General features: G+C 44.6%; 4 protein-coding genes across 4 annotated transcripts in view; 3 read left to right on the forward strand and 1 right to left on the reverse strand.

Annotated features, from left to right (window-relative positions):
• The window catches only part of LOC306737560 (sodium/potassium/calcium exchanger 3-like), a gene marked incomplete at both ends in the record, with an annotated part of 31,915 nt that extends 17,570 nt beyond the window's left edge, over window positions 1–14,345 (forward strand). Inside the window, 15 exons of the mRNA XM_079219298.1 lie at window positions 603–679; window positions 4,350–4,424; window positions 5,195–5,279; window positions 6,864–6,967; window positions 7,820–7,894; window positions 8,659–8,684; window positions 8,762–8,815; window positions 8,918–9,051; window positions 10,408–10,568; window positions 11,015–11,285; window positions 11,389–11,555; window positions 12,691–12,805; window positions 12,891–13,003; window positions 13,185–13,250; window positions 14,193–14,345. Coding sequence (XP_079075424.1) covers window positions 603–679; window positions 4,350–4,424; window positions 5,195–5,279; window positions 6,864–6,967; window positions 7,820–7,894; window positions 8,659–8,684; window positions 8,762–8,815; window positions 8,918–9,051; window positions 10,408–10,568; window positions 11,015–11,285; window positions 11,389–11,555; window positions 12,691–12,805; window positions 12,891–13,003; window positions 13,185–13,250; window positions 14,193–14,345 — 1,676 coding nt within the window. The remainder of the gene's footprint in view (window positions 1–602; window positions 680–4,349; window positions 4,425–5,194; window positions 5,280–6,863; window positions 6,968–7,819; window positions 7,895–8,658; window positions 8,685–8,761; window positions 8,816–8,917; window positions 9,052–10,407; window positions 10,569–11,014; window positions 11,286–11,388; window positions 11,556–12,690; window positions 12,806–12,890; window positions 13,004–13,184; window positions 13,251–14,192) is intronic.
• Window positions 14,346–21,342: 6,997 nt separating this feature from the next.
• Window positions 21,343–40,986, forward strand: LOC306738393 (ras and Rab interactor 2-like; the record flags this gene model as incomplete). Its single annotated transcript, XM_079220238.1, has 12 exons — window positions 21,343–21,411; window positions 25,126–25,220; window positions 25,442–25,640; window positions 25,723–25,837; window positions 27,327–27,399; window positions 27,589–27,680; window positions 31,546–32,967; window positions 36,135–36,217; window positions 36,402–36,627; window positions 36,973–37,104; window positions 39,102–39,265; window positions 39,616–40,986. 12 exons carry the CDS (start codon window positions 21,343–21,345, stop codon window positions 39,940–39,942), a joined length of 2,997 nt encoding a protein of 998 aa, XP_079076364.1. The 3' UTR covers window positions 39,943–40,986.
• A 3,267-nt stretch (window positions 40,987–44,253) lies between these two features.
• LOC306737506 (NACHT, LRR and PYD domains-containing protein 3-like) lies at window positions 44,254–51,737 on the forward strand (the record flags this gene model as incomplete). The annotated part of the gene is made up of 8 exons (XM_079219239.1): window positions 44,254–45,863; window positions 46,851–47,195; window positions 47,300–47,467; window positions 47,558–47,728; window positions 47,895–48,110; window positions 48,629–48,802; window positions 49,974–50,147; window positions 50,532–51,737. 8 exons carry the CDS (start codon window positions 44,254–44,256, stop codon window positions 50,545–50,547), a joined length of 2,874 nt encoding a protein of 957 aa, XP_079075365.1. The 3' UTR covers window positions 50,548–51,737.
• A 2,772-nt stretch (window positions 51,738–54,509) lies between these two features.
• Window positions 54,510–63,307, reverse strand: tmem132a (transmembrane protein 132A; the record flags this gene model as incomplete). The annotated part of the gene is made up of 13 exons (XM_079219240.1): window positions 54,510–55,421; window positions 56,172–56,363; window positions 56,451–56,670; window positions 57,699–57,901; window positions 59,092–59,235; window positions 59,359–59,554; window positions 60,346–60,498; window positions 60,623–60,880; window positions 60,970–61,110; window positions 61,983–62,161; window positions 62,261–62,473; window positions 62,587–62,813; window positions 63,286–63,307. The coding sequence occupies 13 exons, from the start codon at window positions 63,305–63,307 to the stop codon at window positions 54,510–54,512; spliced, it is 3,060 nt and encodes a 1,019-aa protein (XP_079075366.1).
• Window positions 63,308–67,872: the final 4,565 nt, after the last annotated feature.

The following is a 67,872-nucleotide window of genomic DNA, read 5'->3' on the forward strand; positions in this document are numbered from 1 at the left end:
CCTTTGGTCCTGCGCCATCTTCTGGTCAAAGCTTCACTTCGGCGTCAGCCTTTCCTGAAGTGGTGATGGGTGGAATAACATTTCTTCTTCTTTCACTTCTTTCTCTCCGTTCTCTCTCACTCACACTCTCTGTCTGACAACTTTTCTCTCAGTCTCGCTGTATGGACTCCCATGCAGAGAAGTGGGGTTTGCACCTCCCTCCACCCTCTCCATCTTTGCTGTACCCTGAATAACCCTCTCCCTATTTCTACAAAGCTCTCTCTCTCTCTCTCTCTCTCTCTCTCTCTCTCTCTCTCTCTCTCTCTCTCTCTCTCTCTCTCTCACACATTGTCCTCACGTTGTTCTCCTGTGCTCCCTTTTTCCCCTGTCCCTGGTCTCCTCTTGCTGTTCCCAAAATGTCACTCTGTCACTCACATTTGGGCGAGTCTCTCTGCGGGGCTCCCCGTCAGCACACATGACCTCCAGGGGTTTCTTCCTCATAGGGCTGACCTCTCGGCTGTGCATTGAATTACGTTTGCAGAAACACAGACATATGTATACACACACACACACACACACACACCCTGTTCTAACCCTGTTGTGTGTGTGTCTGTCTCTTCCAGCTCTGCACGAGTTCCCTACAGACCTGTTCACCAACAAAGAGAGAACAGAAGGAGCCGTGGCGCTGCATGTCCTGTGTGTGAGTATTCAGCTCTGCATTTGACTTGATCGGCGCCCGTCCTTTACTCTGGTTTGAGTAATGTTTGCTCTAAACTACGGTGACCTTGTGTTTGGGGAAATTACTGAGCCTTTAAAAAAATGAGACGACCTCTCCTCTTCCTCTCCTCTCCTCTCCTCCTCCCCCATCTTCTCTTCATCCTCTCCTCTCCTCTCCTCTCGGTTCAGCTGATGCTTCAGTGAGCCCGGTCAGGGCTTCGATGGAGCCCGTCTGCCGTCACTCTTACAGGCAGAATGCTCCCGTCCAGGTCGACCCATGTTGCGTAGCGCTGGCGGTCTCCAGGGGGCCGACTGTAATGAAAGCTCATCCAGCAGTGCAGCGTCTCTGGGGAACTTATCTGTGCACAAACGGAGCACTAAGAACTACAGAACGGGCCGCGTTGCCACGATGTTTCTGACATTAGAGGCGATGTGACTACTTACAGCGCGCCCACCCTCTGAGTTCGCCTTTCCCAGCAGCATAGGGGCAAATGGAGATAACCTTTTCTGGGATGCTTGGATATTAAAATAACAACCCCCCCAAAATACAGTATATCATCACAAACTATTTCCCTGGGATGTCTAACCTTTAAAGTAATGCACTCTGTGTCATTACACAGCAGGTGCTGCTGTACTTTGTGGAGAGAACAGCGTTCTCTGAATTACAGGACAGACAGTCGGGGCTTATACCTGCAGAGTGAGTGGTATAGTTGTACTGCTTTACATTTTTGAAGTGAGAATGGGCCATGTTCCACTGTGCCATGAATATATATCCATGTATATTTATGACCTCAAAAAGGCTTGGAACATTGAAGGAAGTGGACCAGAGCGAAAGCAAAGTGAGAGCGCTGTCTCCTCGACCTCAGCAGAATACACAAAGCTAAGTGCCAAGTGCCTTTGTACCAGGCATTAGACCAGGGCTGCAACTAACCTAATGGAAACGATTATTAAACTATTAATAATTAAATTAGTGATGTTGGGATTAACGGCAGTTACATAAGTCCCAGTTTCATAACCGTGACAATTAAAGAAGCTATGATATCTCTGGTGTTCTGATTCCTGCATGGAGACACGTGTGTGTGTGTGTGTGTGTGTGTGTGTGTGTGTGTGTGTGTGTGTGTGTGTGTGTGTGTGTGTGTGTGTTTGTGTTTGAGAGAGTCGTGCTTCTCACCTGAAGTGTTGCTGTAAATATTTTAGAGGGAACCAACGCTCCAGCATTATATCCGCCAAAAAGTGCCATAAGTCAGCGGTGAGGGAGCATGTTGTACATAACATAGCAGGGAGTAATGTGAATGGCTGAATAATTACACAGTTTAACCATCTTAGTGTGAAAAAAGGTTTTCTGACAAACATCTTCAGCCTAGATTCAGTAAAAATATGCGGTCTAAAGATCAACCTTGATGCTTTCTAGTCTGATAATGATGCATGTGAACAATAAGTCCAGAGGAGAGCTCGTAACGTTAGTAACGCCGACAGCAGCAGCTGTAGTTACAACGGAGAAGAGGCGAATGTAAATAACAAGGAAAAGCGATTAAGTGCAAACAAGGAGCTCTTGCTGTTGATCTGCTGCTGAATGAGGAGGAGGGGAAGGTTCATCGTAATTAACTATCGCCAACATCAGTGTCGGTTCCTACCACATCTACCGGCTTAAAAATAGGTAATAAGTAGTACAAGTTGCTATAAACAGCTTATTATACTTAATTAAAATGACTAATATTCCGATTTTTTTTATCAATAAAAATACAATCTTTTATTTTTTTACATAATTTGAATAGTGTGTTTTTATGTAAATCCCTTTAATAGATGACTTAGTTAGTGATGATACATATTTGGGTTCTTTGGCTACAGAGTTGTTTCCAAGAGAGTCCCAACACTGGTCAATTCAGCTTGAAGACAGAAAAGTGAATAATGACACTTTGTGTCCGAGCCCAATGTTAATGTCCCAGCTGATGTTTCTTTGACGGCTGTCCTGACGGTGCTTCTGCGTGCTAAATAAAACAAGATTAAACCCAGTTATTAAGATTACCTGTGACCTTTGACCTTTTGCTTGCCCTGATTTAACCCCTCTTCATCTCGGTGAGTGATGCCCTCGTACAAAAGGCGCTGCGTGCGCGGCTCGTTCCTGTGCAGCTCAGCTCCCTCTCAAAGAAAAATGTGACTCAGGAGAGGAAAGGAATATTGACTCTGTGTCATTCCTTTGAAAGGCTTCATCATTACGAAGCCTAAAGATAAATTCATGGCTTTCCTTTGTTCACACGTTCCCCGTCAGTCTGTCGTCACTACCTGGCATTTTCTCTCTTGATCATCGCTATCTGTCTTTCATCTCCAGTCTGTCTCTGCTTCTCCGTGCTCTGTGATGTCAAAGCTATGCTGCATATTCCAGCCGGGAAAGAACCCGTCAAAAGTCTTCATACAGGAGACTGTTTGCTGTATTCATGAATCGTGACACACTATTCGGGAGGGAATTTCATTTTTTTTAGTAGCACGGATTTGAAAGGTATTTAAACATTGTCGTATGTATAATAATAAACAACATGTATCAGGACAAGCTGCCTGAGCTTTCTTTGTTCATTTATACTTCAAACAAGTTCAGTACTTACTTTTTGGAAGTTTCCGGAAATGCTTTAAAGTACAAATGCTGTAAAAAGAGAGCCATAAAGCAACACAAGAAAACCTCTTAAAGGGACAGTAGAGGTTCTGTGATGTTTAGAGGTTCTGCTCCAGAGTGTTTCACTGCACCTGATGGAGAAACAGAGCATTTAATTTTACCTCACAGAACACAGGAGTTGCTGGTCTACTGCTGCCTCCATCGGTTAGTTAGTTAGTGTTATTGTGTGGCTTTCGGGAACCTGAACCTCTAAAACACCAAAGTAGACGGAGGGATACGAGGGAAAGGGACTGTCAGCCAGCAAGGTGAAGCGGTAACAATATTCTAAATACAGCGTACATATTCCCTCTCTTAGGGTGTCTAAAATACGTCCGCAGCAGTGCATTGCTTTGCTCCCGTGCTGACACTCCTGTCTGCAAACTATATCTCCTGTAGTGAAACCCTTTGGGGAAGAACCTCACACAAGCACACGTCAACACATCGCTACTGTCCCTTTAAACACCAACAAACCTTTTGCTGATCGGCTCTAACATTCAGAGATTGTATAACGATGCAAACTACGTGTAAAAGTCAAAGTAAATCTTTACCTGAACGCATCCAAGCTATAGCTTCATAATATCATTTTCTTTTGTTATTCCAGGTCAGAAGTCGTGTTGCTTTCCTACAGTTTGTTTCAGTCGGGCCACATGCATCCTTTTGTAAGGCCAGGATGTTTAAATGAGAACACTAACTTTCCTATTTAAAAATGTATAAAGTGTGGTCCTGCAGATATGTTATTCATCATTCTTTTATGTCTGTGTTTTATGTATTCGTTAATGCACTGCACTACATTTGCATGGGATCAGATCGTTGAATCTTGATCCTTAAATAACTTGAATCCCTGTTTTCCTCCTTCACGGTAATTGACATCAAACTTTAATGGAGCAGTTAGAGCTACAGAGACCTTCATTCAAAGGAGAATACAACGCAAGAGAAGACATGCATCACTTGTTCCCTCCCAATCAGAAATATGAATGTCCTTATATCATCATTTCTGTCTCTGCAGACGGTTTACATGTTCTGTGCCCTGGCCCTCGTCTGTGATGACTACTTCGTCCCCTCGCTGGAGAAGCTGTGTGAGGTATGAATGTGAGGTGTTAAGGGTCCGACACACTTAAGTTTCACATCTTAAATATTTATTCATAACATTGAATATTAAAGACTGAATAAGCTACAAAAAGAAGCTCGTAGGTATTATTTAATGTAGTAGGGATGTGTTGGAGTGTGGCGCTATGAGGTTCTTCATAGTGTTTTACTGCAGAACAAAGCAACGTTCTGCGCTGGATGTTTTTTACACACTAAGAGAATCAATATCAGTGTAAATGCACAATATATATTTAGGACATTTCACCGCTCACAACTTCACAACTATCCCTTAAATAGATCAACAGTCGAGAACTCAGCTAATCTACTTCATCAGGGCTGTGTTGGTGTCAGTCATAATTATAACATTCCGCTTTATATCAAATATAAAAAAATACAGCCACATCTCCAGTTAATACATGTAGAAATAAATCAGCCACAAATCATACATAACCGCTTTCTCCCAGGCGTTCTTCAAGGAACTGAGTACCTAACTGTTAATATGTATGTTGTGTATCTAAATGTATTCCTGTTTCTATCGCAATAAACAAGCTGTTGCTGGTTCCCAGTAAAAAGGAGAGAAACAATTGAAATATCTTTCATTTATTGGACAAATTCAGTTTCCTCTTTCCAGACTGACCATCAGGTTTTGATATTCAGTGATGAAATCCCAGGTTCACAGTGCAACCTTCAGTAGATCAGTATGATGAGGGTTAGAGTTTAGGGGTTAGGGATTCCTAATCGCAGCGTTTTATTTGTCTCTTGCAGCGTCTCCAACTCAGCGAGGACGTAGCAGGCGCTACCTTCATGGCCGCTGGCAGCTCGGCTCCTGAGCTCTTCACATCCATCATAGGTATTCACCTCAAGCAGCCCTCCATCTCGTTGCCTCCTCCGTTCCAACTGAAGCACATGCCACAACAAGTGGAGCTGCACTAGGGAGGAAACATGCCCGTCTTTCACATCGTTTCAGTATTCAGAATCCCATCATAAAAAATGTATGTCCTTCATCATCCATGGTTTATTCAGGGCATTTATACAGGCCAGAAGAACATACAACAATACCAGCAATACAAACAATACAATTTTGAAATGTGAAATGAAAACAATAACTAACAAGTGAACCAAAGTAGGAACACTGTCCAACACCATCGAGCATTCACTTAAAACAATCAACATTTCAATATCTCTTCTAATATGAAAGAACTAAAAGCTATTTTACCAACCGCTGTATTGATCTGAGGAGTGTGTGTGATGACAAATGGATTTTAATTTGAATAGAGAAGTGAGGAGAAGTGCTAACTTGCCAAGCAAGTCTTTCCCTTTTTCACTGAGAGAAAATCTCTCCCAGTGAGCTGTGTCGTGCAAATACGAAGCATCACCCGAACCAAGGACTTCTCTGTGAGCTCGAGCTCAAGTGTTATGAATGAGAGCTGCTCATCGAGGCAAACGCTCCGATATGAGTCATCTGTGACACGTTCTGTTCTGGGAACGACATTGTAAATAGCATGTATTTGTTCTTAGGCTCATTTTGACCCAATATTAGTTTTTCAGTCAGATGCACATTGAAGATGTGACACGGCTTGCTCCACAGATGCTGCATTTGCATAAAGAATGGTATCGTCTGCATAAAAATGTGCTTTGCAGTTGTCTACTGATGCACAAATCACTGATATACAAAGAACAATGGACCTGAAATGAATCCTTGGGGCACACAGTGGGGACATGTTCAACCCAACCGGTCTGTCTGTATTTTGGCTTCACAGTTTATTATAGGAGCTGAGGTTCAATTTCTCCATAATCCGGTATTGACGATAACCCGGATATTTAAAAATGAAATGCCAATATCATTTTGGTAATACATGTATTATGTGTTATTTGTTTATGAGAGAGTAAGAAATGGAGAGGGGGAAAAAAGAAAGAAAGAGACATGGAGGTAGGGAGAGATGGAGAGAGGGAGAGGGAGAGGGATAGAGTTGAGAGGGATAGAGATAGAGAGAGGGATGGAGAGGGAGAAGAATATAGGTAGGGAGTGAGGGATGGAGAGGGAGATCAAGAGAGAGGGAGAGATAGATAGAGAGGAATGAGAGGGAGAGAGAGGGGGGTTGGAGAGGGAGAGAGAGAGGAATAGAGAGGGAGTGGAATAGAGTGAGGGATGGAGGTGTAGAGGGAGGGAGAGACATGACCAACGTGGCATTCCTACGCGTGACATCTGTTTGTCAGCGCTGCTCTGCAATTGGAAATGTCAAGTAGTGTACAACACGTGATGTTTGCTCTATGGAGGCCTCATGCTGTGTGTGTGTGTGTGTGTGTGTGTGTGTGTGTGTGTGTGTGTGTGTGTGTGTGTGTGTGTGTGTGTGTGTGTGTGTGTGTGTGTGTGTGTGTGTGTGTGTGTGTGTGTGTGTGTGTGTGTGTGTTTGCTGGCTCATTCTCTCCTCAGGGGTGTTCATAACCAAAGGTGACGTGGGTGTTGGAACCATCGTGGGCTCAGCCGTCTTCAACATCCTCTGCATCATCGGTGTGTGTGGCTTCTTCGCCGGCCAGGTATGACGTCACAGCGGCGTTACGCTGCTGCAGCTGATCCCCACGCTGACCTGGTGGCATTTCACACAGGCTAATGTCATCTTTTAAATATTCACACACACACACAGAGTTGATTCATGCATGCGATGAGTCCATGACTGCACTAAATTACCGCTTCAGAGGAAATCCACTCCCTGTTTAAACCACATAATGTAGATTTTATTCATATATTTCATGCTGTTTTCAGCCTCAGATTTGTCTTTTATTTCATGTGACTTTCTAAAAGAACAAAGTCCAGGATTAAAATGTTCCACTTCACAGTTCCTGAACACTCATCGGACACTTTTCATTCGATGATCTCCTCTCGTATTCCCCTGTCTGCTCGATGTGCTTGACCAGCCATGTGAACAATATGTAATATCATGAGCGGGGATCGGCGGGACAGGGTGCGGTATAAAAAAGCCCCTGCAACTCGCCGCTGTTTGTTAGCGTTAGCCGGCTGGCCGTGGCGCGTTCCCCTCTCCAAAGCAGGATCGTCCAGCGCGGCGGAGGCCAAGCAAGCACTTCCCGTCTCTGTTTATGCTCTTAACGTGGCTCCGCCTCGCAGCGGCAGACCATTCCACGGCCGGGAGCGGCCCGTTGAAGATGTGACCTCTGACCCTCCACTTTTTTACGCGTAACAGAGTGTGAGCGCCGGGGGGCTTCCAGCATCGGGTCTCTCACAGGAGGGTAACTTGTGATTCCTGTGTCTAACGATGTCAGAGGCGTTTCTGTATCAAAGAGCTGCATGCACTCCAGCGAGGATAAGTGTTGCTATTGAAGTGTTTGAAGCTGCATACGTATTCTTCTCATCTCTCTTTTTCCCCCTTACAGGCAGTGAAGCTCTCTCATTGGGCTCTACTCCGAGATTCTATTTTTTACACCTTTTCTATCACGGCCCTGATTGCGGTAAGAGCTCGGCTTCTGCAGAAAGACTTACTGTGAAGCTCACACTACCCAGCATGCCTTTCATCAACTGTTAACGCTAATTTGCGGAGTGTGTCTGGTTGTATAAACGTAGTGCGTCTGGAGGATCATGAGAGGGTGAAGCTGTGTCCGTTCTGCCCCTCAGCAGCTTTTCACACAAGACCAGAGAGGAATCATGTCAAAGAAAGACCACATCGCTGGCTGGACTGGTCCTAGTCCACTAATGCCCCCATGATGTAATCCAATAATGTCACACACATAATAGTGAATTGGTTCATTCTGCAAAATGAATACTTTTACTTTTGATACTTCACATGTAGTCTGCTGACAATATTCGGGTACTTTTACTCGAGCAGCATGTGGAGCAGTCAGTCATTTGACATTTGTGGTATTGGTACTTTTGATTATGTGATTATGTGAAGATGTGATTGCTTCCTCCAGCTCCACAAAGACATCAGAGCAGATGGCTTTTAATTTGCAGGCAAACATTTAGCTTTCTCTTTGTCAAGTCTAATTGGCTCATGTGTTGCTTCATGTCACGCACACACAAAAGAAACAGATAAGTCGGCACCACGGTGATCTGTGGCAGTGAGATCCATGACTCCAGGAGGCCACAAAGCAAACCTCAAGAGTCCTTTTAAAATAAAACCCCAATGACCGTCTGAGCTCTGGATTGGTCCTCTGGTGGAGTAGATGCTTCCCTGCCTCCACCTAATGTCCCTTTGTGTCCTCTTTGTCCTCTTTAGTTCATCTACGACGAGAAGGTGTGCTGGTGAGTAATCCTAAACCATAACCATTTAAAATGTACTGCATGACGAAACATTTTGCTGACCTTGCGTCTGTGTGCAGGTGGGAGTCTCTCGTCCTGATTCTCATGTACGCCGTCTACATCCTCATCATGAAGTGAGTGTCATCATCAGGAACGGCCGATGCCTTCAGTTGACCGATTAGCTGCCTTCGGTTGTAAAAGTTGTGGCCCTCGTCTTCGTCGTCTGTCATTGCCAGGTTCAACAACAGGGCCCACCGCTACTTTAGCCGCCGCATGAGGAGCTCTGTGAACCTGTCCAACGGGCTGACGGGGAGCACGGATCTGGAGGACAATGTCACGTGTGACGCCACGGCAGTCCTGCTCAAGAAAGGTAGCCGCCATCTGCTCGGCTTTACACGGGGCTCTGTGGGCCTGAGCGGAGCCTCTGCTGTTTGCGTCGGTATGAAGGCATCTATTTGTGTTCAGCTCCGGGACCCAGGCGGTCAGGATGACTTGGTGGACGATGTTCTGTCTGTCTGCTCGCCCTGGGAGGATTACCGGCGTAGAGCCGAGCCGGTGTCACTCCCAAATTGACTCTGAGTCTCACTCTGACGCCGCGTAGATGAGTCCAAATTCACCGTCCGGCCCTCAGTAACACCAGAGCCGCGAAGATTCACCTGCTTATTAGCGCGGTGAATGCTCACCTGGCATCTGGTTGTGCCAACCGGGCAGATGGACCTGTAAATCCTCGTCGTGGGCAGGAGAGTTGCTTTCAATAGTTCCCTACCAGAGATGCCTTTGGCTATGCCACGGTTTTATTGGCACTCTGCGATTTCTGTTTGGCCTCCAGAAGGATCAGCCTCCACCGTCAAAGGAGGGACTGTTTTTGTCAGCCAGCACTCCCACTGATCGCTCCAGCGTGTTTTCTGTGTCTCGGGTCTCAGAGCAGCACAAGATGCTGGCTCTGGCCCACGTTCATCCTTCTTTCCTCCGACTCGCTTCAGCGGAGCTCGCTCCGTCAGCTTGTCCTGCCTCTGAGTTTTTCACGAGCCCACAGAAACCAGCAGGGACCCGGGACTATTGGATCTTCAGATCCTCCTCCCTTTGGGGGAGATAACCTCCTATCGTTTCTGTCTCCATGCAGGCCTCTCTGACGTGACTTTTTGTAGGATCTGATCACGGTTGGCAGATGGTGTGCAGCTTTTAGGGGTGAAATCATCACTTGCTATGGCTTAGTGATGCACTCATCCGACTTTTTCAGTCCTGGCACCGATAGCGATACCTGGGCTCTGGGTGTCGGCGGATACCGAGTAAGGATTGCATAGCAGTGATTCATTATTAAGCTGTAGGCCTCACCGTGAGGAAGAGACCGATATCGTTCTGTTATGTGCCAAGCAACACCGCTGACTTAAACAGTGCTGAAAACAAAAAAAACCTGCATGATCTGTCACTCCAGGCGCTAATTAGCTCGGAAGCGAGATCCAGCAGCCCCAGCTGTCAATCAAAGCGGCACACAGGCCCACCCACTCAGAGGGTTAGAGAGGACGCGTGCAAAAACAACATTTTCTTTCTTCTAATAATATGATAGTATATTTATATTTACGTATCTTTGGCTGATTTATGCTTTGAGTTGGATTAAGAAGTAAACAATCAACTCTGCAGTCAGCTGTGTGTGTGTGTGTGTGTGTGTGTGTGTGTGTGTGTGTGTGTGTGTGTGTGTGTGTGTGTGTGTGTGGTTTCTCTCCAGCTAACTTCCACTGTAAGCCGTCTGTGCTGATGGTGGACGAGCTGCTGTGTGCGTACCCCCACCAGCTGTCCTTCTCCGAGGCCGGCATGAGGATCATGATCACCAGTCATTTCTCCCCCAGGACGCGCCTCACCATGGCCTCTCGCATGCTGATCAACGAGGTACATGTCCACACACACACACTCTGAGAGGAGTTGAAGAGCAGCAACGCTCAGCTCAACAAAAGCCGTCTGGTCACCTGACGTTACTTTGAAAGGGTCCTCAGAGTTTTTGCATGCATTCAAACTAGATAATCCAGTCTGGGCTCAACGGGAGAGGGATGGAGCGGATTCTAATTTCCTCTCAGACACCTGTCTGCTGCCGACGACAGTCTGGATGTAAAGCCAAACCAAACTGACTGAAAGAGGAGAAAAGAATACTTCTGCTTCAGATAAATATAAGAGGCTTAAATAAATGAAAGCAAACTTGAGTGGTTAACTGGGACTCCACCATTCATCTAGAAGCATCCAAGTGAGAGCAGCAGACACGTCTCCAACACGGAGCTGCAGTCTAGATTCAGAGCGCTGTCCCTTTAGCGTCTGTGCTGATGTTCTATAATCACCCCCAGAGACAACGGGTGATCAACACCACCGAGACCCGAGTCAACCGCGTCACCAACGGCGACCCCGACTCCGCCGCCAGAGTTCAGGGGAGGCGGGGCTTAGAAAACGGGATGGGCGGAGCTGAGCCGGGTCTGAACGGGAGGTGTGGACTTCAGCGGCTGGAGTCCGGCAACGAGACCGAGAAGGAGAATGAGGATAATGACAACAACGAGAACGACGAGGACGGAGAGGGAGAGGATGGCGATCATGGGCCCCTGGTGCCTTTCAAAGTTCCAGGTACAGCACGGCGGACATTTTGAAATGAAACGAGCCCTGACAATAAGTGTGTGTGTTCGTGGGCTCTGAGGCCATCACCCTGTCTTTGTCCCCGTCCCTCCAGCCGGCGCCTGCAACAAGCTGAAGTGGCTCATCATGTGGCCGCTGTCCCTGCTTCTGTTCCTCACCGTGCCCAACTGTGCCAAGCGGCGCTGGGAGAGATGGTTCATGGTCGCCTTCTTCAACGCCACCCTCTGGATCGCTGGCCTCTCCTACATCATGGTCTGGATGGTCAGTCCAGTCACGTCCAGAGGCGTCATTACAGAAGCATAAGTCTGAAACCTCATCCCTCTGTAGATTACATGTAGGACGATTGGTATGTTTCCTAAACTGCATTTAGGAAACGATCCCATCCAATGCGAGGAACAACATGAACACAGAACTATACCCATTTTAAAAGGCTACTTTAACTGTTAATGACAATATAATAGGTGATTAATAAACAATAATCAATTCTGCACAGACTCGATCGGAGAGAGACACGTGAGAACCCTTGACATCTTGGTTTGTCCGCCTCTAGCAGCCTGCGGTGCATTCAGGTACATCCTGTGCATCCCAAACTTAGATCCGGACAGGAGCTCTGATCCGGGAAGGGACACAGACATGACTTTAGGAATGGCCTCTGTAGTAGGAAGATTGGATAAGCAGTTCCATGTTGCTATCATGAGGCCTCTGGTCTTTAACTGTTGCCAGAGGAGATACTCGTATTGTTAGTTTGAGGACCGCACAAAAAAGATTTGATCTTGAAGGCTCGATCTTTTGATCTCTTGAGAGGAGTGACTCAGTGGTCGCATCAGAAAGGTGTTCGGCCAGATGCAGAGGACTGAAATCTGTATCCAGGCTTCAACTAGCCGCTCACACGGGATGAATAATTTAAAAAGCAGAATTGAAAAGCACATTACTGGTTAGTATACAACCTCAGAGTGCCTTCTTCAGTAATGTAGAGACAGCTGTTCCCTCACTAGCTCTTGTTACTGGAATGAGCACTAATTATGTTGGTAATCATTTTCATAATGCCACTCATAATTTGAGATTCTATTGAAATATTAATAGAGAGGCAACATTCAAAATGGAGTGGCAACGTATGTATAAAGTCAATACTGTTGTCTCAATGTAAGATAGTGCAGGTTTTTCTCATATAAATATGAATAAGCACGGGGACTTGTTGTCCATAGAGTCCCTCAGTGGACATGTAGCTCCGCCCAGTGGTCCTGGTTTAAAGAACCACAGAAACCATCCCCGTAGCAGAGCGGTGCCGTGAGGAACCCTTGTACCGTGCTGGCGCTGCTCAGTGGAGACGGTCCGGCTGTGTGAGGCGGTTGTTTCCCCGCTGAGCCTCGTATGAGCAGTGAATGTTGGCTTTCAGGTGACTGTGATCGGCTTCACCCTGGGCATTCCAGACGTCATCATGGGCATCACCTTCCTGGCAGCAGGCACCAGCGTCCCAGACTGCATGGCTAGTGTCATAGTCGCCCGGCAAGGTACACACACACACACACATTGAAATTAATCCCTGTGTGGACTTGTGCTTCTGAGACTGTGACGCCGTTGCTCTCCTTGCCTCAGGTCTGGGAGACATGGCCATCTCCAACTCCATCGGCAGTAATGTGTTTGACATCCTGGTGGGCCTGGGCCTGCCCTGGACTCTGCAAACGCTCTGCATCGACTACGGCTCCGAAGTGAGTGATAGTCTGTGATAGTCAGGGCGATGAGACACAATATTCATGGAGGGGAGGGGGGCACAGTGTAGCAGCTCACACAAGGACATATTATATGCTAATTAGCCATTTGATTGCACTTCACACGAGAAAAGGCATTTGGAAAAAGGTGTAACAGAATGTGTGTTTGGCCCTTCCTCAGATCCATCTCAACAGCAGAGGACTCATATTCTCCGTTGGACTTCTGCTAGCCTCCGTATTCGTCACAGTAAGTAACACTTTTTTTTATTTAGTTTTTTTTTACAAATTTGTAACAGCAGCCTTCTGTTGTTGTTGTTGTCACAAGATGCTGCTCCGGTGGTCCTGCTCATTTGTGAAAGTATGCACACGAAGAACTTTGATTGAAAGTACAGGAGTCATTTTCAAATGTATATTAACAGTATCATTAATAGGTTGATATTTAACCCAAAGCAAGCTACATATCATCATGAAACCAAGCTCCCCTATATTTTGAGAATGGAACGATCCATGTTTCATAACCACATTTATCCGTGACTGTTAGATTTGTGATTCAGGCTCCTGAGATCAGAGGCCAGCCCAACTGATAACAACAAAAATAATAAAGTTTAGAATATTCAAATCAGTAGCCATAATCCACAAACCTTAGGCGTATAGCTACATATAGGAGGATAGTCCCTGCTATATGTCCCTGATACAGTCTGGTTATGTGGCTCAAAGAAAACTTCTCCCCACATGAAGTCACTCATCTGTCAACAGTGATAAATGATATGGTGGATGAATGGATGAACATTGAATGTAGAATATGGAAACCAGGATATTAGATCCTGGGAGTAGGGAGGGAATAGATCAGATTTTACTAACACGAGTGTCTTTATGGATTCCTCTTATGGCTCCTACTCTTCATGGATTCCTTTTTGATTCTTGCCTTGATGTCGCATGGCAGTCCTTCTTGTTCTGATCCTTTCCCGTGGGCGTGTTTTACTACACGAACATGCAGAATACAGAAGATGTGCTACATTGTGAAATATACAGTTATGGGGGTTATGAAATGACCGACGCATCATATATCGCCCAGCCCGCAACTCTGGTGGATCGGACCATTTGGAACCTGGCTAATCGTTAGCCTGCCAGTATGTAGATTCTCTGTGCACTGCAGTTACCGTCTGTTCTCTGTTCCTCCTGTCTGCAGGTTCTCGGCGTCCACCTGAACAAATGGACTCTGGACTGGCGACTGGGCCTGGCCTGCATCATCCTGTACGCCATCTTCCTCTGCTTCTCCGTCCTCATCGAGTTCAACGTCTTCATCTTCGTCAACCTCCCCATGTGTCGAGACATCCACTGACCTCCCTCCTTCTGGCCCTCTCCTGCATCGACTTCTGCCTCTGGTTGATGGAGAAATAGAAATAGAAAAATAGAGCTCCGTATGATTTATCTTTGGTGCAATAACACCAAAATTGTAGTTAGTTCGTTGGGACCGGACCGGAGAGATGGCCTCCGATTGCCTCATGAGCCCAAAGGTCGTCTGGACTCCAACAGTTCTGCTCCTGCTGCTGAAGACGCTGCTACTGGCTGGAGGAGCAAGAGAAATCCTGCGCTAACGAACCTTTTTAGCTGGATTCTTTGTTACTCTTTGTAAAAGTTTGGATATAAACACACCACTTAGGTATTTTGAATTAAAACCTGGCATTCTATGTGTACATATATATGTATATAAATATATATAATATTAGCTGATACATGGGATTCTCTTCTGCACCACTGCTTCAGGTGACTTTATTATACGTCCTACTGTAGTGATCTGTGTCCCGTGCTCAGCACCAGCTACACAGCATGCTGTACTAACAAGTCAACTGTAGCTTTGCACTGACGGACAGTCTCGATGTTTTAACACACTGTTCACATAGACGGGCACATCCCAACACATGTGGGCTTCCTTCTTCTCTATATATCGTAATAATAATAATGAATAAAAGACACATAGATAAGGGATCTGCGATGAGGGAACTGACATCCAGCACTGTCACTTTAGAAGTATTATTCCATCATTGCAAAGCGTCTGCAGGTACTCTCAACATAGAACTACTGAATTTACAGTTCCCTCTCCACGGTAGATGTCACCTTTCATATTAAAGAATCCCGTTTGAGTGTAATAATTGTTACTGCTTTAAGCCAAAAGTATTTTTAGAAATGGAGTTAAAAATGTTAGATTTGGAGAGTCAGCTCGAGTGCACTGTGTGTGTGTGTGTGTGTGTGTGTGTGTGTGTGTGTGTGTGTGTGTGTGTGTGTGTGTGTGTGTGTGTGTGTGTGTGTGCGCGCGCGCATGCATGTCACAGTCTCGAGGGGGAGCCAAGGCATGACTGTTACTGGGAAGACATAATCATGATTTATTTATGAATTAATTTATTCAAAGATCATGTCTAACCACCAGTTTCAGCCCTTTGGATGGGCTCGGTGTAATTACTGGAGCGTACCTAATATGTAATCCAAGTACTGGGAACTGACTTGATGTTGTTTATATTTAAGAATAGTACTTTATAAATTATAAGTTGTGTACAGTTTGGAAAGATATTGCAACATTTGTATATTATTGCAAACACATGGATTCAATGAGACGCACTAGAAACGCCACGTTTATCACATGGGCGGAAGATAATCCAGTGGTGTGAGGAAGAGTCACCAAACACGGTTTCTTCAACACAGTGGTCGTTGTGATGACGATGTGGTGGGTGATGAAGAGCGATTTCTTAAACACAGTGCTTTAACTCTTGTGCCATCCCGTCTATTTGAGGCTTGAACACCTCCTGCTTGTCTTTGAGCCCAAAACAAAACAACACCTTTGTCAACAGCACTCTGTTTCAGCATGTGTTCTAACAAAATGTGGGAGAGATATGTATTTTAATTTTTTACCTTGAAGGATTCTCATTGAGAATTGTCATATTAAATAGAGTTGCTGCTTAATAAAAAGAAAAGAAAGCCTCCTCTGTAGGTGTTGCCGCTCCTCCTGCAGCCACTAGAGGGTGCTGCTGAGGTGTGTGTGTTATTTACACACTCTAGGAGGTGAGGAACATCTCCAGATAGTCTATATATAGAGATACTACCGCTCGGTTTGCATGCATCTTTCATCATTCAGATTATTTTGTGTGTAATTTTAATGCATTTCCGAGGATCTGTACCCTATTTACAGCAGTTAGTGTCGTTTCTGCTCATGTCTCTTTGAATTGTTTGTAAATCCTCATTTCTTTTGTTGACGAGGACCTCTGGGCACAGAGATGAAGATGGTGGCCTGGTTCCCAGTGGTCTTCTTGCAATAAACTGATTTACAAACACAAATCACTCCCCCCATGTCTTTGTGGGCTGTTCACAAACATATTCATATGTATATTCAGTATTGTAATGATAACATTATGTACATGTTCAATATCATACTGTAACGGTTCCACATATCAAACTCTCCTCGCAGTAATACCTGGAGTGAGCCACACTTATGATTCTTCATAGCAGTTGATTTATGAACAATATGGAAGCCCATTTCCACCAGTATTTTTTTATTATTCATAATGAGTTTCTATCTCATAATTATGACATTTTATCTCATAAGGACTTTTTTGATCTAATAATTATGACTTTTTGTCTCATAATCATGACTTGTTACCTAATCAAGACTTTTCTTAATCTAATAATCATGACTTTTTTTAATCTCATAATTATTACTTTTTATGTCATAATTTTTACTTTTAATCTCATAATCAGGATTTTTTTTAATCTCATAAAAATTATTACTTTTTATCTCATAATTATTACTTTTTATCTCATAATTATGTTTCCATAGAACAACGATGAGAAACATGCCAAACGCGTTGGACTCTTATCTCATGAACATCTTGACAAAATGTGAAGTCAAGGTGAAACCTCGTCACTCGTGCTCAGCCAATCAGGAGGCGGCGTCATGTTACCGCGGCCCCGCCCCCCCTGCTCCACATCTGGGTCTCTCTGGGTCCGGCCACACAGGACCCGGTGTCTCGGTCTCTCTGTCCGGCGTTAAACCATGTAACGGGCGCAGGGGACACAGGGAGGCTCCTCGGCGTCACGACGAACCCAACGGCGGCTGCGCGCGCTGGAGAGGTGAGTAAAGTTGTCTTTGTGCAGCGGGACTCTGCTGGACTCTAAACCAGCGCGGAAGTGGATCTATGCACACTTTAAAAAAAGGGAATTTTAGGTTGTTTTTACCAGAGAGGAAAAAGTCCCTGATCATTGAGTCTTTGGAGTCAAACCGATGCTCGCGTGCGCGGTGGCCGTGCGCAGTGATGGAGCAGAGAGGCTCTCAGAGGCCCAACCTGGTGCTCCGTCTTCGTCCTCTCTATTGTTTGGATGCAGGAGACATGAGATCTGGAGTCTCAGCAGGAAGCTGGGACGTGCTGCATGTTGAGTGATGCAGATGGAATGCTGTCTCCCTTCTTCTTCTGGTTTATTATCTGTGGCTCTTATCTGTTTGTTTCGTGCTGTGCTCCCTCTTCTCCTGCATGTGATCACAGGCTCAGGAAGGTCACTGTGCTGCTTGGCCTCAACTATAAAGCTTCACACAGGGACACGACACCTCCAATATTCACCTTTTAATACAACAAGACCCTCCCAGACATTATTATAATACCTTGCTTTAATAATAACTAAAATAGTCAAATCATCTTAAATCATAATTTGTTGATGGAATATTAATTTACATCAATTCTCACAGTGGCATTAAACTCTTTATGTGCTGACCATAAGCTTTTGCCACTGAATAACAATATCAATTAGATATTTACAGATGTTTTTCAAACGATTGACATTGCATGTGCACATTTTTAGATGATGCTCATTTTAGTTATATAGAGAACAAGGGGTGAACAACATAGAATAAACAACAAAAAGAAGCAGAATGAAACGAAGAAGAAAAAGAAAAACAATGTATAACTAGGGAGTGATCTATTCTCTATTGTACATTCATTGATTTATACAAATAAAATCAGGTCTATAGGGTTTTACCATCGCCTACTTTCATTGGTGTAAAATCAACCTGCGTATTAATTGGATTAATTTTGGTGGAAAAAGAGTGAAATACTAAGAGCTCTTCTGGGGATGCTGAGGGACTTTGGATTCCAAATAATAAATAGTTATGAAATAAAGAATACAATCTGAATCTGTGCTGAGAATGAATCCCCTGCTCCCTCAACTCTCCTCCAACCAGAAGACAACGTGCTCACGTCTCCCTCGTCTCTGGGAATGGAAGTGCGTGCCGTCACTTGTTTATTTCCCAGGAATTACTCCACTCTCAAGTCATCGGAGGTACGAACGTCTGTCTTGTCGTCGTGTTGCAACACCTCCACCTGAACTGTGAGAGCCGTCTGAACCTGACAGAACACAACATGTCCTGCTCTCTTCCTGAGCGGCGAGCCGATGTCTATCGCTGTAATAAAGGGAACAATTCACTCATTTAAGCTGCTTCAAGGAATCTGCTGGAGAGATTATCTCCGCTGAGGCTTTTTGGCACACAAGCTGCCTGCTGCGTTGTGGACGTGAATCAGCTGCGAGGTATTTTAATGAGTCCTAACTTGTGGGTACTTGATGGGGTTTGTGTCTGCTGGGCCCTTAACAGGACGGTTGCTGTTGCCCTCCGCTGTCTTCAGGAGCTTTTGTTTCTAACGGGCGAGAGAGAGAGAGAGAGAGAGAGAGAGAGAGAGAGAGAGAGAGAGAGATTATTCTGCTTTTACGTGTCTGTGATTTCTGTGCTTTTAAACTCTCTTCAAAGCACTTCTCTGAACCGAGAGCCTGGCAGGGTCATGAAAGCAGCAGCTTTGTGAACACTGAACGCTTCCACAGGCGCTAACGGCTAACTGGACTGGATATCAAGCGTTGATTCCCATTCATAGGGGAGCTATCTGCCATCCTTCCATAGGAACTACAACTCCCATCATGCTTTGGGGGATGCAAACAATACGTATAATATTGCCATGGAGACAGTGAGTTTGCTTTTGGGCTACACCTTGAGCATCGTGTAACAGACAACAATCACCGCGTCCCGTTTGAGACTGAAGAAAGTCTGATTGTTCATGATTATTAGGAAAGATCTGAAGCTATAAGAGGCATCGTTTTCTATGATTTCTCAGTGGATTTATTGCTACTCAGATATTCAGTGACCAGCTATACCAACTTGTAGAAGTGTTGCAACCTGGGAAATAGGTTACACATCTTCTTTATTGGGCAGCATCCAGCATATTGTTTATAGTGGAAGCTCATCTCTGACTTGAGGACCCCCTTAAAGCTTCCCGTTCATTTGAGTTGATTTTGTGCTTTAGTGGTGCACTTTCACAGGGAAATATACAATAACTCAAAATCCCACTATCTAGTTGCCACACAGGGAGAGGCCTCTGGGGCCTCTGGGGCCTCTGAGGCCTCTGGGGGTCCGGGGTTGCAGTACGGTCTTGGTTGGAGCCAGGCTTGGGCCGAAGTCATTAAAATCCACTTTCCTGTGTTTGTTTACCCTTTGCCCGTCTTTCATATCTCCTCCATGACTCAACCCCAACAGGCGCTGCTGTAATGGAGGTATTGGACTATTTCCTGTTCGTTGGGAGGCTCCCACCTATCTGCTCATCTCTCCTCCCCCTCTTCCTTAAGACATCTCAGAAACCGGAGTTATGCAGAGACATTGCCCTCCTTCTTCCTTGGCTCGCCAGTGTTCCTGGTACTCGTTTAAAGGGAGGAGCCCAGAGAAAACCGCTCGTCGACCTTTTGGAAAGTTGCGGCTGGGCGGGGCCAGTGTCTGGTTTTCATACCGCTTAAATATGAAGTTTCATTGGTGTGATTCTGAGCGTTTGCATGTTGCCATTGCAAGCCTCCTGAATCTATAATTAGAGGTTAGGCTGCTGGTCAGGCTGGTGTTTGACTGACAGGACGTCCATAAACAGTTCATGGAAAAAAGCATGCTGGAGCTGTTTTTAAGGAATAGCCGTTCTAATTAAAGTAAGTAAGTAAAGTAAACAGCCAAGTCAGTGTGTTTAAATCAAAAACACTCTTTCCATCCCTTCCTGTCCTGTGAACACACACACACACACACACACACACACACACACACACACACACACACACACACACACACACACACACAAACCGCCCGTCATCTGGTTTGCCTCGGGGCAATAACGTGGCCCAGGTGTGGGAGTTCTTTTCTGCCGCTCTGACAACAGCATAATAAATTATAAACTCATATCTCTTACTAGATATTTATGGACCTACTTTATCGCCTCGATACAATCCATGCAAAGATTGAAGTGAAATATTTGGAACAACAAATGTATGATACAAAAAAGACTCAAGGGAAATGAGTCCAAGGCAGGCAGAGCAGACGGGTAACGGGGTAACAGGGTATGATGTTGCATAGAGGACCTTTAAAGATTAATTTGACTGATGGCATCGTTATTATTATTTCACATTTTCTGTGGATAATATATAACATTGTTTTCATGAATTCCTTTGGACACGATAATCGTGAAGTAAAAAATCTGATCCTGAGACTCATCACACACTTGGCTTTCTAAATTATTATCATTTTGAGTCCAACAGACCATAAAGCAGGGTAGGCTTTAGGGCGGGGCTAGCTTGTGATTGACAGGTCGCTACCACGTCGTTGTGCGGTCCGAGAGTTGTCCGTGTTTTCGTCGTACAACTTTAACCCTTTCACCGTGTGTTTTCACTTCATCAAAGTTAATTGTAACATTTTGGTCCTAAAAATATCTTATTCAGCATTCGGTTGTTCTTAGCTCCACCCTCCAGTGTCACTTCTGGTAGATGGTGACAGACACACACAAAAAAGAGGGGAGGTTGTAGCCTGGCTGGAGAGAAAGGATGAGACAGTGAGAAAGAAAGAAGGTGGGAGGACAAATAGATACAGATAGAGAAATAGATATACTATGGTGGGAAAGAAGGGCAGCTGTGCTAGAACCGAGGACAAGATGGAGAATTCATTATGTATGTAGGACATGGGAACAAAGTCTAAGGAAAAATGTGAGACAGGGAGGAAACAGGAGAGACAGATAATGAGAGGACAGAGGCTAAGGATTAATACAGTTGTCTGAGATCAAGGGGCGATGGAAAGGGGGAACAAAGAGAGAGGAGGGAGGATAATGAAAGGAAAGAAGAGAAGTGAGGGGGGGGGATAACATCTCCATTTAACGGGCTGTGGCCAAAGCAGGAATGTCCATGGTTGCACCACAGCTGAAGCGTCTGAACTGAAGCGTTCTTTTGACCCACAGAGCTCCTGCAGACTCACACGTGAGAGTTCCCCGTCCTGTGGACAGGAAGACGACATGGCCTCCAGCTCTCCGCCCAGGAGCCCCCTGAGTGGCCTCACAGACAGGAGCGGGAGCTTCTTTAAGGTGAGGACTGATGGATGCTTCATGTAGCTGACTTTGAAATATAAAACTCAACACTTCCTGTGTACCAAATGTGCTTTTTTGGAAAAGGCTGACTCAACACTGGTTTGTTTAGAACAGGAAAAAACTGCATTGTGCTGCAAAACCAAAACCTAAAAACGATGCAACATCTGGTTACAATGTAGTTAAACTGTCTGACGTGTGTTTTACCTCCATAAAGAAATGTATAATTTCCATGAACAGCATATACAACTTGGCTGGTGAGATAGACACACCTAACTTTGGCTGAAGTTAAATGAAGGGCACTTATTTTTTTGGTGTTTCCTGGTGGCCCCTGTGGACAAAAGTGGTCATGCTTTCCTGGAATGAAGACTATATTTCCCATGAGCACCTCTGATAATAAGATCGTTCACTGTTCGCACAGTCCATACTGCGGCAAGTTCATCTATGGCTCTGCATCGTGAGCCAGGACATACACGACTGAGGCGAAAGAATTCAGGAGATGTATTTTAGCGTCAAAGTCTGCGTGTGGAAGAGCTCAAACACACACAGGACTCTCAGGAAACAGCTGTTTGTGTCCCGCGTTACTCATTTTACCTCCTTTTTGTTGCGTAACTTACATACATGATTACTCTAGGCTCATGTAAAGTAATGTACAGTATTTGTCAGCGTCTGCTGCAGAAGGTCTTACAAAAGTGTTTACAAAAAGGAACGCTGGATGTTGAGCTGCACACTGAAAAGAATGACGAAATATACAATTTAGTTTAGTTTACTTCTCGTTTTCAAGTTCTACGACTCATTTACACATTAAGTAAAAAACATGCTATGCTAATGTAACGGTGTTGGCTGAAACCTCAGCTTATTACAACTTCTTTCATAAATCATTACACACTTCTCATTGAATTCATACACTCAATAGATTATAAAATATGACAAATTAAGATGATTAAAGCCAGGGTGGGCAATGTATTTTAGATAAAATAAATTTGTTATATTTGTTGAAATTCTAATAACATCCTGACAGCGATCAATGAAACAAATGCTCTGACAAAAAAAAAATCTGCTCTGGCTGCCATAAGGGATGCTAATTCAGACAGAGTTGACCGGTGTATATTTTTACCAGTGTTGCTGCAGCAGCTGTTCTGCCGTCATCAGAGCTTCTTAGTTCACTCAGGCTGTTTGTCTCTACTTTCAAAAGTTGGACCAGGCTCAAGACTGAACTACGAAACAAACACTGAACGTTGTCTCGCTTTTAACTTCCTCTGCTGTTTTTTCCATCCTCGCTAACCCTGAAAGCGTCTGTGTCGAAACCAAACATAGTTTCCCGTTGACTCCATCCATGGCTTTAACAGCAGTCCATGCAGAGAATCACTTACCTCGACACACACACACACACACACACACACACACACACACACACATTCACAAGTAGAGTTTCTATGTCGTCTGCTCTGCTCTGGCTCCATTCCTCATTTTCATTCTCTCCACTGCCACATTCATAAGTCTCGCCGCTGCTCCACACCCCCTGTATACAGCATTCCTGTGCTGGAAGTGAGGTGGGACACCTGTCCATTCTCTGTCCAGTTGTTTCACCTGAGCTTTAAATAGATACAGTGGTGAAATATAGGGAATATGTAATAATCCATAGTGTATTAATCAGACTTAAATAAAAATGAATATGAAACAAATATATTCTATAAAGTTAATTCATGAAGTAAAGTTATTGCAATAACTTAACACGATTTGTTCATCCGACCAGGCAAATCCCAAAACCTTTTTTCTCTAAATATTACAATCAGATTCACACTTTGTAACCTCAACACTGATCTCTGTCAACAGCTTGTAGTCCTGGTAGTTTAACATCCTCCATCCACTTCTGCTGCTTTTCATTACGCTCAGGTGTTTCCTCCCAGTGAGGACGGAGGAGCAATCCTTGGTTCCATAACGTCCGTTACTGATGGCGTGCCTCAGCTGTTAAAGCCTTTGGTGTGCAGAACCTCTTATTCGGGAACAATTTATGTATCTTCTGCCACACGAGGTGGAGGGCAGCATGCTTCTAGGGTGCATCTGTGTTTCCTCGCTCCAAGCTCCTCCTCGTCTCCTCGAGGTGTATTTAAGGGATTTGAAGATCCTCTGTGATGGCGGAGGAGAGGGAGGACGCGAGGAATAAGCATGAGTCAGCACCTTTGGCTGCTTGTAGCTTGTAGCTTTAGGGTTCTCACTGCTTTTGACAGGACACCTTTGAGAGAGCGCTGGTCAGTTGTCTAGACCCCGCTCCCTGTCTTCACCAGGGCTCTGAATGAGCGTCTTCAGTTAGTGTTTGAAGTGGACAGCGCTCAGGGCTCCAGCAACATGCTGTCTGCTCATGCCGAAGGGTGTGAGGCTCTAACAGGCCTGGCTCCACTTAGTCGTACGAGGGGGGAGTCAGAGGGGCCTGTGGTCTCTGTGGTCTGGAGCCCAGCTGGGCAAGGAGGCCTCCTACTGGTTGAAATGTAAAGTGTTCCTGCGGGGTGCTTGGTGTTTGCACGACTTGGGGAAAGCTGATACTGTGACACTGACATGCCTTCTCTGCATTACCTCACATTTCCGGTCTTCATTATATTGTTCTCTGTGAGGATGCACTGCTTGACCCAGATCATCAGGGTACAGCAGCCAAATGTCAACATCTGCTCGGATGTGTTTTAAAGAGGTTCTGCAGTGCAGAATGAGGGAATGTGGACTTGAGGTTGAAAAAAGAAAACAACAACACAAGAAGCAATTAGTTGCTCGAGGTCTGAACGCAGCTGAGCAGTTTTTCCACTAAATTCTATCAGAACATATTCTCATAACTTTTTTGTTACTCTACACCAGAGGTTTTCAAACTGTTAGGGAGATGAAAGGCAAAGATGTTGCATGAGGTGAAGGGGGCGGGAGCACGAAGGCTTTTGGTATTCTGTCCCACTGATTGGTCCATTTTATCAACACGGGCAGCACAACACCGCGTATGAGACAATAACAAAACATTTACCCGATGGCAGCAATGTGTGTCACCCGAGCGCAAACACGATCCACCTATTCAGTGTGACTTCACTTAGGTTACCGTTATCTCTAATGCATCCACTGCACATTATCATACACTCCTCATAAGTTGTCAACAAGTGTAGACTGAAATAACAGGGCTGAAGTTGCAGCCCGCAGTGTAACTCACCAAATGGCTACATTGCACTTCCTGTTGCATTCTCCGAGGCCACTGGGCAGCAGACCACAAGCGTCCTGGGTATGCTTTGTGTCAGCGGTCGTTAAACACATTCCACCTCTGTCACCAGTAGTTATAAGTAGATAAAACTAAACGCAGTACAAAGACACAATCCTACATGCCGTTATTATTTCATCTGTTGACTGATTCGTGCTAAACATAGATTACGTGATCCACACATTATCTCCTGAAACAGCCCTGCGGGACACAGGAGGAGCGTTCTGCATGTGTTTGCACACAGTACCTCTCACTCTGGGTGTTGATGCTGTTCTTTGACAACGCTTTGTCTCAGTGTTTTCCTGCCTGGAGGAAATGAGGTCCGCAGACAGGAAGTGGTTACCCTGCCCTTTATTCTAGATGTGACCAGCGCAGTCCCTCCATCTCCCACTTCCTAATTTATGTTTGAGCCATGCTGTCGGTGTCCTTCACTGCTGTCCCCTCTCCTCTTCTCCTTCTTGTCCTCTCTTTCTGTCTCCTACCAGCTGATTGATACATTTGCGTTGGAGATCGGGGAGCTGAAGAGAGAGATGGTCCAGACCTCTCCGACAGCCAACAGAGAGCCCATGGATCTACGAGGGTAAGGCGGCACGTCGTCTTATCTTCAGCCTGACTCGTCGTGTTTTTATCGCGTCTGAGCAGCACCGGGTTTCCCCGTCAGCTGGCTCTGCGTTCTGTCCAATGGGATTCACCTCACCAGTGTTTGTGAATGCCTCCACGCATTAGTGCTAGTTGTCACCAGCAGATGGCAAAAGAGTTTCACTCTCTGCGCCTCTCCCTCTCTGTGTGTTCCTCTGCCAGGCTGGAGGGTGAGGTGAGCGGCGTTTACCTGCAGTCCCCCCACTGTGGGGGCGAGGGAGGCGAGAGGGATTCCGGATACGACTCGTTGCGAAGGAGGATGAGCGTGTTGGACCGGCTGAGTCGAACCTATCCGGTGTGGCTGCTGCTGGCTGTCAGTGAAGAGGAGGCCAGTCGCATTCTGCTCCGGCAGCCTCCCGGGGTGAGGGGTCACCGTCGGGCTACAAAACGCTAATGCGTCTTATTCGATTATTGTCTAACGTTGGACATTTCATGACTTTCAGGTTTTCCTAGTCAGGAAGTCAGCCGCGCTGCAGAGAAAGGTTCTGTCTGTGCGTCTGAAGGAGGGTCCGTCAGGAACTTCCATCAGCCACTTCCCCGTCAGAGAGAGCCAGTACAGTAAGGAACACCCCATAATAGCACATCTCAAAATGTTTGTCAGTCTTTGCTGTTCGCTACGCAATCTAGATCTGTCCAGAGTTTCGCTGGCCATGCGTTGTTTGTTTGGAAAAAGAAGTTGTTATGGCCCGATGGATCAAAGAGCTCCAGTTGTGGTCTTTCAGTTTCCCTGATCAGTTCCTCTGATTGTCGAGTTCCACCACAACCACCTCAAGGTCAGAGAGCGCTAGAGCCAGTAGATTCCTGCTAGCAGTGAGCTGTTCTTCCAATGTGACTGTTTGGTCATGGTCACGTTTGTTTGCACTGCCTCAGCAGTGACATTGAACAGGTAACAGTTGCGTGGATGTGTGACTTTCGTAAAACACTTGACTTGAAGATAGTCAAGATGTTGACATATGATGCCAGACGAGAAAAGCAACCGCATTCTCGTCGTGGTCAACTGTTGTGATCGTAATCCACAAACACATTGACCGTCATTTCAGTTGTAACTGAACTGTAATTAGTCATTAGATATTTGTCTGCGCTTCAGTTTATGGAGCTGTGACGGTGTCATAGTGTGTTGAAACACCAGCTGTGGATTTTCCCCGCTGAAATGACAGCACACATGGGAGGGAGGGCCTTTGGCCTGGTTAGTCCTTTAGATGTGGGTCAGCTGCTTTCCAGTTGGCCTCTCGCGCTGCCTGCTGCTTTAAGTTAGCCATGCACCGACGGTTTGAACTTGACTTTAAACCAATACAAATCACCTGTCCTTTTAGGGCACACTGCTCACTAACATGCACAGCAGTGCTTAAATGTCACGTTGGGAAGGGTACATGCTGTCTTTATAGTTGCTCTATGTAGAAACTAATTGCTGCTAATTCATATCAAAGAACTTGGAAGTCTCAGATTCGCCAGCTCCAAAGCAAAGATATTTCCACGTATTGGTTCTGTACAGTAAGGAGCAGATGTAGGAGTACCTTGATGAAACAGTGAGCGTGGGGGCTGAAGGGGGATTTGAACCCTGCTACTAATGTCTGTACCAAATTCCACTGCTACTCTTGAACCATGATCTGGACCAAATGTTGTGCCAATCAGTATAGATGTGGAGATGCAGTATCTTGGAGGATTACTGAAGACTTTGGCACTGCATAAACTGTCAGGGTTCACCAAATTCGTCAGACCACATCCCTTAGAAACCCTGAATATCTCAACAAAATGTCACAGCTACCCTCTGGTGCTAAGAGAAAAGACAGGGATCACCAAAGTAATTAAAGTTTATCTTCTGAGGACCTTGAATGTCTGTACAAAACCTCTCAACAACATCCAGTATTTGAGATATTTAGTCTGGGGCAGAGTAAAGGAACTGCGCTGGACAACCAAAGGCCTCTCTTGTTGAGCATCCTCTCTAGTGACAGAAGAAAGCCTCTGAATGCAAATGATCTGTAAGCGACTACAGCTGCTCCAGTCTATGGATTGTAATTAAATCTGTAAACATTTTATTTGCTTGCAGCCTTTTCTCTGGAGGAGTCTGGGATCAGCTTTGCAGATCTGTTTCGCCTGGTGGCCTTCTACTGTATTAGCAGGTAAACATCCACTCGTCACATCCCCAGCTTCTCTGTGTTTTCTTCTGTGTCACATACAAATAAATATTGTAAAGTTTTGATTAAAAACCAATCGGTACAGTATCCCAACACATGCTGAAGAGTATCAACATATTATCATTCTTTCTGATATTGTATTTCTGTCATATTTATTGTTCATCTTTCTCTTAGGGATGTCCTGCCTTTCACACTCAAACTCCCAGAGGCCATTGCATCGGCGAAGACTCAGAAAGAACTGGAGGAGGTGGCTCAGCTGGGAGCAGGTAGCCTCATTGATTATTTTATTGTGTGACGTAAACATCCCGCGGGTGGTTTTAACTATAAACCAGCTTCAGTTAAACAGGTTTTTAAAAGAGTTTTATAGTTTTTGATTGATTTCTCGCCGTTCAGCCATTCGTTGACATTCATTTCACACTGGTGAAGATCTGCAGGGACTTGAAATGTGCCTGAGAAAGATAATCCATTAAGGTGAACATTCGGTTGAGTTTTCTTTTGTCAAACTTCAAGGACCGGTTTAACATTTTAGGAATTTAAATGAGAAAATTGTTAGATGAGGCGTGTGTGCCTTAATATAGAGCCAGAGATGGGAGGTGATTAGCCTAGCTTAGCATAAAGACTTGAAGCAAGGGGAGACAGCCAGCTTGGTTCTCTCTAATGCGTAATGTGCATTACTAGCACTTGTAAAGCTCCTATTAACAATATATTTTAGTTTGTTAATACATGAAAATGAATGCATAAATGACAATGTGGGGTGTTAAGTTGAGTTTGTGGCCATGACTATTTGTTGACAAACAACAGCTGTCAGGTTTTGTACCAGTGTGTCTGTACAGAGCGATACTGAAACCTCCACACAAACCTTATCTGTACACTACAGGAGACTATGAATTAATACAATTAAATGAATTTGTATTGCCCAAAATCACAAGTTTGCCTCAGAGGGCTTTACAACCTGTACAACATACGACATCTTCTGTCACAGGACCCTCACATCGGAGCAGGAAAACTCCCCCCCAGGAAATGAAAAGGAAGAAACAGAGCAGGGATCCATCTTTCAGGATGTACAGAAGTCTGATAGACAGATGAGATACTTCTTGTCAATTATTAATCTTCATACAGAGCTTCCCTCTGTTTCCCCCTGCTTCCAGTCTTTATGCTAAGCTAGGCTACTAGCTGCAGAACAGCAGTGTTGCACTTTAATACAGTACATTGCCTTTAACCTCAGAGTGCTCCACCTGCTATAAGAAGCAGGCAAACAGAGATAAAGCAGCCAGGATGTGTCTTTTCCTTTGCTGAGCATTCCGGGCTGGTTTCACAGCAGATTGAGTCACTTCATCTCTGAAAGTTATTCCAGGCCCGGCTCTGTGAATCTGCGGTGAATCAGCTTTCTACAGTAAAAGCCTTCGACATAGCTCAGAGCTCAGTGTGGGGGAGGAGGGAGTGGCGAGTGGAAAGCTACACTAAGTGTGAGTGCTGACGTAATGTGTGTCATAGATGCGAACAGACATGAAAAGCTGCACACACATTCAGAAGTCCCATACAAGTTTGTCCCAAAACTCATGGCTTGATGAAAACAATATGGAGGAGTTGACTGTTGAGAAGGAACTCCTGTAGCTGGAATGAATTAGGTTGTTGTTGTTGTGACAGGATGTAGGAAGTAGTCCCATGTGAGGTAGTTGTGGTAAATCCACACATATCATAGATCAGGCTTTAGCCTGCACTTGTATGGCTTTCTGCTGCTCTTCCATTTTGATGTGCATGAGTTAGAGCCAGTCTGTGAGCCTCCCTTAGCTAACTCGTACAGTCATTAAGGGAAACTCCCTCCTCCACTAGAACGCTTCTATTTAAAGGCCGAAAGCAGACCATCATATTATATGTTCTGGTCACGCACATGTGAAACACGAAGGGAGACGTTTGAATATTGCATTGACTTTGGAACTGATTTTCAGCAGCGACGTTTGAGGCACTTATTAACTGCTGTTGTTGCTCATAAAAAAATCTATTTCTCATGAGAGCAGGACCTTACTTAGTTTGTAGTCAAACTCTTTCAGGATGGCAATGTTGAGTCGGTCCACCATTTTGTTCCGCACTGACTCTGAACCTCTTAATGTTTGTGTCTCCTCAGGCCGTATCATAACCTTTCTAGCGCAGTAATCAGGTCAAGAATTGAATTAGTCACATTAAATGGTTAATGACTAAATGCAAAACTAATGGAATTCCCATCAGCCTCAGCTGTACATCAGCTTATTAGCTAATGTTAGCATGCTTACATTTGGTTACATTACGTTTCATTTAGCTGATGCTTTTATCCAAAGCGACTTACAATAACTGCAGTCAACCATGAGTACAAACTCAGAACAACAGTTCTGGTTAAAGTTACACCTGCAGAAATATGGCTTGGTCAGTGTGAGCATGTTAGCATTCTAATGTTGCGTTTACTGCAAAGTGCAGCCTCACATAGCTGTTAGCATGTTCTACAATCTGTATGATGCCTATAGAGGGCTTTTCACACCGCTATGAAACCACTCTGAGCCACGAGAGCGCCGAGCAGAGCTGAGTTGGAAAAATCTAAAGAAAGGCTAAGCATCTTGGCGCTCCTGTTCTTTCTGCGTGTATTTATATCAGGTAATATGCAAACATTTGGTCCGTGCAAATGAGCCTCATTGCAAAAACAATCCAATTCACAAAGATCAGCGCTAACGGGCTCAAGCAGTAACAGGGACATTTTGGAACTGAAGTTAATTAAAGTCACTTGTTGCTCTCTGCCAGTGTTCTGGTCACTACGTTCTGCGTTTAAACTCAACATCTCTACTTTGCCACCTGGTTGTTTGCAATCAGACGCAAAAAAAAAGGGCCAAATTGGCACTGTAATATTATTAGTGAATCAGACATCAAGACGGGTTGAACAGCGATCTATGAATTCATCCAAGAGAACTTTGAGGAGATGTACACACATGTATATATGTGTGTATATGTGTATATATATATGTGTGTAATGTATGTATATATGTATATGTATATACTGTATAGATGTATAGATGTATGTATCACACATATGGGTTAGTTCTGCCGGCCTATAGGTGACCAGCGTTTATTTGTTGAGTTGTCACAATCAAAGCATATTTTTTGAGACTCAGCCATTGTTTCAACACCAGCTTTGATCTGAGAATTAATAGTTTGCTCTTTTTGAGTTAACATAGTAACATACATGAAAGGTGCTGCAGACACAGTGTCAGGTGGTCATTGCTCACATGGACTAGTATGAAGACCACGGGCAGATTTCCGTCTCCAGACGCTGAGGTACTATCTCAGATATGAATACCAGCTTCTTTATGGCCACAGGAATGCAAGAGTGTCGTTTCCATTTTTAGCCTGTGGAAACTGTCATCACTGGGCTCATGCTGCAATCCCTGCATAGATACTTTGGAGTGGCATGTTTTGTTGCTTGTTCTTTTCAGTTTGGTTTAATCATTGTGTTGTACACTTTTCAAATTGTTAAAGCTCAGAGCGTTAGCCTGAAGACTGTCTGGCCAAATAGAAGAAAACAATGGATGGATTCAGTGGAACAACACACACCAAAATGATAGCACATGTCTTCCATTGGTTCTGTTGATATAAAATGAAAGGACATCATTGCAATGAGGTTTGCTGGTAGCAGTAGCTTCATTTAACAACGTAACATTGTACGACTACTACTACAACAACTACTCAGTAGCACGTAGAAGTAAGAGAGAGGAAAACCGAGCAGGAAGAAGGAGTGGAGGAACTGGAGTTGTGTGTGTTGTGTGCAGTGCCCTCCCACTCTGTGATTAGCATGGGCGACTCCCTCTGTGTGTCTCTGGGTGTGTGCCGGCACGCTGTGAATCTGAGCCAAGAAACACGGGCTGAGCTCACTGCGCTTCTGCCACCAGCAAGACCAAAGACCGGCAAAGAGAAAAACTTAGGGAAACTTTGAGGAAAAGTCTGAGCTGTTGGTGAGAAATAGTTGAGAATGCTGTCTTTTGTTCCTTTCCACCTTTTCTTGAACTGATCTTTTTCCATTTGAACACTCTGGAGTCCGGACCTTGAATTGTCCGAGGGGAGGTATGCGTCTAGCTTCCAGATAGTAAATGGTCTGTGTCTCTATTGCAGGCTTCTGGGACTCTGCCCTGTGCAGTCAGCGGCGCCCTTCCCCCCGGCCCTGTCGCCCTCTGAGCCGTACCCTCAGCCCCCAGCGGACTAACAGGAACAGGGAGGTCGAGGCGTCGCGGCTGAGGCACACCGGGGCTCACTGCGACAGCGCACCTCCGACCCTGAGGGCCGGCGCTCCTCCACCTTCTTTTCATCTCGAGAGGAGACATTCCAGCGGTCCCCTGTGTTTTGTCAACCCGCTGTTTCTCCAGACACATTGCCACCACCACCACCGGCGTGAGGACGACCCACCTTCACATGCTGTCAAGTCCGATAGCAAACTAGAGAATGCGGAGAGATCGTCCGTGAAGACGCTCAGCAGCAGCCAAGGTAGCGAGCAGCACGTGGACGAGATCAAACTGAACGGCAAACTGCGGCCACCTCCCCCACGCCCTCCTCCCCCGCGCTCGATGCCGCGCCGGCGCCCTGCTCCACCACCACCTGGACCTCCAGCTGCAACCACCAGACCCAAGAGCATGCCAGAGGCCGTTGCTGTGTCGACAAAACAGCAACCGTCCATCATCAAGCGCCGGGCTCCTGCTCGACCATCAATGGGTGCCAAGCAAAGCAGCCCTTCCAAAGCTGTCGGCTCCCCGGTCCCTGTGTCCTCAAACCCACCACCTCCAAGGCCAAAGAAGCCGGATCTGGAAGCTCACCGCTGCCACATTGCCCTGGATGATGAGACCATTGCCAAGGCTCTGTCCCGGGCCAAGCTTCCACCCTGCCAGCCTCCGCCTGCTGTCCCTGCTGATGTGCTACTGGAGAAGAACGCTGGGAGTCCGTCCGCTTCTAAGGAGAGGGGACGCCAGCGGCTCAGTGACATGAGCATGTCCACTTCCTCCTCTGACTCACTGGACTATTCTCAGGTTCCTGGATTCTCCCTTGGCCTTGCCCCTAGTCCATCCCGACACCTCACTCGTCAAGACCCAGTGGAGGACAGCAGTGAAGACGACGAGGACAGGGAAGAAGACGAGGAGGAGGACTACGGTGTCGGGCTGGAGACTGACCTCGAAATGCGCCACCGTCCGTCCTTCAAAGCACGGAGGCAAAAGGTCGGCGTTAGTCTGAGCGGCGGCTCCTTCATCCTCCCCAGGGCCCTGAAGGGACGCTTCCTTAAGGTGAGCGGCATGCTCAGCTCCCTCATGACCCCCGAGAGACGGGCGGTGAAAAGGATCGCTGAGCTGTCCAGGGACAAAAGCTCATATTTCGGCTCCTTGGTCCAGGACTACATCAGCTTTGTTCAGGAGAACCGAGGCTGTCACACCTCAGGGATGGATTTCCTGCAGACTCTCAGGCAGTTTATGACGCAGATGAAGGCTTACCTGCACCAGAGCTCCGAACTGGACCCCCCTATCGAGTCACTCATACCGGAGGACCAGATCGGTAAGTGGGCCAAGAAGGCTGCGAATCTTTAAAACCACATTTGAGATTTGTTGTTTGAGTGGCTGGATCGTGGGTCTTGACTTGGTGAAACTTGTGCCTCTGCATGCGTGGGCACATTGTTTTGGATATCCCATCTCTGACAGCGGGCACCTCTCTTCACCTTTTCCTTCCAGTGTCATTTGAGAAGGAAAACGCCTTGAGCGGATTTGTGGGTGATTCATTGACGATGCTCAGTGAGTGCCCAGGCTTGTCATTGCCTTGAGATACACAAGTTGAAGTTTTCCATATCAGTCTTCCTCACTACTGGTGTTGAGTTTCAGAAATGCCAGTGTGCTGTGCCCCAACGAGTAAAACTTGGCTCCCGTTGGTTGCCGTAAGCTCACAGCGCAGTTGAGGGCTCATATTTTAAAAAGCAGACATTTTAATTTGGCCTGCTTGGTATTCAACCTAATTTTGGTCCTCACTGAAATGTGTGAGCAGCACTGAGTACTGGAAGCTGGTACATACAGTATGTCGACTGTATTAGTTACATGAAAAAAGAAAAAGAAACCCAGTACTCGGCATTAGGACTGAATCCCTCTTTCTGATTTCATCGTGTCAAAGCTGTTGATTCTCTCCATTGAGGTCACGGTGATTGTAAAAATAAAGTTTGCCGTCGTGAGCCGCTCTATCAAAGGGACGTTTCATTCCAATCAGATTATTGTGCACTTGAGTATTCGCATGAATATGTAAGCATGTCTTTGCACTCATCTCACGTCCCTTGTTCATTGTAAACAATAACAGCAAAGCCTTGTTCAGAGACAGAGCAGTGATCCATTCTGGTTGTGCAAACAGACCACAGTGTCTGACTCACACAAACGTTCCCATTGGAGAGGGCCAATGTGAAGAAATGTAAACGTTTGTCTAATAAAGAGACTGTGGAAATTAGAATCAAGTTTCTTAATAACAGTTTCAGGCCTGATTGTTAGATGGTTAAAGGTGTGTCAAAATTACAGTTATTCATTATTCTGTGGAAAAATCAAAACAAAACCGTGAGCCGCGAGTAGGCGGTCTGCCTGACGTCAACTACAATCCCACAGAATAGGTTAAAAAGAAAGGAGAAGTGAAGTTGAGCTGACGTCTGGGCTCTTGAGTGTTTACGGAAAGATTACGGCTGAAAGTCTGACATCGGGGGAAAGAAATGTTGTGTTTGTAGGGAAAGGGGGCGCTGGAAGTCCAGACTTTTTGAGTGTTTGTTGCAACTGTAATACTTCAGGTCAAGCTAGAAGGATCACCCTTTGGGTGTTTGTAAAGGGAGGCTGTACACCTGTCCGAACACGCCCTAGCTCATGGCCAATGGAGAGGCTGGTAAGGAAAAGGAAAGTTGCCATTTGTGGGACGAACATCAAAAAACCGCACAATTCTGTGTTCGTTACTTCGGGTGCTTTTTTGTCGTTGTGCGCCTGCGCGTGCACACTCACAGGGTCTCCTAAAGTTTATTGAAGTCGAGGAAGACTTTGAACAGGCTGGAGTCGAGAACGAGCCCAATAACAAACATTGCTCAACATACAGGAAATGAGCCTTTCTGGGGGGGAAATCAGGAAGTCCACAGTCAGAAAATGTGTGTGTGCCCACATGCTGTGTGTCCTTTAGCAGCCTCTGTGCTGCTCCTTGTGTACACATGAGGATCAGGGGAATCTCTCCGGCCTCTGTAAACACCTGGGGCGCTCCCCTTGTTCTTCACTTCAGATGCATTGGTCTGGGCAGGGTGCAGTAAAGAACTACAGAGTCCGTACCTCGGGTGACCCACAACACACACTGTGTGGAGGCTTTTATGCTGGAGTGTAATTGCAGCGCGTTCTGTGTAGCTCTTTGCACGAACTCCGCCTGGAACAGCTGCGTCAGTGCTGCCAGTGAACAACGAGACACAGTTGTGTAAATACAACAAGCTGTACATAGCTGAGGTAGGCAGGACAGCATTTGAAGCCGGTGTGTGTAGGTGGGAGGGACAGATGGAGTCATTGTGGAGGTCGAGCTGAATGAATGCGATACTTTTAAATATCACAGACTCCAGCGGAGACCCAACAAACCTGACACTCTTTAACTCTTCAAAGAACTTGAAGAACAAATCTGTAATCTATGTGGTAAAACCTGACTTGTGAATGTCACACGTTGAGGTTAGTTACTTAGTCACTTTTCTTGCCCTAAAGGCCCAGTGTGTAGCTACTCGGGGTATTTACTGGCAGAAATGTATTATAATGTTCATAACTATGTTTTCATTTGTGTTTGAATTAGCCTAAAACTAAGAGTCCTCATGCATTCGTTAGCTTAGAATGAGCCATCTCTATATTTGCATCTGGAGCAGATCCACCATGTTACACCTCCTCCATGTTTCTACAGCGGCCCAGAAGGGCCAAACCAGACGCTGGCTCTAGAGAGAGACTGTTACGTTTTATAAGTTGAAGGGGCAACTTGAACTTAGTGGCGTGGATGCACTGTGAAGGCCCCTGAATGCCCCTGAAGACACCGTATGCGGGGTATTCAGTGGCAGTCACCACTAAATCCTGCACACGGGTCCTTTTAAGATTGTTTCAAACCAGGAAGTGAAAACGGTCACATTTGATTTACTGCATTCTACCTGAAATGTGAATATGTGTGAAGAAAATGACTGGGCCAGAGGCTGGGGGACACGGACAGGACAGAGAAGTCAGCAAATAGGAATAGATTGTTGATTTCTGTTGTCAATAAGAAAGATATTAAAGAAAGACAGTCTTCTCCTTCAACAAGCCCGCGGCCTCCTCAGCGTGATGCTCTGTAACAGTGGAACATTAGGAAGTGTTTGGTGAGAGTGACACACTGACCCCGGCTCCCATAGTGTGCATCGTCGGCTGAGGAGATAGTTTACTCCGAGCTGAATGTGCCACTGTGATGGTCTGGGTTGGGCTGTCAGCTGGCTTTGCACAACGTATTGAATGTCCTTTTATATGTGTATATTTTTATATGCGATACAGTATTCAGGTGACCAAACTGTGCTGTGTTTCTAACTTTTATAGAAGCTGTGCAATGTGTCCTCTCGTTGGTCTCTTGATCTGTTGGTTTGCTGTAACGTGGCCTGTGTGTGTGCGTGTGTGTGTGTGTGTGTGTGTCTGTGTGTCTGTGTGTGTGTTCTGTGTGTGTGTTTTCTGCAGACCAGGTGCTGGAGAAGGCCATGCACAAGTGTGTCCTAAAGCCTCTGAGGAGTGTGATTGAGACGGCTTTACACGACTTCCAGGTGAGACATGAGTGGAATCTTCTTCTCCTGAAGCGTTACTCTACCATCCCATAATATAATAAAGTCACTAGTTCCCACGCAAAGGATCACATCCCCAAAAAGAGCAGATACGAGACATTAAAAAAAGAACTGGTCTTTACTGGTCGACTGGGTAAAGTAACCATCGGTCTGTGGTTCTCTGCAGGTGAGCAGCGGCGCTTTGCAGCAGCTGAAGGAGAACCTGGCCCTGGCTAAGGCCAAGAGGCCGCAGGAGTTAGGGGTCGACGGAGCCGTGCCCCCCGACCCCGAGGCTATCGAGAAGATCCGCCACAAGTTCCTGAACATGAGGAAGATGTACTCCCCCGAGAAAAAGGTGTCATTGCTGCTGCGTGTGTGTAAACTCATCTACACCATCATGCAGGATAACTCAGGTATGGAGAAGTGTTCGCCTGCATACGACATAAGAGAATAAAACAAATATTGGAAGTAAAGTAGCGGTTATTTTGAACTCAATCTAATTTATTTGTGTAGCCCAACATCACAAAGGCCTTTACACTCTGTACAGCATACGTCATGCTCTGTGCTTTGACCCTAACATCGGAACAGGGGACAAAAAAACAAGAAAGCTCAGTGAGAGCACCAGAGGAAGTCTCCTCTTCTGTTTGGAATAGCAAATGTTTTGCGAACCAGATTCTGTTTACAGCGATGCCTTTTGTCAGACCTGTGTGCCCACACCTCCCTCCCTCCCTCACCGCTCTGCGTCTGCTTCCTACCAGGGAGGATGTTCGGTGCAGACGACTTCCTGCCCATGCTGACTTATGTGGTGGCTCAGTGTGACATGCCTCAGCTGGACACAGAGATCCAGTACATGATGGAGCTGCTGGACCCGGCCCTGCTGCAAGGAGAGGGTAGGTCCTGTTGTTAGTCTGCTCCATATATCATACATGACAATTGAGAGAAAACACAACACACTGAGAGGAGGGAACAAGGTCAAATGATGTGATAATGTCTTTAGGTGCTACTTGTAGTGGGTACTAAAAGCAGCAGGCCCGTTAAAGCAACCATGAACCGGTTACCCACCTGCAGCTTCCCAACGAACGTCAAAGGGGATCTGCTCTCGAACCTAACAGGGACAGAACAGCAGCAATTTACTTGCAGTGTACACAGGGCCACCGGAAAAATAAAATAAAAAGCACCCACCAGCATAAGACAACTCTGACAGAAACACACTCATGAACAATACTCAGTAAAGCTGCTCACATTAACCAACAGGGAAAACAGCCTCCTCACCACACTCAATGTCTCCCAAACAACTAGACATCTCACTCTCCAAACATGGTGCACATCAAGCCAATTACAGCCAGCAGAGGTAACTTCACGACACCAATCTAAATCGGATGAGCCCCCATATGCTACAACCCGGTTTAAAGGCTGCAACATGAATGGGAGACCAGACGAGTGTAACAAATAGATACATTAATCAACCATGGAGAGCCAGTAATCGGTAATGTCAGCATGTGTGAAAATGTCTGAAACAAATCAGCAGCTGTGTCAGAAGGAAGAGACCGTCACTGTTCAGGTGGAGAGGCTTTAAAGCTGGAACCACAGCCGGATCAGGTGTGGCCCCTTAGCCGACGGTCAACATCCTGAAAGAGCAGCAGACAGGACACAGGCCGCTAGTGGAAGGGAGGGGTCGTCACACTTCAGGAGCTCCGGACGGTCACTTTGGTGTGAGGTAGACGTGTGTCGTATGACCGTGTAACAGGAGACATGCTTTACGGTGTGTCAACAGGAGGATCCTCTCCAGTGTAATGGTTGGAAATGGTTCATGACAGTAGAAATATCAGAAGTCTTCACCATCTCTGTCACAATGCCCCGCTTGTTGTGGTCATCAACACAAAGTAATGTGAGGTCGATGACAGTATATGCCTCCTGTTCTTCTTAAAGCTCTCATTAAAGCGCTCATCAATATGTTTATAGAAATAGTGGATCAAAGTACGACATGGATTAAATATTAAATATTGGTTTAAATGACCACATCGTCTGGCGTTTTGAGGTCTAATGAACTGAAGATGTTTGTAATCCCTTTCTATTCATTTTGTGCCACGAATCAAAGTGGCCACTGTTTTATAATTTAGTAATTTAAGACGTCTGGTCCTGTCAAAAGTCTGTCACAGGAACCAACAGTGTGCACTGGCTCTGTGCTCGCTTTGTGGCTCGAGTTTAACTGTAACTCTCCAATCCATCACTGCAGTATAGTGAAGACCTGACTATTCCTACTGCAGGATCAGCACCAGCACCAGCAACATCCGCTGACTCCTCAGGCCTTCCTATGATCACGTGACGCTAAAAATACAAGTTGTTAAAGACATTTTTTCTTGTGGTAGAGGAAGTCTTTTTGACACGTTTTTGGAAGTTGTGTGATTCTTGCCTATTATTATAGCATTCTAAAATAAGTCTTACACCGCCGCCCTCTCGGCTCAGTGGAGTTCACCAGGAAGCTTCTGTGAGACGGCTTGAGAAACTTAAGACATCGGAAGGAAAAGTCCATTAGACATTGGCAGGAAATTCCAGTCTGTGTTAGATTTGAATGGGCTGGAGCCGGTTCAGAGGAAAGAGGCTGACCCCTGCCAGAATTAAATATTTTCCTATCAGCGCCAACCTGTCTGGCACGTACAGTACAGCTCATTGTAGAATTCATCAAATGTATGTGGTGTGTGTCCTCTAGCTTCACTTCATTATGTAATGTGATTGATTCATTTCTATTCCAAAAGAGGAAGTGTTCCCCTCTGGCCCATGTCATGTCCACTGGTTTCATTTCTCCAGAACTAGCTCCGTTTGGTTTCCTTTTCTCGGTCCGTCCTCAAAACAACTGTCCCTCCTTTCTCCTCCTCCCTCTCCCCAGGGGGCTACTACCTGACCAGCGCCTACGGAGCCATGGCCCTCATCAAGAACTTCCAGGAGGAGCAGGCAGCGCGGGTGCTGAGCTCTGAGGCCAGGAACACTCTGCACCAGTGGCACAGACGGCGCACCACCCCACGGTCGGCGCCGTCTGTGGACGACTTTCAGGTATCGCGCCTGACCTGAACCCAATTTGAACACCCTGGCAGTGAGTCTAAGTTGTACTTATTCTCCCAAAAAAGCATGAAATGTGCTGCGTTTCGGCCCTCGTCAGTGAGAAGGAATACATCTTCAGTTTCTACTAATATCACAGCATGAGGACCTTGAGCCACGGTTCAGTTTCGGGTAGAGAGCCCCCTCTCCTGGAACATGAAACAAACTGCATGTGGTTTTTTCTTTTTTTCTTCTCTGGCTATCACTGCATGTCCTTTTTCTGCCTGCGCTCTTGACCTTCATTCATTGTGGCGATTTCCATCCCTGCCATACGTTCACACAGGACCTTTTGTTCCTCTCTGCAGAACTTTCTCCGCGTGGCCCTGGAGGAAGAGGACACAGGCTGCACGGCCAAAACCCTGATCGTCCACCCGTACACAACCACAGAGGAGGTGTGCTCGCTCTGCGCTTACAAGTTCAAGATCCCGGACCCTGACACCTTCGCACTGTTTCTGGTCACCAAGGAAACCAGCCAGCAGCTGGCCCCGGACACACACCCTCAGCGGATCAAAGCCGAGCTCCACGGCCGGCCCCGGGCTCCGACCTTCCACTTTATCTACAAGAGGGTACCGAACCTCAACCTCTGTTCCCCTGCCATCATGCACAATGGAAACTGCCTTCAGATTGAATAGAGCCGGAGATTGTCACAACGTGCTGCACTTGATCCTAAGCAATACTTGAGTTTTGTGGTATTATGGTGGCACAGGTAGATTTTGTAGATAGTTTTGAGGACGTCCCGATGGAAAGAGAAACCGAGCTGTACATTGGCATATTGATGCAGGTATAAAATGTCAAATATGATGAAAGGCAAATAAGGTAGAAGTAAGACTGTGGCTCAGTTTGGGTCAAAAAGAATGTTCATGAGGTTAGGTGGTGTCAGGTGGTGTATAGAGGCTGGTTTGCAGGTTTTTGAGCATGTGAAGTATTATAATGGAGGCGAAAGGTTTCTCTGACATGTATGCTGTCCTTAAAGCAGAGGTCATACGGTTTAATATTGCATTTTATGTAACCAACGTTTGCCTTAACTGCTGTTGACCCGGGTGCCTTCAAAAGGAATCAAACATACTCCAGTATGTTGCTACTGAAAGCTGTCAGCCATCATCCAGGGGTTAGTCAGCTTTCCTCAAAATGAACCAGTTGGTTTAATTTAAGTCAAATTAACTTTTGGAAAAGTTGTTTATTGCTCTTGTGTATATTTTCTACAATTGCTGGTCAATTGTAACTTGTATGTCCGTGTAGAAATATTTTTATATTCAAAATTTCCATCGCCAAAGATTCAATATTTCTGTACAGGACTCGACAGTGGACTTGGATTTATGCCAGTTATATATTTCAAATGACACTGTTTCTATCATTTGTAATGGAGAACTCAAAGCTGACTGGAAATATAAACAATCCTCTACAAAACATAATATTATTTTATTTTTTAATATTTTGCGACATTATTTTTGTGTTCATTTTGCCAGCACAGGAACGACAGGATTTTAGTAGATCTTAGGATGTAATCCACATGCAACACAGACAGTTCAGTCACACACATTTCCATCCACAAACAGACAGGGAACTGATTTCAAAGGATTAGCAGAGCCGACAGGGCTCTAAACCAGAGGTTGTAACGTAAGGGAATATTTGTGGAGCGTCTTTGTGGTTTGATGTATAAATTCAAATGAACTATTTGTCACTGTGTTTTTGTCCTGCTATTTACTGAATCTTCGTCTGTGCAGAAATGCAGAACAACAAAACCTGACTTGCTCCTGATTGGTCAATAATCTACAGAAGCCCTGAGAGGCCAGCGAGAGAAAATATATTGGTGATCCATTTTCCGAGCTAATTAGTTTTTTTCTCACTTGTCCAAAACAAGAAACCTTTTATTTTAGGTCGAAGGTAAAAAAGTAAACTTGATAAGGAAAATAAAACTAAACTTTTTGGTCACTTTTCTTGCTTAAGAACATGTGAAAGAAAAGCTTGTGCCAGGATAATCGTTCTGGGTTCCTTAAAGCTACCACGAGGAACTTTCATTTTTTAAAGATGTATTTTTCTTTCTCCACGTGTTCTTAAATCATAAATAAAGGAGAAAACAATTTGGATCATGTGAGAAGTGATGCGTAGACAGTTTTCTGTTGTCGCTTGTCTCTCAGGCTTCTATAAACAAGACTCTCTCTGGTTTAGAGACGTGGATCGGGTCTTGTTCCAGTGGTTGCGAAGTGAAACAGCTGGCTGTGCTTCTCCCACTTTCCCGTGTCAGCTCTCAGACATGCTCTCTGCCTCTCTCCATTAATAATCCCAGTTACACACACACACACACACACAAAAGAAACAAAAGGTTGAATAAAAACTTGTCGTGGTTGATTTTTTATGAAGCAGCTTCGTTGAATATGCTATAGTCCTCATGTCTTAATGCTGACTTAAAAACTTCAGTCTTCCTGTGGTTCCTGCCGCAGGTCATAGTGACCTGTCTAGGTGTCTCACCCTGCTGCTAACCCACAGGCTGCTACCCGATATCAGGGAAACACATTACTGACATTCTTTCATAGCATTTTGGGATGAGTTGTGCATGAGAGCAGGCCCCAAACCTCTAGTTCCTGTTTTGCAAATGATCCAGTGATAGTCATCCATCAAACCTCCCTTTATCCTAAACTTCCTGGTCCCCTCTGAGACGACTCCCTTTTCCGTGCCTGGCTCTGCATCCTGTTTCTCACACACACTCTGTGCACACACTCGGTGCTGTTGTCTCTACATGAAGTATACAGTGTTTCATAAGTGCAGATACTCAATGTTGGTGATTGGGTAACACATTTGAACAGTGAAGACATAGATCATAATATTGATATGAATACATATAAGGTGCTGCTCTCAGAATGAGCGAAGGACCACCTTCTTAAATACATATGTTTATCAATACACAAAGGTCCACATGATGTCTTCATGGCTTTATCATGAGCCATTGCCTGTCATCCGATAACTCGGCTGTTCAGGGCCAAAGTCACAAGGCTACACGGCATATGTTCCTAAACAAAGACATACTGATACTTCAGTCTCATGACTCTATCAGAAGACCAGCCACGTTTGTGTGTAAGTATTTACCATGAGAGAGAGAGTTCAATCAAGAGTCACTGGCCTTATTAATAATACAGCTAATGAATAAACCTTCTAAATGATTCTGACGGTAACATTAGTACTAATCAAGAGTAAATAAGTTTTTCTTCCAACACGTGTATAACATAGAGTCCTTCTAAATGTGATCGAACCAGCTGTTAAACTGTCATTGCAGAACGGACATGCAACGTAATACATTCAAGATGCAAGATGTTTTTACTGTCATATATGCACAGATAACAGACAGTCAACAGTTATTCTATACAATGAAAAGCTTATTTTTGCTGGGTCCTCCTAACACAAAGAATTACAATAAACTTAAGGTAAAAAATAAATAAAAATAAGGCACAAAATATAAAAGGTATAACAGTATTGCTTAGTGTATAAAGTGCACTATGCATTGCTACATTGTCCAAGTATGGTTGTGCCATGAAGTCACAGCAGCAGCCGTTCACAGTTCAGTGATGCATTTGAAATGTTCTCAGACTTCAGGCTAATTTTGGAGGGAAAAGTGTGTTTTTTTGTTTTATTTTTATGGCTGAGATCTGGAATTTAGGAAGAATGTCCAACCACTCAGATAACTTTCGAGCTGTAATATGAACGAAACTATGCATGGACATCTACAGGCTGAATGCCAGCCAACTTTGGTTTAAGTTAAATCTTAATTGACAGAAAGTAGTCTCTACCCAGGAGAGAAACGTCACCTACGTCTTAATTGTTTTATATGAATGTGCATGGACACCGGTGGCCGGCAGGGGGCGGCACAGAGACGAGTCGTCAACGGCGCTGCTGAAGCGCGCGAGGTCAAAACAGGCCCCGCCCCCTGCATCTTCCTGAGAAGAAGCATAGTGGCAGTTAGTTAACGTTAGTTACATCCGCAGCTCCACGGAGTCCTTGTCCCGGTGTGTTTTTACTACAAGACGCCCCACTCAAGCTCACGTCAACGACACCGGCTCGTGTCCTGGAAGCTGCCCGCTCGTCTCGGTAAGCACTGGGTCACAAAAAAGCAGCGTTTTAGTCGCTTCGTGGGCGGCTCAGCTGGAGCTTTACACGGACTGAACAGAACTCGTCGCGTCTCTCGCGAGAAGCCCCGAGTAACCGTTCAGGTCCTGTCGCTACTTTCGTTTTCCTCGCGTCTTGCGGTACGTGACGCAGTACGTTTATGACCACAACGTCGCACAACTCGTGTGTTTAACTCCATGTAAAATGTCGTGTTTATCACGGAAGTAACGTCGCGCCACCGCCCTCTCCTCCAGACACTTTCACCAACACTAGGGGGAACTGTGACTGGAGAAAGTCACGCTGGAGAGACGGTTATTGTAGTTTGTTTGGTTGAATATGCTGTATATAAACCGTTATACTCTTTCTGCTTTACTTTGGACGACAAAGTTAGTTTTTTTCCAACCTTTTCTCATTTGCCACACATCGGAAACGACACATCGGTGTCGCGTGCTGCTCACTGTGGTGATGATACTGAACTAAAGGAAGAAAAGGATCGATATGTCTTCAGTAAATGACTGTTGCTATCTGACACAAGGTGAGACGCCACTGGTCTCAATACAAAGGAACCCAATGTTTATTTGCCTCAATACAAACAAACTGTTGAGGATCGAGAGATGATCTTATTATTACACCTGCTGACCTCAATAAGGAACACACACAGAACACAGGAGACACACACACACACACACACACACTTCTTGTTAGTTCTATATTCCAGCCCTTTGCATGCTCAATGTCCTGACCTCTTTTTAAGGTATTGTGATCATAGCTTTTGTTTTTTTCCCCTTACCGTATTCTCATCTTTTCAGGAACCACTATCTGTGTGATGAGCCACTGCCTCCGTGATGGATCTCCAAACCGCCCTGAAAATCACCCTGAAGAGCAGATATCAGAAACTAAATGACGCATACGCAGACAAGTCGTTGCTTCCTCCAAGACTTTGCTATCGGCAGCTCAGCGATTACCCGCTGTCTAATTTGCACCAGCACGAGTTCAGATATGTTGACAATTCTGACCTTAATGCTTGGGATTATTTTGAAACCAACCCGCTCGGGGAGATTTTATCGTGCGACTGCAAACACAATGGCAGCCAAAAAACGATCATCACCTTAGGAGTGTGCGGAGTTGGCAAAACCACAACAGTGCAGAGTTTTGCTCTAGTGTGGGCCGGGGGGAAAGCGTACCGCAACATCCAGCTCCTGTTTCCTCTCACGTTCTGGGAGCTGAATTTGCTAAGAAGTGAATTGAGCCTCATCGAACTCCTCCAGACGGTTTACCCTGAATTGAAGGACTTTGACTTGTCCTGCCTGAATGAAAGCAGAGTGTGGTTTGTCCTCGACGGACTGGATGAGTACCGTCACCCGCTAAACTTCAGCTGTCCGACTGTGAGTGATGCGTCTGAGGTATCCACAGTGGATAATATAGTGACCAGTCTGATCAGGGGGGATTTACTTCCCAGTGCTCATATATGGATAACGACCCGGTTTGCAGCGGCGACACAAATCCCCGGTTGCCATTTGATAAAACAGACTATGGTTCAAGGGTTCAGTGAGGAACAGAAGGAGCAGCGCTTCAGGAACTTCATCGGTAATGAGGATCTGGCCGACAAAGCCTTAAACCACGTGAAAATATCAAGGAGTCTGGACTTCCTCTGTCAGATCCCTCCGATCTGCAACATCATGGTAAACGTGCTGAAGGATCATCTAAAACCAGAGGCTGGGTTTAAAATCAATCCCCTGAATTTAACCCAGATTTACACAAATCTGCTCAAAGCATCGAACCCGGACATTGTCGCCAAGCTGAAAAAGCTGGCAGTGCGTCGAATGGGAAAGGCTCATGTAATGTACGAGTCTGATTTTCCAGAGTGTGGCCTCAGTGTTGAGGAAGCGTCCACTTTCTCCAAGCAGTGTCCTCTGGTGTTGAGAGAAGAGACGGGGCTCCATAACACCACGGTGTTTCGCTTCGGTCACTCGAGCATTGAGGAGTTCTTGGCTGCGTCTGCTAAATTGGACGACCTTGAAAAGTGTTCGCTCTGCTCTAAACGTTGTCAGTGTCTGGTGGACCAGGGGCTGCAGAATGCCGAGGGGAAGATGGATGTCTTCCTGCGCTTCATCTTTGGACTCCTAAAGGAACGTGGCACGCTAGAGCCCACTGATCCGCTGTTTGAGCACACCAAGAAGAAGATCCTGGGGAACATTGCGTCCTACAACGCTGTGCCTCTGTTCCACTCTCTGAGGGAGTACGACCACCGGGCTTTACTAGACGAGGTCAAGTTCTTCCTGAACTTCGGCTTCTCTCCGTTCCAGGAGTTCTCGCCAAAGCATTGGAGCTTTATGATGCAAAGGACCAGCAGTTTTGAAGGGATGAGGGATAGTTTTGAGATTATGTTGTCCACGAGATGTGACGACAGCCTCCTCGTGCAGCTGCCGGGTCTTTTGAAGTCCAAGAAAGCCAAGTAAGTTAGCATTTACACCATCTTGGGTCAACAGGGATTGTCCTGCACAAACCCACAATTTGTATGAAGTATGAAAAAATGCAATGACTCTGTACACATTTCACATATGGATACCTACCATTCTTAAACGCCCCCAAAACTGTAAACCTCTTATCTTACAGCCATGATTTGTTCTTATGTTTTTATTACCCATTGATTTCTGGGATCCAACAGTGTTTTCACAATTTCGCTCTTCTCTTCGGTAAGACAACATTTTACGAAATCACTCCTACATAACATTATATATTTTAGAGTAATTACCGTCATCTTCTAAACGGCTTACGTACTGCTCTTAGAGGCTTTTAGATTTTCCTGTGACCTCAGTACCGACGCTCTGCAGAATCACACGTTTACTTTGTTTAACTGACCTCAACCGTGCGTCTTCATTTCACTTCATCTGAACTTCTCCAGCTCACAGCCTTTTGTTTTCACACAGCACAACAGCTGCCCTGAAATGGTGTGTAGGGGGCTTTACCTATGCTAATGACAATATTAATAAGATGCCACACGCCTTCAATTTATGATCACATGGAGTCATCATTCAGCACATCTGGTCCGTCTGGAGTTTTTTTTTTCTCTGTCAAATTAAGAGAAAATATGAAAGAAATTGAAGAGAATGTTGCATGAGGCCATTTTGTGTGTGTGTGTGTGTGTGTGTGTGTGTGTGTGTGTGTGTGTGTGTGTGTGTGTGTGTGTGTGTGTGTGTGTGTGTGTGTGTGTGTGTGTGTGTGTGTACATTTCAATTCGTTTTATATGGGCATGAGGACTATGCTAAAAAAGAAAAAATTGCCAGTACTCTTAAGGAGTGCACTGTACGTCCAGGAACAAGTCAGTTAAAAGTATGAATTTCTTCTTCTGTGCTATATTTGGTGTTGCGTATTGTTTATGATGGGATAAGGCTGTTTTTCTCAATGTCAACACATCCCATAATGTCGCATCTCCTTGCAGGCTGCGGTTCTCCAACCTGACAGATAAGTGTTGTCCAGCCTTGGCAGGAATCCTGAGCACAGAGCAGTCCTACCTGAGGGAGCTGGACCTCGGGTACAACAGCATCAGTGACGATGGAGTCAAGCAACTTGTGGAGGGGCTGAGGGATCAAAACTGCAGGCTGAAAACCTTAAGGTTGCCCGGCTGTGGACTGACCTCGCATGCCTGTGAATACCTGGCAACGGCTGTGAGACAGTCCCTGAAACTCAAAGAGTTGGATCTCAGCATGAACGAAATGGGAGATGACGGAATGAAACATCTTGCCGATGGTTTGGGATCTCCTGAATGCAAGATAGAAACACTGAGGTAAGTAACTCCAACTAAATGTGTTGATGTGTTGGCTTTAAAAGGAAAATACTGTTCTGCACATGTAGCGTTTCTGTTATGCAGTTCTATCATATTTCTCACAGACTATCACAGTGCAACATTGAGCAAAAGGGCTGCTATCATCTGGCCTCAGCTCTGCAGAAGAACTCCAGCAGCCTGAAAGTGTTGGATCTGAGCATCAACATGGTCGGGGACAAAGGCGCCAATGAGCTCTTTAAGAAATGTGATATATCGCAGCTCACAAAGCTGGAGTGAGTATGACCTCATAGAAATGCAGTTGCCTCATCTTGTCAACATGCATGAATGCGTATCAATAATCAGGTAACGTTCGTTTTTGGCAGGATCTACCACTGTGGCCTCACTGTGTTAAGCTGCAGAAATATCGGCGAAGCTCTGAAGTTAGAGAACAGCAACCTGGTCGAGCTCAATTTGAGCAACAACAACTTGAAAGATGAGGGGTTTGAGCTCATCTGCCAGGGCATGTACGCGTGGTGTCGTCTGGAAAAACTCAAGTGAGAATGCCTCTTTTGATGACTTGTTGACTGAAATAAAAATGCTTGGATAGAAAAATAAAATGTGTCGCTGCTAAATTCAGAAAGTTCAAACGAGAGACTTCATTTGACGCTCATGTCCCGATAACTTGAAAATGTTTTTTTTCTCTCTCTTGTTTCCCTTCAGTGTGTCGAGATGTGGAATCACTGGTCACGGCTGCATTTCTTTGGCGACTGTCCTGTGCTCGGTCTCGCAGCTCTACAGTGGGTTGATGAAAAAAACCGACTGGCAGGCAGTGGAGCTGGAAGACCTCGACCTCAGCATGAACTGCCTCAGAGACAAGGGAGTCAAAGAAATCTCATCTGGACTGAAGAATCCCTTCAGTAATCTGAAAACTCTCAAGTAAATATTTTGTTTATTTATTTGACATGTTTTGCTTTATTTGGGACCACAGTGGCTCTTTATTGTGTCCTTATTCCACAGACTAGCTGTGTAGAAAACAAAAGATTGTTGACCGGCACAGTAAATGTGTTTCTGGTGGGAACAGCCACACTACTGCTCTGAGTTCAGTGTGAACCCAGCCGTCAAACATTCCTCAATATCTGTTATCCTCCATTGAACACTTCCTCTGGAATGCAACTGAGATATCACTGTGTTAGATGGTATCTCTCTTCAGTCTCAATACTTTGTTAGAGCCTCTGAAAGGGTTGGAGAAGGGGGGGAAAAAAACATTTTCTTCAAGACGGTTTGCGTTATATTGGGCAACTTTTAATTCTCACTGTCCGGAGCCTGTCGCTCTACGCTGCCATCACCAAGGCAGTTAGACGGAGGTCCCCAATGAGACCATTTAAAAAAAAAAACGTTAGTCTTCATTACACAAATGTCACGTATGCTATAATGTGATTTCCGTTGGGTTTCAGCCTGAGCCACTGCAGCCTGACTGATGTCTGTTGTCCAGAGCTGGCATCAGGACTCTCCTCAAAGCACAGCGTCATCAGTGAGCTGGACCTGTCGGGCAACAACCTTCAAGATAAGGGAGTGAAGAAGCTCTGTGTGGGACTACGAAACCCTCAAAGTAAACTTGAGAAATTGTCGTAAGTTTTTGTTCATTCAGTACTTTTCAAAGAATTCCCAAATATTTAGGTTTGTATACCTCTAAAAGATGTGTTGTCACATTGCAGCATATTTTGTTTGTGTTCTCACCAGATGTAATATTTCTCCATGCGGAGATCTTTCTCCGTTACCGTATTTATAATACTATATAATTGTGTTATTTGCGGGGGTTTTCTGCAACCTGTGTGGACGTAGTCCTACGTGATATGCTGCGTGGCAACTGTAGGGCTTTAACCCTTCCGGGTCGTGTGGCTAAAAAATGTTTACGTTTTGTAAATATTCATAGCTCTGCGAAAAAACGGCACAGAAATATGATTCAGCTGTTGTTGGATGCGCCAGACTCCTGATTTCCCGCCCCCCTGCTCTGTGAGCTCCTACGTGACTCTCACAGGAGCTCTCAGCCTGTGGAGTTTGTGTCAAGCTCCACCTTTCACCATGATTTGTCAATTCATGTGTTCATCGACATTTTGTGTGAAACTAACCAATGAACACTCAGGAAATCCCTAAGGACCTACCCACCTACACTGCAAAAATACACTGGCTTTCAGTAAGAGACAACATACCTACTATTAACCCACCTTACACTGAAAAAAAAACAATATATGCCATTGCTTTTGTGAACCTAAGACCTTTGGTAAACCAATTTCAAGCACCAAAACAGTTCGTCAACATGAGTGAAGGTATGTTTTCACAAGAAAATGAAGAATTTCAAAAATCGAGCTTACATTTTTCAGCTTTACGGCCATATTATCTGTTTACATATAGAGAGCTGAGATTGTTCTGCATTTTTTGATGAATTTAATGGTGAATTTAAGAAATTATGTAAAATCAAGAAAAAGGCCTAAGACCCTGAAGGATTAATGCTCACATTTAAAAAAAAAAAAGGAGCTGTGTGTGGCAGGGCTGTGGAGATGTACAGTAAGCTGGAGGCATCTATATGGAGAGGTCAGCTCTGAAGCATTGAGGTTTGATACCCGGCCAGATGGAACAGCCTGTGTTTGAAAGGCTCTATAACTTTATAGTCCATATTTTGATCCTCATTGTCATGCTAACTGAACAATGGTTTATGACACAACGACCACATGATGCATTGACCATGATGGGTTATTTCCATATAGTGTCGGGGGTTAAAGTGGTTCTGTTTCTGTCCAGGCTGAGGACCTGTGGCCTGAGCTTCAAGAGCGTTCCCTTCCTCACCGCTGCGCTGAAGTCAAACCCCCAACATCTGGCGGAGCTGCATCTGATGGGCAACAATCTGGAAGACACAGGAATCAGAGCGCTTCTGGAACTAACAAAGAACCAGAAATACTGCCTTCATACAATAGAGTGAGTCCTGTTATCGTTGATGATCTGCGTTATCAATAATAATGTCTCACTTATATTTCTGTGTGCTCGTGAAACATCTGCTCTCAAAGTTCTCAACTGCTCTTGGGTTCAATGAGTCTCGCTCTAAAATTGAAGGAACATGTTCTTGAATAGAGCTCAGAAAAACCTTTCTTAACTGACCTCGCAAAACAATTTTTTTTTGCTGTAACTCAAGAATGAATATGCCAATTTCACACAAATGTATCAAAGGGACATCTTGGACAGATGTTCACTACAACATGGCTGTAGTCCTGGTTCCATCTAGTGACTGCAGGAAGTGTTACTCTCTTTCAGACGAGACCCAGAGGCATTCACGTGCTCCGTTTTTGTTCTCTTGTCTTTCAGTGTCTCGGAAGACTGAGGAGACAGAAAACAAGACACACGGACACGCGATGACAAGTATTTCAGTGCATATTGTAGCAACATCAAGTGCTTTATATTCTCTGTTTAAAAGAGATTTTCCAAGAAGACATAATATACCCAAAATGTATTTCAAGACAAAACAAATGTTTGCAATTCCCCACAATGGAGATTTAAAGGATGGGTGTGCATTTTTTGTGCCTTTGTTCTAAACTAGCCTACATGTGCTTTCTCGGGCTGCAGTGCATAGAACTTGATGCTTCAGATAATCTGAGAAAAGTGATACAAAAATGTATGATGATTTCTTTTTTTCAAAACTAGTTTAGTGGCTTTTTAAATACAAAGTTGTCATCGGAGGAAAACTCCACTCAGACACCTTTCAGTTTTATATATGGTGGCATGTTTGCACAGCTCAGGCCATCACATTGCTTAAGAAATGTACAAAAACAATACAAGTGTTGCAGAAAAGCAAAATATGTCAGAGGATTAACATGCATAAGAAAGTATGCAGAAGATGAACCGTTTGTATTGCTTTTCTAGTTTTAGTGGAGGTTTTCAACTCCGTTAAACCCAAAATGTTAAATGTGTCAAAACTATTTCCAATGCGATTAGTACCCTTACCATAAAGCGTTTGTCCAGATTTTCATTTCCATACACATGGAAATGCTCATGGTATGCTTGGTCTCCTTTAGTAGTACTGCATGTATTTATACCTCAACAGTGTAATTCACAATCGTGTTGCATCATTTTTGTGGCAAAATGAAGAGGAAGACGACATTCGGATTCGGGCAACCAGCGTGAAGACGTTTATTTTCCTGTTAAAGAATACAATCTTACAACAACCCCAGAGAATCAGAATCCCTCAGTCTGAATTGTACACCTCCCTTCACGCCACTTTTCCCACCAATCAGATTTGATCAAGTCGACCCGGACACAACTGGATGGATGTTTACTTAAACAGATAGCGGGTTGACTTCAGGACAAAGGAAATGTAACTTCTTTGATGACGAGGACTGGGGGATCAGGTCTCGCACATACCACGACTCGGCGTTTTTCTTTGTTTCATCGTGGCTTGGAGGCGTAACCCTCATGTTGTATGAAGTAAAGTCGTGACTTTTGTTTGATTGAATCCTGTGTAGCTCTGAGTAGCTGCTGCATACTCTTCCTTTCTTGCAAGAAATAAACCGACAAAGACAACTTTGATTCAGAGACTTCATTCCTCCTTAACAGATTGACAGAGAACATCTTCCATCAGTCATGACAGAGCCTGATCTGTACACCACACTGAAAATGTTCTCTTTGTAGGTCTCCCTTTATTTGGTCAATACTGTTGGGCACATATACCCAGTCAGTAACTCAGACTCACCTCAGTGCATAATGGTTCATATCTTTCCCTCAGTAGGCTTAAGCATAAACAACAACGACGTGTGTGTGTGTGTGTGTGTGTGTGTGTGTGTGTGTGTGTGTGTGTGTGTGTGTGTGTGTGTGTGTGTGTGTGTGTGTGTGTGTGTGTGTGTATATCTTGAGACAACTGGGTTTTGTGGAAGGAAAATGTTTATGCATGTTGTGAAAATATGTTACTGTATAATCATAATCGAATGTAAACTATCGTTGTCACGTTATCCGACTCCTAGAGGTGGTCGTGCCTTCTTGTTGACATCAGTGTTGTAACCACTACATGTGCAGGGCAGGAGCAGACAAGGTCACTTCTTTGTATGATCGTCAGCAGTGTCTGAACTAGGAAAACAGGCTGCTGAGTCATGTGGCGAGAGGGGAATGGCCCTGTCCACTGATGATGAGGATAAAGGGAAGTCAGGACATTGAGCACATAAAGGGCTGGAATATACGACCAACAAGAGGTCCGCTGGGAGGTAGAATCCTGGAGCGCAATAAAGTCGTAGTATTGCATGGCAAAAATATTCACGAAAAAGTGATAATAAAGCACGTATTCTTTTAAATTAAAATTAATATTACAATATACTTGAAAAAATCATGAAAAGCACAGTACAGTAGTATGTTTGAGAGGCTATAAAAGTTATTTAGTATGTTCAAAAAAATCGTAATATGTCAAAGCAAAAATAGTCTGTTAAAGGTTATTAAGTAAAAGTATAGCATGTCAAAAAGCTATATTATTGTATGAAAACACTTATTTAAAAGTTATAATATAGTAGGTTAAATAACTCATTAAGGACATTGGTATAGGAAGGTTCTAAAAAAGTTGTGTTTAAAAGACAAGTCATAAAAGCACTGTATGTACTGTATGTTTTACAAAATGCTCAAAAGTTCATATCTGCACTGTAAAGTGACAGCGCCCTCTAGCAGCAGTAGTCATTATGACTCGTCTGTTGGAAGCAAACAAAAAGGTGCTGATATTCATATACAAAACAGTTTAAAAAGGAGATGTCAGTCTGTAGATTTCTTTTTGCCATTAATGATCATAATTCCCCAAATGTCACCAAGTAGTCATCGAAACCCAAAACATGAAGTTTCCTGTTAGTTTGTTGTGTGTTGTCGCATCATAAAACAGGTTTATTTCCTGTGATTTGTAACAGCTTTGAGGAAAGACCAATTATAACAGTCAGGGGCATCCGATAGGGAAAAACTGTTGTATTATATATATTTTTTTATTTTCATTAGGAACAGAATAATAGGGACGACAGTTATCGCAGAGCAGAGGTGTTGGAAAGGTACAAGTACATAGAACAGCTTGACAAGAACGAGATGAAACCGGGACAAAGCCCCAGCAGTGTCGGCTCTTCCTGGGGCCGCGGAACTTATTTGGGGTGAGTCCTGACATGTTAGCGAGCTAAACGTCATCATCAGTATTACTACTGGTTCCTGTGGAGCAGCGACGGGCCCTTCGGATAGCCAGCACAATGCTCAACGATCCAGCACACATCTGGTTTAGGGCCTTCAGGCTCCTCCCCTCTGCCCCGAGGTGCAGAACAACACGGAGTCAGGCGCTGGACCTCTTTCTGGACTAACGATGACTTGATACATTTTAGTATTCTAATGCATTTAATACATTTTAATTTGGGGGATGAAACTGGTTTTAGTGCTTCAAGAGGAGACCTCCATAGTTGCTGAATAGATTTTATATATATATATATATATATATATATATATATATATATATATATATATATATATATATATATATATATATATATATATATATATATATATACACACACTTCATTCATCCCCTGGGAAGCAAGTTACATAGTGAACATAAATATTAAGTATGGGAAATATATACAATACAATACATTAGCAGAGCAGAACATATTACTTTAAGAAAATGAAATAATAAAGAAAATGCAAGTATACAGTGAATTAGAAGTATATACAGTGATCGATATTGATATTGATTCAATCGAGGGAGGAGCTGGCCAGATGTGATTTATTATAAAGTCTTATAGCAGTTGGCAGGAGTGTTCTCCTGTATCGGTCCTTGTGACAGCGGAGCTGGATGAGTCTGTTGGAGAAAACGCCCCATGATGGATGGTGTGTTTGGTGGTTTTATGAAGCTTGTAATTCTGTCCAGAGATATCCACATAAAATCCACAACTTCTCACGGCCCTGAGCCGCATGTGTGAGATGCTGCTGTGAAATATTGTTACAAACTCAGAGGTGTGAAAGTGAGGACTGACCAGCCATTCATTTATCATCAGAGCTGCTTTTTGGTGTCACGATGTCTGGTGAGCCTGGCCCCTCAGGAAAAAGAGAACAAATGAAAGTGTTGATCTTTGGGACAAACTCCGAACCTCCATAGCGGCTCCAAGACACACAGGAACGACAGAAAAGGACAAACTGATTTTGAGTAATTTTGTCGGAGGCGGTATCCATTTGTCTCTTAGTGTAATATAACAGGAAGATATCATGCCAATACAATAATTCCCTTCATGTTACTTTTGAGCACAGATTTGAGCCTGCATCCAGCTCGGCCTGTGCATATATCAATCAGCACATGATCTCGACCTCTCGAACATCCTCTTTATTGTTCGTCTCCTGCTGCTGCTTTCTCTCCTCGTCACCTTCTCTCCTCTCCCTCTCCTCTTCCTCGTCTGCCCTCGCACCTCCCTCTGGTTCTCCTTCCGTCTCCTTCTCCATCGTCGCCCTCCTTCTGTCTCGCAGGGCGCATGGCAGACAGTTCACCAGGAAGAGGACGGCAGAGAGACAGAGCAGAGCGAGGACGGCGCCCACGCCCACCTCCAGCTCTCTCGCTCCACGGCCTTCCACTTCCTCCTCCCGCTTTGCGTCCTTCTCCTGGCTGGGGGAGAAGTACACAGCGCCCTCCTCCTGGCTGGGCATCAGCACAGCTCTTTCCAGATTGTTCCGACTGACCATCTCACCGTACCCCAGCTGGTTCCAGGGTCGTTCAGGCCTCTTCCCACTGATTTTGTCATAGTAGTCACTGCTTACGTTCTCACTTTCGTCCTCGTCAAAGTTGGACGCGTAGACGTCGCCCTCTGATTCAGCCAGCGTGCCTGAGATGTCGAGATCAAACTTCTCATCATCCTTATCCCCTACTGGCTGCAGGAAGCCCAGGTCTAGGTTGACTCTTATCCAACCAGATCCCCTCGCCAGCCTCCTGGCCCCGCCTCCTCCGGTGTCCGTCCATTCCCTGTTTCCTTCACTGATAGAGTTGGAGGTGATTGGCTGGTCAGTGCAGCTTGAAACCAGAAGTTCTGCGGGCAGGAGAGGCCCGCCTCCGTCCCCCTGGGCAAAGATGCGTGGGCTGGAACCGGGCATCACAACAACCACAGTCTCAGCCAATGAGGAGAGACGTAGGAAAAAGGGAAGGTCGCTAAAGGAAGAGAGGAGGGAGGCGGTGTCGTCACTGAACTGGAGCCAGACACTGATGGACGCCTCCTGGAGAGACACAACAGGATATGATTGGAAATCAAATTAGGTTGACAACTTTCACATTGTTACTTTAAATATATAACAGTTAGCTCTGTGTTTATAACTAACTAACCTCATGCACATTCTTAAATAGTGGCCTTAATTCAGAGGACCAGGCCTTTATTAATAATTTTCCATGTTTTTATAAGCATTTTTAGTCATATTTTTGTAGAAGCCTCCATGGTTTCTGATCTGTTACAGTTTAACATGTAGTTGTTAATACACTTCTCTTTATAAAAACTAACTAAATAAAATAACCACATGTCATATTCATCACTAAACATGCAAGACTGTCCTTGGTTCTAATTTACCTTTCTTTGTTCAGTGCTAAGCTACTGTCAATGAAACAACACTTCCTGCACAGATGTTTCATAGTAATAGTCTTCCACATATTCCATGTGTTATTGACATTAGCTCAAAGCCATCACGAAGCATGAAACGTAGTCTTTGTCTGATCTACAAAGAACGTGGAAATGTCTGGATTTGTGTTCGGTAAATGGATTGTACAGTGCATTTGTATTTTTCCGACCACTCAATACACTGCATGTCTTTCACCCATTCACACACTGACAACACGGACTGCCAAATGCCCATCAGGACGAAGTAAACATTCACGCCATAATGTATACACTGTAGGCACACAGCCTTTGGGATCTTCTGATTGACAGTCGATCCACTCTACCTCTGAGCCACAGCCCATCATCATCCATCCAGTACCTGGTGATGGTTGTATAGGATGTTGTAGGCAGTTACTGTGGTTGTTACAATGGAAGGGTTGCTTGGGTTAGCCGTGACGGACATGCCAAGGCCGCTGACCACTTGCACAGACAGGTCCCAAGGAGTAACGGGGTCAGAGGTCACAGTGACGTCACATCTGCCCAGCACGCCATCCCACTGCTCAGAGACGACCTGAGAGAAAGAGACAGTGGATGATGATGATGACGATGCCCAGGAAGTGAAGATGTTCAACGGAATTGGTGTACAACTATCACGTACATGGAGTGATGTCTTTCCTGGTTGTAAACCAATCAGGTTGTTGTGGTCGCCGAGGGAAGCCACTCGAGGGTCCTCTACTCTCAGCCAGTCACGGACCAGCTCTGTGACATCCACGAACCAATCAGATGAGCCCAGAAGGTGTGTGGTTCTGCTATGAGCATCCTGAGCTGTGAACTGAGTCAGAACCTGAACGGAGGAGCGTTGATACACTGGTACACACCTGAAGAGACAGGACACGCATGAAGAACTTAAATGCTTTAACTTATCTGAGTGTGTCTGAGAGATAATACACATATGCAGATCAGAAAATACATCATAAGTCAAACATCATAAACCTGGATCTCAGAATAAGGTGTCCTGTGCAGTTTCTGGCCTCTGGGAACGCTATGGAGCAGTTTTCCTATCGGTGGGTCTTGGTTTCTTCCTTTTTTCTCCCCGTTAAAGGTTATTTTTGGGGAAGTGTTCCCTGTGCCGATGTGAGGGCAGAGGATGTCGTATGTGTACAGATTGTAAAGCTCTGAGGCTAATTTGTGATTTGGGGCTTTACAAAGAAAATGTAATTGAATATGTTTTTGTTTAGGGCTAGCAGAGACAACAGGAGTGGGGGGTCCAAATGAGGTTTTATTTGTGCTTTTCATTGTTTGATTAGATAACGCCACCAACAGGAAGTACATAGTTAGCCACTGAAACATTTCACAATGTGGCCTCTAACAAAACTATGTTATCAAGTTCAATAGAAATGAGCCAATACATCATGAGTTGAATCTGAAGCAAGCTTCTTCTCATGTCATCATGCAGCTTTCGTCAGCCATTGGCCCACTCACCTTCTCCAGAGATAGGGCTGTGCTAGTCCCTTATGAGAATAAAATGACCATTGAGTGATAACTAAAAAATGAAAGTGTCACTAAAAACCATTTACATGCTCATTGCACTATGTTACTTTGCTGTTGGGGTCTGGTTCACCAGTGATGCTTTGTGTAACATTGCTGAGTGGGAACCATGCAGTCTATTTTGGGGACTGGGGGAGAGAGTGGAAGTAGAAGGTGAGAGGGTATGACGATAGGTTATCTTTATGACCCTGTCAGTCCCCGAAATAAAACAGTTTTTATGTATGCAAAAACATATAATCTATTTGTGATGGCCTTTCTTTTAAACTCTCTTTGGAGAAAAACTGGTGATTGCTCTGTTGCATAAACCATAGAGAGGCTCAATAAACCACAGTGAAGACACACTGGTTCTGTATCCTACCCGCTCTTTGTGAAGTGGTTCCAGCCATCGATGGCGTTGAGAACAGGGTCTGCCAAGGACACTCGCAGGGGCACTGAAGGAGCCCACACCTCCACACACACAGAGCCGCGAAGTGATCCCAGTAGAAACTCCACCACTGCGCAGGTGTTACCCAACCCTGACTCACTGCCGTCCACAAAGAGGGTGGAGCAATCGCTGGACACCTGTGGTTATGAAGGACACAGAGAAGACTCCCATTAAACTGGCAATTAAAGGACATTAGCACAGTATACATTACACATACATTTGTTTGTGTTCTAATTGAATTTTAAAATGTAACGATATCACTTATTTAAAGTCCAGTAATCAATATCATTATTATCATCAGTTAGTTAAATGAGTCATGCGAAACAGAGAATGATCACCAACCCTGTAGTTCCCATCGCCTCTGCAGCGTTTTTTAAAAGCCTCTCTCAGCTTATGGTTTTGGTTTAACAGATAAAAACGTTACTGTTTTGGTTCAGTCTCATGGCTCTCCTCAGCTTTTATTCCAGCTGCAGCGGCAGGCTGCTTCTTTAAGTATTCATGTAGCAGCTAAAGAGCCAGATATTTCCCCCAGGAGTTAGTAGACCAAACACAGAGCTAATGTCCATCAGACACACAACATGACTCCAAATGAATAATAATAATAATGAGCTGTTTGCCGAAACGTTAGCAATAACAACTTTTAAGAAAAGGTTTGATACAAAAAAAGACTACTAAAAAGAAAATGTTCAAAGAAGCCCCACCAGATGTCAGGAGAACAAATACCAGTTTTGGTATTACCTTAACAGCACCAGCGGCATTCAACATGGCAGTGAATCCACCAAACAAAAAAACTCCAAGAGCTCTAACTGCAATTCATAGTACATTTTATAATCTCCAAATTCCAAATTAAATCGGTCTTAAATGATTTGAAAGTGTCAGTCAGCCCATTGCGCTTTACGGTTCTGAAGTTAGTTTTTAGTTACTTAGTGATCATATATAGCTAAACCCGCTGAGACAGACTTCCAACAGAATCTTCTATGCAGAATTCTGCAAACAAATAGGAAGACACAAAAATAAATCATGGCAGAAAACAGAGTGTGTGGTCTCTGTTGCAGGTGAGGCTGAGACAAAGATCCACGTCCTCCTAAAATGTAAACCACTCAAGGAAATAAGGAAGAATGAGAAATGTACTCATAATGCCACAACCTGAGAGAAGAGTTAGAGTTTCACCAGAGTTGATAGTGGCCATGTTTTGTCTTATTCTGTCCTGGACAGAGATGATGTTAATCTTCTGAACCTAGGTAACACAATCAACGGGCAAACCTGTACGATGTATAATATCAGACTTCTCTTTCGACAGATTTGTTGGTGTTTGACTGTGTTGCACCTTGACAGTGTTCTCGTTGGTCGAGTGGCACGTGACTGCAGAGGTGACATCTGACACCTTCCCATTGTGGCTTATGCCCAGCACAATGACAGGAAGTGACACTGGCTGGTTGGTCAGTATGGCTGTGTTGATGATCGTGTTACTCTGAGGATTAGAAGGATTAGAAAAAATGTATGTTTAAACAGATCAGATTGTATGAATCTTTAAACATTTTGAAATGATGATCCCTGGATTAGGATTAAAGAAATGACTAAACGGATAAAATACCTCTGTGATGGGGGCGATGCTAAAGATGTGTCGATCGGCAAATGAGAAGATGCTGACTGCTGCTCCATGTGGCGATACGGGTCTTATATGACCAGAGTACTCCACCCACCAGTTAGCAGACATCGTCATGGCAACACCGAAGCTCTGCCTCAGGCCGTGGACTGAGAGACACACCACCTGCTGTAGTAAAGTAGGACTGCAGGGCAACAGAGATCAGAGACTGAGCTGCTAGTCTGTATAGGTCTTTCATGTTCAAACCCTTTCCTGACACGGGGAAAGTACAAACCAACCAACTGTGAACCCAGCAAATTGATTGGGAGTACAAAGAGGCAGCTCTTGAGTGGCACATTGGAAGGTTACTTCAAAGCCATGGCCGAGGAGCTTTTATTAGCGGCTTGGAGACTTTTTAAACAACCCTGATTCCCTGTCTGCTAGCTCCCAGTCTGCTTCCCCTTTAGCTAGCCCCCAGTCTGCTAGCTCCCACCCTGCTTCCTCTTTAGCTAGCCCCCAGTCTGCTAGCTCCCAGTCTGCTTCCTCTTTAGCTAGCCCCCAGTCTGCTAGCTCCCACCCTGCTTCCTCTTTAGCTAGCCTCCAGTCTGCTAGCTCCCACCCTGCTTCCTCTTTAGCTAGCCTCCAGTCTGCTAGCTCCCACCATGCTTCCTCTTTAGCTAGCCTCCAGTCTACTAGCTCCCACCATGCTTCCTCTTTAGTTAGCCTCCAGTCTGCTAGCAGTCAGCCTCGACTCCAATCAATCAACCTCGGGATCCAGAGACATTTGAGCAAGGGGTGTACTAAGAAGCAGGTTCGACAGAGCCAGGCGTTTGTTTGCGTTAGCTGGCTTAACAAAACCTAAATTCCCAATCAGGGATAATGGGTATCCTGATGGTGGTTATTAACTTTCTTTGTTAAGTTAGCTTAATCAGACTGTGTGCACGTTCCTATATAAAGGGGCATTTAGTGGCTACTGTGATTGAACTCTCGACCTACTTGTGTGTGTGCTTGTGGGTGCTGTGTTTGCGGCACAGGATAGACACCACGTCGTGTTTGGAGCCTTGGCTTCTCTCCAGGGTCACTGCCCACAAGTCAGAGGTCAGAGTTTTCTGGGCCACCATCGACACCAAGCCCTTCTTCACCTTCAGCCTGAAGACACACAGATTTTGAATGTAAAACTATAAGAGTGGTTGGTAGCTAGTGATACAGACTGTAATACAAAACAGCCTTTTAAGAATGTAAAATGAGTGTACTGATATAATTTTGTGTTTACCTTACGACAACAAGCTCACCACTGAAGTTAGCCCTCAGATTCAAAGACACTCTGATTGGCTGTCCTATCAGGACCGGGCCCCTGTGATAGCGAATCATGACATGGGGGTCCAAGCTAAGCTCCTCCTCTTCCTGCCCGTTCAAACATGTTTCTTCTTCCTCTTTGGTTCTGCTCCGCTCTCTCTCTTCCTCCTTCAGCGTCACTGCTTTGATATGGAAGAGCTGCCTCTGGGACTGAGCTGCTCTGTCCTCCACACATCTGGATGGACGGACAATTGGTGCAAGGAGAAGATGTTGGAGAGTGACAGAAAAAATAGTTCTTGGGCAGCAAAAAATGAATTCACATACCCTAGTGGTGTCTGATGTAGGTCAGCCACAGTGTCGGAGGAGGAGTAGTAAAGCTGTATTTGGTTTCTGATGGGAACCCGTTGGTGTCTGAAGGCCCATGGAACATATCCCTGGGTGTCCTCATCAACACCTAGAGGGTATCTGAATGAAAGCATACATTTATTTGTCACACAGGTAACTGATGATCATCATCGACAACACATAGAGGAAAACAAGGATCCATGGAAACTGCTTCAAAGACCTCTGTCCATGCAGGATTTTCCTGCTATAAATGGACCTCTTCCTCCTGCCTTAACATAATGAAGTTCATGCAACAACCTATTCATACCCTCATCTCAAATCCTCACTTCTTTTTTTTTTGCCTGTGAGTGTTCCAAGTTGGATTCAGCAAACTCTCATGACCGCACAAACTTTGCTTAGCAGTACAACAACTGTTTATTTCAGCCTGATGAACCTGCATAGTCTGATCATTGACATAATCAGTTCCCCTACATTTCAAAATACATATATATATATGGAAATTGTTGGAAAGTTTCATTCAAAATTGTACTCAAGAATAAGAAGATGAAAAACACATTCATCCGTGTCAGTAGTCTGTTATATTGCATGACAGAAATAAAAAAGGATTTGATTTGCCATTGATCTCGATGCCTTTGCCAAAGCAAAGCTTTTGATGTATGCGACAGTCACAGATGAGTAGTGATGTTACACAGTCAGGTAATATAACAAAGGATGTTCACCTGACCTGCATAAAAACCCTGTGGCTGCTGTTGGATAATTTTCCTAACTACTGAACTGTAACTTGTCATGATCACACCTGCAATCATTTAAGAGACAACTGCTGCTGTATGGATTTATTTCCCTATGTTTATCTCTCTATATTTCAATTTGAGAGCAGGACTCATTGCTCTCACTTTAAGATTGTGTCCCCCAAAAACCTTTCCTTAAACATCTCCAAGTAGAAAAAGTATGACCTTCTACATTTGCATAATATTTCGCCGTTAACACTTCACCTCAGTGAAGGAGAAGTCGTAAGATGTCCCCTCCGCTGCCGTTCTCGCTTCTGCATCCGGCGACGATGGTGGTGGTTGCCGTGCCAATTTTCCAAATCCGGATGTGATTGGCTGGAGTGTTTATCCTCAAACCAATCGCTCGGCAGTGTCAAAGTTACCACGCACAGCCCTAGAGGAGGCTGGGAAACAGGACAGAGAGATGGATAGGGAAGTAGTGTAATGAATAAATGAGAAGGACGGAGCCAAAACACTCGGTAGAGATAGAATCTGGTGCTCACCTGTGTGATACAGGAGGCCTTTTGCTCCTCTGTGTCCTTGAAGGCATGCAGGGTGATGCAGGTCCCTTGGGTGCTGTTGTCACCCCGCTTGTGGAACAGCGTTCTCACCCTAAACCTCTTCTGCCTGCCCTCATCCCTCTCTATCTCCACATGCTCCGAGAGGAGGGAGGCGTACAGAAGCGGAGAGAGAGGGAGGAGAGGCTCTGATAAGCGCTGTGGAAAAATAAAGAGGTACTTAGCTTGAGTGGGTTTCAATAGAATTAGTGAACATTCACATTATCAGTCAACTCACCCACAGATCTCTGTCCGCTCATTTTTTCCATTACCTGTGTCACTGAGTAAGGGCCAAATGAAGCCTGGAGACCTGGTCTGGGGGCCTTGCCAGGCGGGCGCACCATGAAGAGGCTCTGGGAGAAGGAGAAGGGGGTGTAGTTGGAGAAAAGAGGGCCCAGCTCCACCTGAGACACAGGGAGGAACTGCCAGGCTGGAGGGACCACCGACATGTGGACCGGCAGGGAGAGAGGGAGGGGAGGCTGCATGAAGGATGGAGGGACTGAGGGAATAAAAAGAAAAGAGAGGGAGGAAGTGAGAACCAAAGTCAAGAAAACATTTATCTAACTCAATATTACGATATCTGGAACAACTACCCCTTTACTCAGAAATGTGTTTTGCCTCTCATTCCTTCACTGTGCAGAAACTAACTGTGCAGTTTGGTTTCACATTCATCTGTTAAAGAGGGAACGGTTCTCTTTACATTTCAGTTTGACTCCTGCAGACCTTACAAATCTGGACTGCATCGTTGAAGAAAAACTTCAAATGTAAAAGTTATGTGACAGAATTCATGGATGAAAATAGTAAGACAAAAACATCAAGGAACAATAGGCACTAAAGCTGGAAGAAACAATACATATTTCATATACAGTTACACTCTCTGGTGAATGAGTACCACAGACAAACAAGTAAAGACTCACCTAAAATCCAAAAGAGCAGCAGAATGCTAACTCCTCTTCTGCCCCACCACACACCGGCCCAGCTGAAATCTGCCATCACTACAGACCTGATGCAAAAATATTAAACCTTTCAGTATTAAATGTTATCATCCAGTTGAAACATTCAATACATGCAGTAACGTGCAGTAAATGGTTGACATTTTACTTATTCAAGTGTATTTCCCGAACCCTGTTGTACTTTATAACGTATTCTTCAACTGAAATACAGGTACTCATCAGCAGGTCATGTGAAGCTCAACTTTTATGGAAATTAAGTCCTCAGAATAATGAACATTAGAACATGTTGAGACAGACAGTTGAGCAAATTTCAGTTGCTGATGAAAAACATGTGATATAGTCAAAAGCTCCAGAACCAGCACGTAAATGCTACATTAATGCAGGGCTCTCAAGTTTTTAAGACAGGTAAGAGTGACATATCCTGCTCCTCCTGTTGCTGCAGCCACTGCCAAGGACAAGGCCAGGCTGCAGCGCATCATCCGCTCTGCGGAGAGGGTGATTGGCTGCAATTTGCCATCCCTCCAGGTCTTGTCCACTTCCAGGACACTGAAGCGGGCAAGAAAGATCGCAGCTGACTCCTCTCACCCTGGACACAACCTGTCCGTGTCCCTCCCCTCTGGCAGGAGGTTGAGGTCCATCAGGACTAAGACCTCACCAACAGTTTCTTCCCGTTGGCAGTCGGGCTCATCAACAGAGCCCGGGTTCCCCACTGACTGACTCTACCATCACAGGACTATTCTCGGACCATTCTTTCGGACCATTTATTTTTATTTTTATTCCTTTCTCTCTTCTTACCGGTCACTCCACTGCACAATTCATATTCAAACACTCATGCCACATACACTTAACTTTAAACTTAAACACACACGTCACTTTAACAAACACTTATATTAATGTTATCTGTTGTCTGAGCACTTTATCCGTATCTGATTTAGACATCATTGCACTGTTGCTGTCGCTGATTGTTGCTTGTCTCGTCTAATGTCTAATGTCTAATGTATGCACCTTCCGCCTAACTAAATTCCTCGTTTGTGCAAACATTCCTGGCAATAAACGGTTTCTGATTCTGATTCTGATTCTTTGACATGTTTGCTCTCAAACATTAGTTTGTCAAATGAAAAGGAATGCACACATGCCAACATGGCACGTTTGTGCATGGGCACTAACTAACTATTAAAAAATCTAAAACTTTTTTTAAACATGTACAAACAACAACAATGTCTCATTATTATCAAAAAACCTTTAAAATGATCAAAGACCCCTTAAAAACAAAAGCTCTATTCGATTGATTGATTGATTGATTGATTGATTGATTGTCAATCCAGGTGGGTATTTTGTTCTCCATGTCAGAGCTAATAATCAAAATGTGACAATTTGCTTTGGACTTTTGGATCATATCAGCTCTGGTAAGCCCAATATTGTTACATAACACCTGCAGGGGAAGACCATTTTACACGAAACCAATCAGCACCACCACATGTAAAATCATAGACACTAATTGACAAACAACATTTTACAAGTCTGCGTCTCCTGTGAACACACACACACACACACACACACACACACGCACATCAGCTGGATGGAACTAGGTTCAGCTGTTCTGCACAAGATCAAAGACCAAACAGCAGAACATAGAGCTACATATGTCACATGTTGTGTCATGCTCGCAGAAGACAACAATCACTGTTGATCAGATCACATCATACAATACTGTAACACACACAATGTAAGTCTCACACACACACACACACACACACACACACACACACACACACACACACACACACACACACACACACTCTCTCTCTTTACCCACTTGTATCTGTCTATCTCAGCTCCAGATTACATCTTTTCCTCGAGGCATTTGTGCAGCAGGTGGCTCCCTTTGTCCTTTCTCAGAGCCGCATCATTGCTAGGAACAGGAATTAAAAAAAAAAATATTCTCCACAAAAATGACTTATCTGTTCAAAGAATTAAAATGACATCAACTAAACAGTTATATGTCATTTCCGTCTCTCTCGCTGTTCTTTGCTGGTCTGCTGATGCTATAAACCTCTCTCTCTCTCTCTCCCTCTCTCTCTCTCTCTCTCTCTGCCCTCCTTCCCTGTGCCAGATTCACACAATACCGATTTATTTGTTTAAAACGGTAAGTAATCCTCTCCCTCTCAGTTATGTCCTTTTCCCCTCCCCTTCTTTACATACATCTTTTTTTCTCTTCTTTCTTATAGGGTTTTCCTGCTCTCTCTCTCTTCCTCTCTGATCCTCTCTGTTGTCCCTCCACAAGGTCACTCTTATGAAATTAAATGTGTTTCCTAACACTTCACTGTGTGTGTGCGTGTAGGTGTGTGTGTGTGTGTGTGTATTACACTGTTTGGATAATGTGGCTTTCACCATCACACAACGACTTTAATCCCACATAAACGTGACATGTGTATGCCGTGTTTGCTGTAATTACAGACAAACTGCATCTTTATGACTTGGACACAGTACAGTGGCTGTGCATTGCCATATAATAAATAATAATAATATACAAATAAACTCTTCTTCTTAATTACGTTTTTGAGGGAAACACATTATCCAGAATTATGGGTGCTGTTTTAAACATGTGGTTAGTTGGAATTAAAACAAAAATACAATAAAACTACTTGGTTATTTTTCGTAAAATATCATGATTTGATTGATTTTGGTTGATTCTTAAAAGAAGTTTAAGACTGAAGTTGCATAGGTCACGTTTAACATTCAACGTAACGTTATAATAAGTCAACTTTGATGAGCAGAGGCGAAAGTCGAGTTTGTTTGATCCACTCATGCATCTATCCTCAACTTCACATAGACTTCCACCAAGCTCGATAAGAAATGTGCGTGTGATACGTCAGAAACAAACATAATCTGGGAGAAAAAGTGTTTCCGTCGAAACATAATAAACTGTCTGGAAGCACAGTGATGTGAAAAATGATTAGACATATGTTATGATAAGATATTACTGGTTCGTTCAAATGCATTGACCTCTGTTCATGAGCCAAAGATACAAGACATTGATTTACGTATCAAGACCATTTTATAACCAGATGATGCTCCAGTACATTTAACCGGCAGATATACAGTAGTCCGCTGTTTTACTGCATATCCACGAGCAAAAAAAGAAAATGACAAACACTAAATAAATGAAGCTCTTTATTCCTGAAAGTCACAGGATACCAACAAGAGAATCCTAAATCATGAGGTAGGCTGTATAATGGACTGTGGGAAATGTGTCACATTCATGTAATTGATTATACCTCTCTGTGTATATATATATATATATATATATATATATATATATTATATAGTATATGTGTGCGTGTGTGTGCATGGTGAGAGTGGTAATGGAGCAGCAGAAGGGGCTTAAAGAACAATGGATACGATAAAGAGAGGAGCTTAACAGAGGAGAGAGAAAAATATATGAAAACAGCATCAACATTTCATTAAAGAGACCTCCACTTACTCAAACTGCACTCCATAACTTTAATACATTCCCCATGCGTCTGGCAGTGGTTTATCTTTGCACTACATTGCATTATATTGTATTAAGAAAAATGGGAAATAAGTATTGCAATAGCAAATAACTGACTTTACAAAATGTTACACACATTCTAAATACTAAGGGCCTTGGTCTGCTAATGGAATTAGCAGATATATTCTGTGAGACAGATGTTTTAATCTGGGTTTTTTGGAACTTTTTGTTAATTTGCCACAAACGATTTCAATATATATTCAACATTTGCATCCATTCTTCTTCAAAATATTTGGGAAAGAGAGAGTCCTTATTTACCCCATTGTTCCGCCCTCTTTCCCTACTGTACCCACAGCAGTATCTACAATCTAAATGCGTTCATCCACGTTTCTTGTTTTTCTGTTAGAACAAGACGGCTTGAGATTTCTTACCCCTGAGCTACAGCTGCCCCTTGTGTCGTCTTAATATTCTGAATACTCCTCAGAGTAAAAAATGACCCGCCTAAAGCTCCATCATTTGTCGCCAGCAACCTCGGTTGCGTTGAACCATCCAAATACCCCGATCCTCTCGGCATCCATCCTCCAACAACTTGGTCGTCGTCGGCCCCTCACCTTCCAGCAGCTGGAAGAGCCCACACCTTGACGTCCAACAGATATAGTGCGTTCCCAATGCCTCTCTCTCGGGATCGAGGCTCTTGAATGACCCCGTGGCCGCCGAGGATTTCAGTCCTTTCAGAGGGCCAGGTCGTAATCCACCCTCTTCAGGCTCTCTCTGTCTGAGAAACACCTCACCTTGTCACAGTTCAGCTCCACATCCTCTTCACTCTCCAGCACTCGTTCACAGACTGATTCCCTGTTGCTGACCCTGCCTGGCCCTGTTAGACTCTCTACACCTGACTCCTGGTGAACCTACCTGTGTTATGATGTTGGTTTGTTTGGTGTCCTGTCTTATTGTGAAGTCCTTGTCTTGTGTGTCCTCTGTGTTTCTGAACTTCCTGTCCCTGTGATTGTCTGTGATTGTCTGTCTGCCCTGTTCCCTGATTGTGTATTCCTTTCACCTGTGCTGCCCTGATTGTTTCCACCTGTTCCTCGTTACCCTCCTCTTGTATTTAA

Source organism: Taurulus bubalis, assembly GCF_910589615.1.
Source record: "Taurulus bubalis genome assembly, chromosome: 6".
NCBI lineage: Eukaryota > Metazoa > Chordata > Actinopteri > Perciformes > Cottidae > Taurulus > Taurulus bubalis.